Source organism: Phragmites australis, chromosome 21, assembly GCF_958298935.1.
Source record: "Phragmites australis chromosome 21, lpPhrAust1.1, whole genome shotgun sequence".
In the NCBI taxonomy this organism is placed as follows: Eukaryota; Viridiplantae; Streptophyta; class Magnoliopsida; order Poales; family Poaceae; genus Phragmites; species Phragmites australis.
This window is the reverse complement of record NC_084941.1, coordinates 7417832-7489478: the sequence shown is the minus strand read 5'-3', so window position 1 is coordinate 7489478 and position 71647 is coordinate 7417832. Positions and strand designations below refer to the sequence as shown.

Below are 71647 nucleotides of genomic sequence, written 5' to 3'. Positions count from 1 at the left end.
TGATTCTCTCATCCGATTGACATGAAACGAATTGCGCTAGAGTTATAAAACAAAATTACACAAAATTAAACATAATGCTTAAGAAGCATAATTATGCTTAATTATGTGATTATGGAATTTGGGACATGACATGATGTGAGCTTAATAATGTGCGCTATCCATCAAGTTCTCGGCAGGGGCTCGACGAGGAGGGCCCTGCCGAGTGGGGGTTCTCTCGGGTGCACGCCCTGGGACAACTTCTGGAGTTGCTCTTGGTGGTTTGATGGCCCGAGTAGTGCTGCTTTTTTCATGAGCAGAGCTCTCGGCTACCTAATGGGCTCCATAGATACACCCAACCATCTCTTGCATCTAGTTGGCACTAGCTGGGTCATTCAACCCTCCCGGAGGGGTGGAGTTGAGTAAGATCTTGGCGCGTTCCAGAAACTGTGTTGTTCGGGACGTGCATTAAGTAGTGGTGAATATGTCAAAAAGGTTTTTGGGGGCCAAAGGGGTCATGACACCTTGACCTGTGGTGTTACCCATAACTGCGAGGGGTCAGCTGGGAGAGCCGGAGTGATCAGGCGGCCAGTCCCTCCATCTACGATCGTGTTGTTCCCTCCAGTGGGAGCAGGCGGGACTTCCTCTATGGTCATGTTAGTGGGGGCATCAGGATTGTTCCCATTTCCGTGATCTATGACTTCAAGGGCAATGACCACATGATACTCCTCGTCCTTGGATAAGTCTGAGGAAGACGCATCAAACTAGGTAAATTGAGGCTTGTCCTGCGGGATGTTCTCATCGGAGCCCTCGATTCCTTGGTAACCCATGTTACCGGTAGTAGGGACGTACGGTGAGATCGGATGGCCCGACCTCCTGATGCGATCTATTGAGAGACCTCCTTGACCAACTGACTTAAAAATCAACTGGTCGTAGATTGCCTTCGGAGATCATCTGATCTCCGGTAAGTCTTCCGGCCTGGTGTATATATTGGTGCCGAAATTGCTGAGGTATTCGGAATCCGAATCTGCCATGCTGGGTAGCATGATATCTTCTAATGTTGACTGTGTTGCTCGTTCCCCACAAATGACTCTAGCTATCGAGGATTTGATACTCAGTCATATATTATTTTGTGATATGGAAAATAGGGATATCTGCATAGTCATAGAAGTATATCACGTAGAGAGACACATATTTTATACAGGTTCAGGCCCTGAGTTGGGTAATAATCCTATATCCTATCTTAACTTGATTATTCTTGTATCACAGAGTACAATGATAAAATATAGGGTGTCTAACCCTAAAAAGTAGACGAATTTGGTTGTGTCTAAGGCTCAAGACCTAATCCACTAGGGGGATTACTTTTGTCGTGAATCTTTGATGGATGTTGGTTTTGTACTCGACTAGTCTTGAGGTGTTTCACAATTTCAGAGATCTGAAGGTGTGACTTGCTTGTGTTTCGATTGGTTCGATGTGAGATTTGATGTCTTGGACGTGCCTCTCTCTGCCTTATATAGTCAGGGGTGCTCAGCGTAACCTACCTGGATTCATCCAGGCGTAATCTACTCGGAGTGTGGAACTCCCAAATATCGAGTATTTCTTACCGAATAAGAGATAGTTTTCTAGTTCGGAACCATCAGCTTACTTGTATTTTATCTCCATACCTTACTCTGTGACGGCTATGATCAGCCCCGTACCAAGTAAGATATAGACGATTCTCATATACCCCTTTAGAGATATACGGAATATGTGAAATAATTATATATCCTCATTACTAAGATAGCATGTTCAACATTTATCGTACTTCATGGAAACAACGTATATCTGAACGTCTTAGTTGCTGAATATTCTAAAAATTTTAAAATATATTGTTTTGTTGTATTAATTGTGAAACACTTCAGCGCAAACAATTCTCAAAACGGATTACCAGATTGAGAGAAAATACGTTTGAAGGTTTTAAAAAGCTCAAATGTCATCCCGCCACCTCACCCACCCACCCCGCTGGCCAATCCTAGCTGCCAGCTGGTCGCTGACTAGTTTGGTTCTGTTGGAAAACTGGCCACACAGGAAGGGAGGCTGGCTCGGCTAGGAAGGTCTTTGGTTGTACGACTCTCAGGGGTGGAGCCTATCTGGGCACCCCTCTTCTTCGTGTGGGTTTTTTACTAAACTTATCTCTTAAGTAGGGGTTCTTTCGTGTGGGTTTTTTTACCAAACTTATCTTTTAAGTAGGGGTTCCTTCATCTTTTATATTCGTAAGAGTCCTTCCATTATAAAAAAGAAAAGAAAAAGATAAAAAAATAAAGAAGAGAGCTCCACTCTATATCATGTGTCATTGTGTTCTTGATTGTACATGTGCTTCTGTTTCGTTAATTATAAATTGACGGAGATAGAGAGGTACTAACCATCGGCAACGTAAATTATGACAGGTGCTACTAGTCGGTCAACCGACAAACAGGAAAACACCTTTGTTCCTTAGTCCATTTAATCCATAATCATGTGTCGATGCATAAATGTATTCCTGAAAGAGAAACGGGTTGACAAAGCATTTTAGCGGAAGATAGGGTATAAAATGACATATGTACGTGACAGCCAAGCAGGTAACACGACGGATGGGGCGACGGTCATTCGGCCGTGCTTACGATGTTCGGTTCCAACGATGTTACCTTTGTCTCGTGGTGATCGATCGGGTTGTTAACAAGTAGACGAGAAATGGAATGGTGAATCAGTGCCAGATGGATCACCGATGACTTGACTCAGAGCTAGCTAGTATAGCGTGTGCGAGTGTAACCTATTGTTTGGCCAACGACAATAACTCGCAACTTGACCGACTTGGCGACGACGGCAGACAACTTGGCGACTTGACTTGACCGACTTGGCTAACAACACACCACCGGTGGTAACGAGCGTCACGAACTCATATGTCGACATTTTTCAATGTGGAAACTTCCGGTAGGAGGATCATGTGTTTTGAAATTGATTCTGATTTCATAACGTGTTTGTTGGGGGTCGTTATCAAGGATCTTCGATGGTCTTTTGGCTTAATCAGTCCAATCTCCCAAAGGCTTAGCCTCTCGAAGCTTTCGTCCTTCGAAGCCCTGGCTTTCCGGAGCCCTACCTCCCGAGGGCTCGGCCTCTCGAAGTCAAGTCGCCAAGTTGTCTGCCGCCTTTCGGAGTCCTGCCTCCCGAAGGTTTAGCCCCCCAAAGGCTCAACCGAAGTCTTCGCCTTACGGAGCCCCGGCCTTCCGGAGCCCTACCTTTCGAAGGCTTAGCCTCCCGAAGGCTCGGTCTCCCGAGGCCTCAGCCTCCCGCTGCCCGAGCTGGCTTTCCGGAGGCTACTGGGTGAGTTATCAAGCCTCAGAAAAGATCTGCCAAAAGGGAAGCACCGATCATACTTTGCCTGCAAGGAGGTGACCGGCATTAAATACCTAGGCAAGTGGATGCCGCTCTGACATTCCAGCATGATGGAGACTGCCCTGACACCCCTGACAGTGCGGCACCAAGCCACAGTTGGCAACCAGCTCGCCCCCTTCAGGGGGCAGGCACCACAATAATTACCACGGTGGATATTTATCTCTCCGATAGGGTAAAAGGTAGCTATCCGGGATAAGGCCTAGTAATTCGGTCTGATCCCGGATATTTGTACATTATGATAACTTGTACGCCAAGCTACGCACGGCCCTATAAATAGGAGGCCATGGTCCTCTGAGGAGAGAACGGGCAAGACAGCAAAAAAATGATACAAAGGTGAAAACACACCAAGTCACGCTGTGATACTCCTCCCAGAGTGATATATTTTTCTACCATCAATATATTCATGGTGTTCTTTCTCTTAAACTTTGTCTCCAAGCTTGAGTCTCCTCTTTAGAAGAAACTCTCATCGTACGTGCTGGGGCAAGGCAAACTCTTGCTCCAACAGCGGGCCATCCTTGGGGACTTGAACGCATAAGTGCTAAGAGAGGTAGGATGTCACCCAAGAACAAGAACATCAAGGCTGCATCGACGGCGGTTGACCCCCCAGTCATGCCTACGCTGCAGTCTAGCCGGCTATCCACAGCCGACACCGATAACGGCCCCTCAGTCAAGGGGAACGGGAACCTTACAGCGAACACCGACCCAACCATAACTACAGCTGCGGGTGACACCGAAGGATTCTCTACCCCGGAGACCCAGCAACAGCAAGGCGAGGCCCCCACTACACCCCTAGGGGCTGCGGCCAACGCTGCCGTCGAAAACACCGTTCCGCCCGAGCAGCAATCACGCTTGGCGGTGCTCCTAGCGCAGATGGAGGAGCTACGGACGGCCCCACAGGTCGAATAGGAAGCTACCCACACCTTCGTCGCCGCTCCTGGGACGGCCGGCACGTTTCCAACCCAAGCTCCACGAACAGACGAGCCCCTCGGCACAAGGACCCGGCCCGTTTGGTCCCAGGAGCCCCGGGGCCGACGTCTTGAGGACCCCCTGTAGGACCACGACTCTCCCCTACGGGCCAACCTGCAGGCCATGCCCTTCCCAGAGGATTTTTGGACCCTGAAGTTCCCAAGTTTAAAGGTGATTCAGACCCCCGATGAATTCGCCCGATCCTACGCCCTAGCCATAAAGGCAAGCGGGGGCGGAAGGGCCACCATGGCTAAATGCTTCCCCTTTGCCCTAGAAGGGGTGGCCATACGCTGTTTCTAGATGCTGGACCCCGGCACCATGCACGCCTGGTCCCAACTCTGAGACCTCTTCCGTAGCAACTTCCAAGGCACCTTCATCGAACCAGTAACCTCCAGCAGCCTGTTCACTATCAGGCAGGGGCCAGACAAAAACCTATGAGACTACTTTCGAAGGTTCTCCCAGACCAAAGCCCAGATTAGGGGCATATCGAACTCTTCGGTCATCGACGCCGCAACCTAGGGCCTGGCCAAAGGCCCCCTATATAATCGGCTGAACCAACACCCAATATGCACGGTAGAAGTCCTCATGAATAATTTCGAGGAATATGCGCGGGCAAAGGAGGAAAAACTCCATCGGAGGCACTCACAAGCTAGCGAGACTTCCCGTGCCAATTCCAAGAGACCACACTCGCAGGCCGGATCGTCACACGCACCTGCTATCCCAGCAAAAAAGAGCTTCGAGGAGGCCCTTACCGCTGGGTCCCAAAGGGGGGGCAACGACAATGCCGAAACGTCATCAATATCAGCCCAAGCCGCAGGGCTCCGAACCAAAACCACCCCTGGGGACGTGGCCGTGGACGCTCCAAAGGCCTCCCGGAGCAAAGCCACGTCCCAAACTAGCGTTCCGAGGAAGAATCCTGGTGCACTCTACATGGCGCAGGACGAGGACAAAATACCGACAACTATCGAACCCTCACCACCTTCCGAGAGGAGTACCTCGGAAGGCAAGCGGCCTTCGCCTCAGCTGATGGGGCCACCAAGGGGCGGTCCGAAGATCGCAGGCCATCGGCCAACCGACGGGTCAACCATCTGGCCCTACAGAATCCTTCAGAGCTGGCACTACCTTCACCACTCCAGTCATCCCTAGAGCGGTACAGTGACGAAGGGGCGCGGGGCAAACAGATCATCCTCGCTATTACCGGCGGAGGGAGCTCTGGTGGCACTTCAAAACAATAGCGGCGAGACTACGCACGCAGGGTACACCACATCAGAGCGACTAGCATCCAACGGCAGGCCACCTACTAGGCCGACGCCCCCGTAATGTTCACCGTCGACGACTCCGAAGGGGTAAAATTTCCCCACTCTGATGCCCTAGTCATCTCAGTCAACATCGCCAAAGTCGAGGTCCGAAGAATACTGGTCAACAGAGGCAGCTCGACGGACCTCCTATTCGTGCATGCCTTCGACCAACTCCGAATCCCGTGAAGCCGACTCTCACCAAGCAGCAGAACCCTCCAGGGATTCAATGGCGCCCCCCTCAATGCCCTAGGACAGATAGAACTCCCGGGTCATCTTCGGCGAAGGCTCTGCATCACGATCCGAGGTCATCACCTTCGACATCATGGACTTACCGCACGCCTACAATGCCATCCTGGGATGGGGAACTTTGAACAGATTCGAAGCTATACCCCATCACAATTACCTCTGCCTGAAGATGCCCGAACCCCAAGGGCTAATAACCGTCCACAGTGACCAAGACCTGGCTAGACACATCGAGTATGGGCACCCTGCTCTGCTCCCCAATCGCCATATCCACACTATGATACAGGAGGACTCGAAGGACCCTCCATCGGTGCATCCTGGGCACCGCTGCCCTCCGAGGCCACAACCGGAGGGGGACATAAAGCTGATCCTCATACACTAAGACCAACCTGACCGGACCTTCCGAATAGGGGCGGACCTCACCTTCAGGCAAGAAGCCCAACTTCTGGCCGTCTTACGGAGTAATCTCGACATCTTCACATGGTCCCCGCAGGACCTCTCAGGAGTCGACAGCAGCATCATCGAGCACTCGCTCCAGGTCGACCCGAAGGCAAGGCTCGTACGCCAGGGGCTTCGCAAGCTCTCTCCGGAGCGGGCAGAAGCCGCAAAGGAAGAAGTCCAAAAGCTGCTAAAAGCCGATGTTATCCGAGAGGTCATCCACTCCGATTGCCTCTTCAACACCGTCCCGGTCAAGAAACATAGCGAAAAATGGCGTATGTGCATCGATTTCACATCATTAAACAAAGTATTCCCTCGGGATCCGTACCCCCTTCCCTGCATCGACCAGCTGGTGGATTCCACAGCCAGCTGCGAAATACTAAACTTCCTCGATGCCTACTCCGGGTACAACCAGGTGTGGATGGCAACGGAGGACGAGAACAAGACCAGCTTCATTACCCTCTTCGGATTATACTGCTACGTCCTGATGCCCTTCGGTCTTCGAAACACCGGGGCCACCTTCTCGCGCCTAGTATACAAGGTGCTGCAGCAGCAGTTGGGCCGCAACGTCGAGGCCAACGTGGACGATATCGTGGTAAAAAGCCTACTAGAAGCCAACCATGTTGCCGACCTACAAGAAACATTCAACAGCCTCCGGGCCACTGGCATACGGCTGAACCCAGAAAAATGCGTATTTCGCGCTAGGGGTGGAAAGATGCTAGGATATCTTGTCTCCCGAAGAGGCATCGAGGCCAATCCGGGCAAGATTTGTGCCATCACAGAAATGTCACCTCCCGTCAATCCAAGAGAAGTACAACGCCTGGCCGGCCACTTCGCGTCCCTTAGCCGCTTCCTCGCAAAATCTCCTGAGCACAGCCTCCCTTTCTTTAAAACGCTAAGGGGCTCCGAGCCATTTAGCTGGACGTCGGACTACCAGGTGGCATTCAGGGCCCTAAAGGCACACCTTTCCCACCTCGAAACACTTGCGATGCCCCTCCCCGGTGAAGGACTACTCATGTACCTATCCGTCTCCGCGTCCGCCGTCAGCGCCACCTTGGTACAGGAGGAAAAAAGTAATGGTCGCCCCACTCAAAGGGATGTATACTATGTCTCGGAGGCCTTAGCCGGGGCCAAGACACACTACACTGAGCTCGAAAAAATAGCCTACGCCCTGCTGATGGCCTCATGCAAGCTCCGGCACTACTTCCTTGCCTACGACATCACTGTCCCAACCTCGTACCCGCTTGGCGACATGTTTCACAACCGGGAGGCGACGGGCCGTATTGGCAAGTGGGCGGTAGAGTTAGCCCCCTTCATGGTAAGGTTTGTGGCCCGCACCACCGTCAAATCCCAAATCTTGGCAGACTTCATCGCCGAATGGACCCCGGCACCCACCGAACCCACAACTACACCCACCCAAGACATCTGGACCATCTACACTGACGGAGCATCTGCTCCATGGGTGCCGGAGCTGGCGCGATCCTCATCTCTCCCACAGGCCAGCAGGTTCAATACGCTGCTCACCTGGATTTCAAGACGACCAACAACATAGCCGAATACGAGGCCGTCCTCTTAGGCCTCCGAAAGAGCCAAGCCTTGGGAGAAACTAGAGTCATCATCCGTACCGACTCTCAGATCATCGCCGGTCACGTCAACAAGGACTTCCAAGTCCGGCATCCAGACATGACAACATACCTCGAGGCCATTCGCAAGGTCGAGGCACACTTCCGCGACATATCAATACGAAGCATACCGCGGGCGGACAACAGTCAGGCAAACGCCTTAGCAAAGGCCGCAGCCACGGGTAAAGACCCACAGATAGGCACCTTCCTCGAGACCCTACACCAGCTGACCGCCAAAGTTCTTGACAAGACGGCCGTCGCCATCCTCCCCATCGAAGCTGCAGACTGGAGGGCCCCCCTCCTATCCTTCCTGAGAGGAACAGAAGAACCGGATGACCCAATTGCACTCCGCCGCATCCAGCATCATGCCAGGGGCTACCACCTCATAAATGGCGCCCTTTACAAGACAGGTGTCTGCGCTCCCCTCATTCGATGCATTACTAAACAAGAAGGAGCCGACCTCCTCCAGGAAATACACGAAGGCCTTGGCGGCAATCATCTAGCGCCTCATGCCCTAGCCGGTAAGGCACTTCGCCAAGGATGCCAATGGATGGGACGTTGAAGCCACCAACCTCCAACTCCCTTGCAACTAATCACCCCTGTCTAGCCCCTGGCTCGTTGGGGTATGGACCTCATTGGTCCATTTCCCCGTGGCAAAGGAAACCTTCAGTACATAGTGGTAGCATTGGAGTACTTCTCCAAATGGGTCGAGGCTGAACCCCTCACTGCAATAATGTCAAAAAATGTCCAGAAATTCTTCTGGAAGAAGATAATCTGCCACTTTGGCATCCCACGACAGCTCACGGTGGACAACGACACACAATTCGACTCCAGGCCTTTTAGACAATTCTGCGACAACCTTAGCATCGAATTATGCTTCGCAGCAGTTTGACACCCTCAGTCCAATGGAGCCATCGAAAGGGCCAACAGCAACATCCTCTCCAGTCTAAATTGCCGCCTTGTCGGCTTAGCTCGAGGCCTGTGGGTCGATGAACTTCCCAAGGTTTTATGGTCCCTCCGCACCACTGTCACGTGGGCCACCGGGTTCACACCCTTCCGCCTCCTGTACGGAGACGAAGCCATGACCCCCACCGAGGTCAAGGGCTGCTCACTCAGGGTACAACTTCCGCAAACTGATGGAGAAAGGGAGCTCTCCCTCGACCTTACCGAAGGCATGCGGCTCCATTCCATTCAGAACCTAGATCACTACATTAAGAAAACTAAGGCCTGGTATGATCTAAGGGTTGCGCCATAAAACATCAAACCTGGCGAACTAGTGCTTCGATGCGCCCTAGCCCTAGGAAAGCTATGCAACAAATGGGAAGGCCCATACCTGGTCCTCAAGTCTAACAGGCCAGGCTCCTACCACCTGGCCGATACAGAGGGGATCCCCCTCTAACAAAGTTGGAATGCGGAAACCCTCCACAAGTACTGTGTATAGAGAACCCTCAGCTTAGTCCTCTCCGAAGATACCAAAAAAAAAGACCCCCCAGCATCTTGAAGGCACAAGCCTCCGTGCTAGATGGGCATTCCGTCCGCCATCTTTAAGGTCTCACCAACCTACGTGGAAGATAGGCAAAGACCGCTCCAGCATCTTGAAGGCATAAGCCTCTGTGCTAGACAAGCATTCCGTCCGTCATCTTTAAGGTCTCGCTAACCTACGTGACGGATAGGCAAAGACCGCTCCAGCATCTTGAAGGCATAAGCCTCCATGCTGGACAGGCATTCCGTCCCCCATCTTTAAGGTCTAGCTAACCTACATGGCGGATAGGCAAAGACTGCTCCAGCATCTTGAAGACGTAAGTCTCCATGCTGGACAGGCATTCCGTCCGTCATCCTTTGGGCCTAGCAAACCTAAAATGGCAGATAGGCAAAGACCACTCCGGTATCTTGAAGGTAGTGCCTTCATACCGGACAGGCACAACACTCTCCGTCATTCCTAAGGCCAGGCCGGCCTAACATGGCGAAGGGATAAACACCTCGGCATCGGCATGACTAAAAGTCTCCATCACCCGACCTTTACGATGCCCCTCGAAGTCTCACACCCCATGGCCGCTGAGCAGCCACAGGATGCGAAGGGGCTGGGACAGGGGGCACAGGCGAAGCGTTGGTGCGATCAATCATAAAAAAGGGAGAGAAAAAGAAACAAAAACAACAAGCTAACACAACGCAAGTTGTACACACATAACATACAAATAGCCTTTTTATACAGTTAACCGTTGTACACCAAATCTATGCCCAGCAAACTGGCTAGCCTACTACGCCACCTTGTACCACTACGGGAAGACGAGGGTGCCCGACCGCCATGCCTCCTGGAAACACTGCGGGACCTGGAGAGTCATCCCTGACAACTGCGCACAGGAGGCCGACGCGAGCCCCCTCCGCAAGAAAGGCTACTGCCCAAAATAGAGACTCAACCTCGGGAAGACAGAGGATCCGCTGGGAAAGGATATGAGTCGAAGGCCGAGAAGTCCAGCTCTTCTTCCTCCTGCCCCGCCAGTGAGGCCTCCACGGCCTGTACCTCCTCCACCTTCACTTCGCCCAAGATAGACTCAAGAATTTCCGAGGGCACCCTTCCGTCAAAACCCCGGGGAAGGACGTCGTAAGAAGCGTGAGCCAGCAACCACCCGAGTTGTTCGGGCCACACACCAGTCATCTCTTGCAGAAAAACATACATCCGGAGTGGACACCGGGGGATCCTCTGGCTCGACCTTAACCAAGACATCGACAGCCACCTACGGATCAATACGCCCCTCGGAATCGCAGGGCATAACGAAACGACACCGCCAACGCACTCGATCCCTCCCCAGAGGCACTATCCAAGGTACGGACGAGGCCTCCTCCGGCCTCGGGCCGCCATACCTATACACGCAGATCGGACTCCATTTAAAATTCAAAGGCACAAACATTCCAGAAACAACACTGCTAAACCATAGGAAGACAGGCGCGGTTCCATCAAGTAAAGGAAAGATTATATACATGAAGTAGAAGGAGGCAATCAACATGCTAGAACTCGACCCCCCTCCCCGGAAAAGAAAAGAAAACAAAGACAGCCCGAGGCAGAGCTACACCTCCGGGGCATCCACGCTCGGCTCCGGTGGGGCAACAACGCCAAACAAAGCTCCCCCAGAGGGCCGCGAAGCACCCGTAGACTCCGGGTGAAGGACCGGGCCTCCCAAGTAAGAACTCGGGCGAAGGCCCCCCGAGGCACCCGGGGTCCCCTGACCAGCCATGAAGCGCAACGTCACGTTCCGGCCATGCTTCCCCATACGCCACAACGGAAGCTCTCCAGGGCTGTGCAAATCTCCGCCGGAGGTACCTCTGGCTGGAATGCATCGACCACGGAGTCCGGCACCTACTGCTCTAGTGCTTCGAAGGGACCAACCCCCATCTGGTGCAACAAGGTCAGCTGAAGCACAGCGACCACACAAGCGTTGGACCTCGCATAGACCTTTGCAACCCTAACCATGACCTTTGCAGCGGACCGAAGCCAGAAGAGAGGCATGATCGACGCCTCCGAGTCGGAGGGCAGTGGCGTGCACCGAGCCCCTAGGCCCCTCAAGGCATCAGAGGTAATTTGGGCCACCTCCGACGCAAGTACCGTTAACTACTGGCACTCCGAACGCAGTGCCCCTCCGATGCCCGAGCCTCCTCCAACTCTCGCCGCATATTTACTACCGCCGCCAGAAAGGTGTCAACGTTACTCTCGACGGACACACAGGCTGTGTTGGCCGCATCGGCAACCTCCCTCGCCTCCCGGAGGTCTTCAGCAGCCTTCCGTGCCTTGGCCTCTGCACGCTCGTGAAGTGCCATCTCCTCCCGAAGACAACCCTCCGTGGACTCCGCCCGCTTTCGGGCTTCTTCCAAGGCCTGGCGATGGCCCTCAACCTCGTCATGGGCCACAGCAAAAGCTTGGCGTCCTCCACCTCCCAGTGCCCTCGTCAAAATTACTTGCTACAAGGCACCACAAAAGATGGAAAAAGACAGAATGAGCTACTCAAGACCCAACACCAGACCCAGCAAATCATAACCAATGCTACCGACCTGAAGGGCCACTGCTACCAACCGCGCCTCCAGATCCTCTAGAGGACGTTGGGCCAATGATCGCTTGACCTCTCCACTCCGGAGAAGAGAGGAGGTTGCAGCGAAGGCCCTTGACGCCTCTGGGCGCAGCACGAAGTCGTCCAGGGTCAAGACCCCGAGGCCAGGGCTCCCCTCAACCGCTCCAAAGGGACCCTCGACAGAGGGCACGGTGCCTCTGGCACCAGCCACCACGGGTAGGTCACCAGCTGGCTCAAGGCCCCGCAAAAACGAAGCCACGTCCCCCGGGACGGCCCTCAGAGACCCCTCTGGAGGAGTCCCCGATCTCCGCTGGGCCTCTGGGGCCTCAGGGGGTGGACTCAAGGACGCATCCACCTCGAAGGTCGCTACAAAAAAGAAACACAAATCAAGATCCCAGTGCACGACCAAAAACAGGATATGACTAACGAAGCAAATCACACATAGTTCCTCCGAACCTCTTACAGGAGGGCTCGTAGCGTCCTCAACATCCGAGCCAACGATACCGAAGTCGTAGTTCACGGAGGCCACGCCTCTCCGTTGGCTCTGGCTGTGACCCGCAATATCCGGGGAGGCCCGGCCCTTCCCCTGGTCATCACCACCACCCAGGCCCTCGCCTCCGGACTGGTCGCTCACGCTCCCAACCCGCCTCAGGCGCTTCTTGCGAACCAGGGGCACCTTCGACTACTCGGCAATTGAACCGGTATGCGTGCCTCCGGAGGCTGAAGACCACTGGGCCTGGAGCATTCTCGCACAAATGGGGGGACCTGCATGCGCTCATTTTCCAGCAACCCTAGGCTCTGGAGGATCCCGCCATGCCAGAGCCCCCACGTCGAGGTAAAAGCAGACACGGTTGTACCGCTCCCAGCTCCGTGCCAATGCCACCCACCGCTCCCGCTCCCTGAGAGTGGGGGAGCCCAGGATCACCTCCGTGATCTCCGTTGTGCGCTCCAGCAGGAGGCAGCTCTCTGAAAAAAAAAGATGGCTCACATCGGCTAATCAAGAACCAAACTACCAAGGGAACTCACCAGCACTGACGGGCGGGCCGGAATACACCTTCGGCCACTCTTCCTCACCTTGCTCAAAGACACAGTTCCAGCCCATTTGAAGGAGTCAAACGCGCAACATGGTGAACTCCTCCACGAGGTCATGCATGCTCATCTTTTCGGCCACCCTCCGGAGAAGGGCCAGCCGTGAGGCGAACTGGTTGTCCGTAATCCCCGTCTCTGGCTCTGAAACATACGTGATATCCTGGTTCATGGAACGAAGGGGCGATGTAGGGCCGACGTTGTAGTAAAACCACCGCTCCAACCAGCCGGTATACCATCGGCCGTTAATGGCCTTCGTTGGGAAGGCATCACAATACTGCGGCCGTATCTGGAAGTTGACACTTTCAAAGCTAAGGGGCCTCTTCGTCCCCTCGACCTTGATCAACTTCGGCTGGCAGCTGGCAAAGTGGAGGGCCGCGAAGAAATCCGCCCTCCCTTCGCACCCCTCTGCCTGCATGGCCCACTCAAAGGTGGCCAGGCGGGCAATGGCGTTGGCGTGGAGCTGCAGAAGCTCCACGTAGAAGTAGCGGAGCACCTCCTCAAGCAACGGCACCGAGGGAAAACCCAGGCCCACCTCGAAGAAGGCCTCAAACACCACGACCTCATGGGCCAGGGGCTTCAGGACCTCCTCGCCCAGCGGAGGCCAAGCGACAGCTCGGGAGGGAATCTTCCCCTCCCTAATCATCCGGTCGAGCTCCTCGTCACCAATGACGGACGCCCCCAACGCGGTGGTTTGCTGGGAGTGGCTTTTACTGGCACACTGGAGCTCCACTCCTGGCGGCGGCCCCATCAGCGACGGAAAAGCCGGTGCCACCAAAGGGTCCCCCGTCGCGGCTACTCCGGCCACCTCCCCCGTCGCCCGAGTTCCAGCTTCACTTGAGGTACTCAAGCGAGCCATATGAACCGCAAGAGGATGGCGAAAGGCGCTGGATTACGAGAGAGAGAAGAGTAGGGATCAAAGGACAACTTGCACAAAGCAAAAGACGCCGAAGACAAAGGCAGATGAGAACGAGGAGTTGGCAAAAATGTCGCTCTGGGCAATCCCCCTCCTGCTACAAATAGGGAGCAACTTGCCCCCCCCCCAGGCAGTGGGTGCACGCGCCGTCCTTTCGCCTGCCAGGCCGAAATCATGGGGGAGCGAAACCAACTCCCTTGACCCCCCCCCCCAACAACAAGACGACACGCGTCCCATGCTCCGCCTGACAGGGCAGGACTGCACCTCTCCCCAGGGCGCATTTAATGCCCCTTGTCGCCAACGTCATCTAGCATGTCGTTCTGTCACCCAAGTCAAACTGTCCCGAACAAGCCAAGTGATTTTTGAACCATGAGCCATCAACCACAAGCCAGGGACCGCCGGGGGCCCTGCTCCGAAGGAACCGCGGGCTTGACCACTCCGCTGGTAGCCCTCGCGAGGGGCTACTGTTGGGGGTAGTTATCAAGGACCCCCGATGGCCCCTTGACTTAATCAGCCTGGCCTCCCAAAGGCTTGGCCTCTCGAAGCTTCTGCCCTCCAAAGCCCCGACCTTCCGGAGCCCTGCCTCCCAAGGGCTCGGCCTCTCGAAGCCTCTGCCTTCCAAAGCCCCGGCCTTCCGGAGCCCTGCCTCCTGAAGGCTCAGCCCCCCAAAGGCTCGATCTCCCGAAGCCTCCGCCTTCCGGAGCCCCGGCCTTCTAGAGCCCTACCTTTTGAAGGCTCAGCCTCCCGAAGGATCGGTCTCCGAGGCCTCGGCCTCCCGAAGCCCTGGCCTTTCGGAGTCCCACCTCCTGGAGGCCCAGCCTCCCAAAGGCTCGATCTCCCGAGGCCTTGGCCTCCAGCTGCCCGGGTCGGCTTCCCGGAGGCTACTGGGTGAGTCATCAGGCCTCATAAAAGATCTATCAAAAGGGAAGCACCGGTCGTACTTTGCCTGCAAGGAGGTGACCGGCATTAAATACTTAGGCAAGTGGACGCCGCTCTGACACCCCGGCATGATGGAGGCTACCCTGACACCCCTGACAGTGCGGCGTCAGGCCGCAATTGGCGACCAGCTCGCCCCCTTCAGGGGGCAGGCACCACGATAATTACCACGGTGGATATTTATCTCCCCGATAGGGTAAAAGGTAGTTATCCGGGATAAGGCCCAGTAATTCAGTCAAATCCTGAATATTTATACATTATGATAACTTGTACACCAAGCTACGCACGGCCCTATATATAGGAGGCCATTGTCCTCTGGAGAGAGAACGGACAAGACAGCAAAAAAGGATACAAAGGTGAAAACACACCAAGTCACGCTGTGATACTCCTCCCAGAGTGATACATTTTTCTACCATCAATACATTCATGGTGTTCCTTTCTCTTAAACTTTGTCTCCAAGCTTGAGTCTCCTCCTTAGAAGAAACTCTCGCCGTACTTGCTGCGGCAAGGCGAACTCTTGCTCCAACAGTGTTTCTCTTTCTCACTCTTTTGCACATGCCAGTTCTATATTGTGAACTACACTTCTAATGCCATATTTATCAACCATAACCTTGTCGCTTCAACCAATAGATCAATGTGGTGAGGCCACTGTTCAATAGGGGATGGATCATAGAGGTCGAAACTAAACAAGAGTACAAGATCAGAATGGAGGAAGCATGTCAAAGGCAAAAAGCACGTCGTGAGCAGCAATAGGAACGTCAATGGCAAGAAAAGGAACGCAAGTGGCAAGCTAAGGAACTTCAAAAATGGGAGGAGGAACACCGCCTCTGGGAGGACATTTTAAGGTGGCAGGAGGCCGAACTTCAGAGGCGTGAGAAACCACTTTAGAGGTGTCAAGCTCTCCAACGTCGCAAAGAAGAGGAGCTCAGAGCGGTATATGAGAGAAGGGGAAAATATTTCAGCTCCATGCAGTAGAATCCTTGTTGTATTCTCAGCATTGTAAAAACCATATACCGCGAAATTTGTAGTAATACTAGACGTTTACCTGTGCGAATAAAAATGCTGGCTTATGCTCTCCTCTTCATATAAGTTAAATTTCTCAAAGTAGTTCGGTTCTTCAGAATATATGCAACCTTCAAAGAACCGCGGTTCAATAAATGTGGTCCCAATACATGTCCCCCATTTAGTGGGTGACTTTTCGCTCGTTGAATGGGTGACAAGTATTTATTGCCCATTGAACATGTGGCGTGTACCAAGTCATGTCCATGTTGGCAAGCCACGTAGACATGTCATCCATTTAATAGGCGACAGAGTATAGATGTGTAAATTTTTAAAATGGATGCATATATTTGTAAATTCTAGAACTAAAAAAATATCTCCAGCTATTTTTTTCCTCCTTTCCTCATGCATATATTACCAAATCAAAAGTTTACCTGTTCACATGCAGATTACTGTAAGAAAAAAAACATATTGGCTTTCATTGCGGACTGCACCAATCTCTTTAGCCATTTGAATACATCTTCATCCGGTTTGTTTTCTCTTCCCTTTTGGAAGTGAAAAAGGGAAGCACATAAATCGAATGACCTAATCGTATGCTGGCGCCAATGTTGAGCGTGTCGTTGTCTTTTTCCTCCATGCGCGTAATCGACTCTGTATCCTCATGGCAAGAAGAATGAAGAAAGGCTTGAGATAGATGCAGCCGTTGCATTGTGTAGTATGGTGGATATTGCAGAGGACTGCACACCGTGGCTTTTCCCGATAGGGTCAGAAGTCTTCACCCGTTCAAACCACACTGAACAGCAAGCATCCACGACCGTTCTAAGTCTTATATCACATGTTCAACATTTTGTAATATATAACTATTTCAACGGTTCACAATACCTATTTCAACATTCTAAGATAGCATGATCAAGACTGCACACCGTGGCTTTGCTCGATAGGGTCAGAAGTCTTCACAAGTAGGCTCAGTATTTTCAACTTGGGTGTATATACCTATCACGGTCTTTCCCGTGTGTGCAACCACCCGCGTCGCGCCTCGCTCATGCCTGCACCGCCGCCGCACCTCACTTAGCTCGAGCCCGCATTGTCGTTGCCGCTGCCCTCCAGGCTTGAGCTCATGTCCACACCACACCCCACCACCACGACCCTCGCCTCGCTCATTCCCTCACCACCGCCGCTCTCCATCTTAGGAATGCGGTTGTCACGTAGTCACACATATGGTCTCAGCCTCTCAGGAATTGACGTTGACGTAGCGATGCCGTAGTTTGATTTCAGATGAATCCGAAAAAGGAGTAGGAGATTATCTGATAACTTCCCTTTTAATTTCTTCAGTTATTTTCATTAGTAAAATGAGCCCTATATCCTTACTCGGTAACGAGGCGAGAGTACGAGAGTGGATAGCAAACACTACTACAAAAACTATTTTTCGAGACACCTAGGGTGCCTTTCCCCAGGCAACTCGTACGACAAACCACCTGAGAGATTTTCAGAGGCTGGCAACATAAGAAGCCGCATGTGTAAAGATCATTTTCACAGGCGGTTCACATAAGGAACCGCCTATGAAAATAACAATTTTCGTATGCGGTTTCTTATGTGAATCGACTCTGAAAATAGGATGATTAGCACAGACGGTTCATATAAGGAACTGCTTGTGAAAATAACTGTTTCCACAGGCGGTTACTTATGTGGACCACCTATAGAAATGGAGAGTTATTTCCACAGGCGGTTCACATAAAGAATCGCCTATGGTAATAGATGAAAACTTATCTTAAAAAATTTATAACTTTTTCATACGAAATTGGATAGGGACAAACTTTATATAAAAATTATAGCCCTCGACGAGATCTACAACTTTGTAGTTGAAACTTTTTCATTTGAAATCATTTAGATGCATAAATAATCATTTTAATTTTCATATAGAAGATATCAAAAGGAATGCATATGCTATTAGGATCAGTAGTAGTTATGTGATGGGATGGTAAGTAGGGTTCGCGCGAGCTGAGAGGTTTCAAATTCGAGTACCAAGAAAATTGCATGACTTGTGATTTGCGACGTCGTGGTTGCCTGGTTAGGAAAAAAATTGCTTTTTTTCAGGCCAAAAAATGTCGATTCGGAGATCGATTATCACAGGTGATTCACTTAAGGAACCGCCTATAGGTTTCCACATGTGGTCTCTTTTGCGCCTGTGAAAATCGTCCATTTTCACAAGCCTTCGATCACAGGCGGATGCACTAGACGCATGTAAAAATAGTTTACCACCCGCCACTAAAAATAGTTTTTGTAGTAGTGAAAAGTGGGTAAACTTTTTTATTAAATGGGAGGAGAGTAGAGGGAATAGGTGACACGGGAAACAACTCGTGTTTTATATAGTTGACATATAGAAAAAAAAATTACATAAAATTTTGAGTGTACATATGTACACCTTTATCCCTTCTTAGGCCCGCCAATGGTATTCACCCGTTTCAATCCACACTGAACAACAAGCATCCACGACTATTGTAAGGGCCTGTTTGTTTACAGTTGCTTCTGGTTTCTGCTTCTGTCAGAAGTCTATAAGCCAGAAGCCAGAATAAACGAGTTTGCTGAGAAGTGGGAAAATGAACTAGAAGCTGTGAAGCTCACTGAGAGTAGCTTTTCTGAGAAGTTATATGCTGAGAAGCTAAAAATTTATTATAGAATCCAACAACCTACTTTCAAAAGTAGCTTTTTAGAAAAGACAAAAACAGAAGCTACAAACAGGCCCTAAATCTTATATCATATGTTCAATATTTTGTAATAACTATTTCAAGGATTCACAATACCTATTTCAACATTGTAAGATAGCATGTTCAACAGTTATTTTACTTCATGGAAACAACGTATCCGAACGGTTGAAATAGGGGAGGCCGTCGGTTGTACGACGCACAAGGTGACGCCCACCTGGGCGCCCCTCTCATCCGTGTTCTATTCAGTTTGGGATTTTTACCAAATTTGTCCCCCGAGTAGTGGGGCTTACTCCACCCCTTTATATACGTAAGAAGGTCTCCTGTTGTAAAAGATAAAAAATAAAAGAAATAAAGAAGAGAGCTTCACCCTAGATCATGTCTTAATTAGACCTGTTATTATGCATTGTTCATTGGGAGAGACAGAGAGATATCCTAACCGTTTTCAACTAAATTACAACATATGCTACTGGTCAGTCAACCGACAAAGTAAGAAAACACCTTTGTACCTGAGTCCATTTAATCCATAATCATGGGCAAATGCATAATTGTATGTATTCCTGAAAGAGAAGTGGGTACTAAAATGGCAGACAGTGGGAGAACACCTTTTTCGTGGAAGACAGGGTATAAGAAGGTATATGTACGTGACAGGTAACACGACCGACGGGGCGACGGCCATTCGGCCGTGCTGAACGATATTCGGTACCGACGGTCCCACACGTCAACTTTGTATCGTGGTGATCGATCGAGTTGTTATCAAGTAGTGGAGCAGTGGAATGGTGAATCAGTGCCAGATGGATCACCGACGACTTGACTCAGAGCTAGCCAGTATAGCGTGTGCGAGTGTAACCTACAGTTTGGCCAGCGACAATAACTCGCGACTAGACCTACTTGGCGCGTGACGACGGCAGACAACTTGGCGACGACTTAGCGACGACGGCAGACGACAACTTGGCGACGACTTAGCGACGACGGCAGACGACAACTTGGCGACGACTTAGCGACGACGGTAGACGACAACTTGGCTAATAACAGCACCGATGATAACGTATGTTCAAACATACTAGGCACTAGCGCGGAGCTAGCGGACCGCAAATCCTCGCGAGTTAGCATCGGTGCTGTTATTACCCAAGTCGGTCAAGTCAAGTCGCCAAGTCGTCGCCAAGTTGTCATCTGCCGTCGTCGCCAAGTTGCCGTCGGCCACTCTGCCGTCGTCGCCAAGTTGGTCAAGTCGCGAGTTATCGCCGCTGGCCAAACAAATGACTCATATAACAAAATTTTACTCGTATATATATTTATATTCATGCTACGTTGACTGACCAAACCAAACCATCAATCACGGCCTTAATACTAGCCACGGATCGAACTAGACAAAAACATCAATCACGGCGCGCCAGATCGGTACTCGGCATGGGTTTACTATAAACCAGCTGCCACTGTGTATAAAAACCAAGGTACGGTACGTTGATCTCCCCACATCAAAAGAAGAAGAAGCTCACCTGCAACAAGTTTTAGCCAAAGCTAGCTGTCGATATGGTCACCATCATGGCTCATCACAGGCCACGACCAGTCGTGTTGCATCTGCTCATATAAATCCACCTTGTAGTCGTCATGTGCTCTCTTCGCCCTTCTTCTGCTGGTGGCAACCACATCTTTGCCACGCCGCCATTGTTCCCGGGCAGGTGCCTGCCCGATCAGGCATCGGCGTTGCTCCGGCTAAAACGGTTGTTCGCCACCACCAGCAAAAACACCACAGCGTTCCGGTCATGGAGGGCCAGCACGGACTGCTGTGGCTGGGCAGGTGTCCGCTGCGGTGATGCCAAAGGCCACGTGGCTTCTCTTGACTTGGGCAACCGTAGGTTAGAAGTGGAGGCCTCGACCCTGTACTTTTCTATCTGACCTCTCTTGATAACCTAAACCTCACCTACAATGACATCAACGGGTCGCAGCTCCCATCAAGTGGGTTTGAGCGCCTCACCCATCTCAACTTCTCTAGTTCTAACTTTTCTGGCCCGGTGCCAACCAGCATCGGTAGCTTGACAAATCTAGTATCCCTCGACCTCTCTACTGGTTTTGAAACTACTGAGCTACTCTCTGAAGTTTATTGGATGCGTCGAGATTCAAATTATGGGCTCACAGTGCAAAACATTGAGACCTTAATCACAAACCTTACCAATTTAAGGGAGCTACACCTTGGCTTGGAGGACCTATCCAGCATCGAGACGCACTGGTGCAATGCCATAGCCAAGTCCTGTCCGAAACTTTAGGTTCTTAGCTTACCATTTTGTCATCTCTCAGGTCCAATTTGTAGTTCACTTCATAGCTTGCACTCCCTTGCTGTTATTGACCTACAATATAGTCATTTGTCAAGTCCAATCCCAGATTTCTTGACCAACTTCTCCAATTTGAGTGATCTCCAACTTAACCGCAATTACTTTTAGAGATGGATCTCATCGGCAATCTTTGAACACAAGAAACTAGTGACAATTGATCTTTACTACAATCATGAAATTTCTGGTTACTTGCCAAATTTCTCAACTAGTACTAATTTGGTCAATCTAAATGTTGGTAGAACCAATTTATCGGGCATAATACCAGTTTCAATTGGCAATCTTGTATCTTTGAGGAAGCTAGGCCTTTGTGCAAGTGGGTTTTTCGGATAGGTACCCTCATCAATTGCTAATCTCAAATCCTTGAGTGCATTACAGATTTCTGGACAGGGAATAGTAGGGTCCATACCATCATGGGTTTCAAACCTAAAATCTTTGACGACTCCCCGATTCTATGATTGTGGCTTGTCAGGATCACTACCTTCTTTCATAGGTGACTTGAGGTATTTGAGAAATTTAGCGGTGTGCAACTACAACCTTTCAGGACAAATTTCGTCATCTATTTCAAACTTAACACAATTGCAAGTAATATTGTTAAATTCAAACAATTTCTCTGGCACGATGGAGCTTACCTCTTTTAGGAAAGTGCCAAACCTTATTACCTTGGACCTCTCTGATAATAATCTAGTTGTGGTAGATGGAGAAGATAACTCTTCACTTGCATCGTTGCCCAAAATCGGATTCTTATCTTTACAAGGTTGCAACATGTATGAATTCCCTAATTTTTTGAGGCACCAAGATGAAATCCGCTGGATTGACCTTTCAGATAACCAAATCCACGGGGCTATACCGTAGTGGGTATGGGAGACTTGGAAACGTCTTTTCGTTCTAGAACTAGGGAACAATAATATTACAAGTATTGGTTACTCCCCTTTTCTTCCTCTACCGATAGAGAATTTAGATCCTAGCGACAACATGTTTGAGGAGGCCATACCAATACCTCAAGGCTCTGCAGGAGTGCTCGATTACTCAAACAACTAGTTCTCATCAATACCTTCTAATTTCAGTTCTCATCTTAGTGATGTTGCCCTCTTTACAGCTTCTAGGAACAACTTATCTGGAGAAATTCCATCATCCTTTTGTGCTGGAACGAGTATACAGCTCCTTGATCTCTCTTACAACAACTTCAGCGGTCCAATCCCTTCTTGTTTGATGGAGAATGTTAATGGGATGCAGTCATTATACTTAAAAGAAAATCAACTGCACGGAGAGTTCCCAGACAATATTAGGGAAGACTGCTCCTTTGAGGCATTAGATTTCAGTGGCAATTGGATTGAAGGGCAGTTGCCTAGATCTCTGGTTGCTTGCAAAAACTTGGAGGTCTTTGATGTTGGAAATAATAAAATCAGTGACTCTTTTCCATGTTGGATGAGTACACTTCATAAACTTGAAGTCCTTGTCCTCAGATCCAACAGGTTATTTGGACAGGTCGCACAATCTCTTGCAGAAGAAAAAAGTACTTGTGCATTTCCAAGGGCAAAAATTATTGATCTATCCTCAAACAGCTTCTATGGCACATTGCCCCAAGACCAATGGTTTAAGAATTTGATGTCAATGATATTTAGGGATCCAAATACGTCATTGATCATGGATCATGAATTGCCAGGAGTGACAATGACCTATGAATATACCGCTGCAATCATATATAAGGGACATGATATCACCTTTGCGAAGATACTAACAACACTTGTATTCATTGATTTCTCCAACAATGCTTTCTATGGTAGCATCCCTGCAGCTATTGGGGAGCTTGGTTTGCTACATGGGCTCAACATTTCACATAACTTTCTCACTGGGCCGATTCCATCTCAACTCGGTTATTTGAACCAATTGGAAGCTCTGGACCTGTCCTCCAATGAGCTTTCTGGGGAGATCTCACAGGAGCTAGCATCGTTAGACTTTCTCACAACATTAAACTTGTCCGACAACAGGTTGATGGGAAGCATGCCGATGTCGCCTCACTTCTTGACATTCTCCAATAGCTCATTTATGGGAAACAGCGGTTTGTTTGGGCCTCCATTATCAAAAGAGTGCATCAACACAACAACAACAACTATGGTGTCACATCGTTATGACAAAAAAATATGTGGACATTATGTTGTTCCTCTTTTCTGGATTGGGATTTGGTGTAGGGTTTGTGATTGCAATTGTAGTGATGCAGGGAATCCCCATTAGAAAATGATCTAGAGAAAGGCAGGAAGCCTTCTTCTTAATTATGTATTGAAATGTAATAAAAATTCCTTTATGATGATCTACAATCATTGCAGCCTTGAAAATTGTTATTGTTAATGTTCTAGCAGGTCCGAAATACTTGCAAAAGGATTTTTTTTCTGCCACAAGCAGTCGAGCAATAACACCTTTCATGCACCAAACTAATTTTCATGGAGTAGTCGTAATGTCGTGGCAGCCGTCATCCCTCTTGCGCCTCAACGAACAGCAAGATCCCCACAGTTGTGGCAAACTCCTCCACTGTGCTCACATCCATGCCTTTGAACGATATGAACGGTCCTCCCACCCATTTACCTACGCCTTCATCTGCGCGGTGATCGTGCCACCCTTCATCGCCACCTTCGGGTGCATCAGGCCGGCGATGAGCCTTGACAAGCCCGCTGTTGCGCCACGCTGGAGGCGAGGTCGGCCCTAGTGCGCGCGAAAAACACGTTCATAGGCTCACAGCTTTCATCATCTGCTACAGATCGAGACGACACTGACCAACCGGGTCGTTGTGGATGAGGGGTGGTTCCATCTCATGACATGGCCTGAGCCACGTCGGATGTGGTGCCTACAACGCAGACCGTATGGCAAAGTGGGAGATCACGGTAGTGCCACCAAAGCTCAAGTACATGGCGGGCCACAGGTGAGCTCCGAAAGCCCTCCAACTACAAGCAGAGGTTGCCAACGCGGGTGGCAAGGTTGAGTGAGTCGGCTTTCCTCGAGGCTCGGTTGCGGAGCCTGTGGGCTGTGATGGAGGCCAGCGATGAAGTCTCAATTGCGGAGCCTATGGGTTGTGATGGAAGCCAGCGATGAAGTCCCCATGGTTGTTGCTGTACTTCCATGTCGCTCTCACCGCCACCTTTATCTTTCGTTTGGGCCTCCTGACCATGGGCTAACTGACCGTTTTCGGCTCAGTCAGCTAGCCAAGGAATAGCAAGTCTCTGACCTCGGTGAACATAATTAGCACCATGTAGACACTGAATCAGTGCGTCTACGCTGGAGGAAACATGAAACTTGTTCTGTATCATTGGTCTGAGCAACATCTCTGCGCGCGAGAACTTTAGCATCATATTCATCTTCAAAACAAACTTCATAAATTACTAAGGCCTACAATACAATAATGCCACAGCTACATGCCAATTTGTATCTCACTCATATGAAGCTAAAAAATCTCATCCATGTAGACACTGAATCAGTGCATCTATTCTGGAGGAAACATGAAACTTGTTCTGGATCATTGGTCTGAGCAACATCTCTACGCGCGAGGACTTTAGCATCGTATTCATCTTCAAAACAAACTTCATAAATTACTAAGGCCTACAATACAATAATGCCACAACTTGTTTACACCGACCGAAGCTCAGACCCGTGCCCCCTGCATGGATCTTCCTTCCCTCTTGTGGTGATGTATCCATGCACATGCAGTCTATTCGCTTTCAAAAGACAGCCCGAGGAGCACCGCAAAAGTAAAAAAAACAGGTGCAATGGATTTCCTCACTCAGCTGATGATTTTGAATCGTCCATTTGGTCATCTCCGGGGAGCCCAAATATCCGTAGGTTCCGGTCCATAGAACCCACGGCAATGTACTTGGAATCGGCTCCAAACTTCACAGAAGTTACTTTCCCTGTGGAAGGACAAATGTCAGAACAATAAGTTGTTCTGCCCCAAGTAGAAATGGCAATCAAACTCTGCCAGAAAGAGGGACAAACCTGTTCCTGATAGATCCGGTAATGTCTTGATAACATTCCATTCGACCTTAACATTGGCTACTTGGTAAACCCTACAAACACAAACAAAAGATCATAATCTTTCAATTTTTACGAAATAATATGACGATCAAGAAGAGATTTTATATTGTGTAACATAGGAGGTTAAGGTAAGATTTATAGTAAGAGTGTTACTGACTATATCATGGTAGGATTTGACTAACACATGGAGTTATGGAGTGCATACTCTTTATGCAACAAAAATATAATGATGCAGATACACGACAGAGTGGTTTGCCATAGTCAATCAATTTAACACCATCTGTGCCAGCCAGAAACCAACGAATGATGTGCATTACTTTGCAGTGAATCAAAGTCAAGCATTGCATTTCGAGCAGTCGCTCTTGGAATAAGCAAGATCATAGTACACACAAAAACAATAAATTTTAAAGTCAATAATGTTTAAACAAATAATGCCCAAATGAGCTGCTTCGGACAAATGCAGTGTAGCACAACCATTTTATGCTCAATGACTAACAAAAGACCACTAGAGAGCATCAAGTAACCTGCCTCTAAACTGGAGGTCCATTTAGTTTGTCTGGATTAAACATAGGAATTCCTCCTCAATTCAAGTGACAGGAAATCAAGCACTCTCATATACTAGTCATTACAGGTTACTAGAACATACCTTATATCTGAACCACCAATGGCAAGATAGCTTCCACTAAAATCAAATTCCACTGCAGGACAAAAAAGAAAGTTATACATACATATGATTAAACCCATTTTAAAGAACCAATAAATTCTACAGGAAGCAGGCACATTCCAAATTCCACATCGAAGGACAAAAGAGTATCAGAAGTTGTCCATGAGTTAACATGTACATGGTGAATTTCATAAATCAAGTGACCATGTCCCATTAGCTCTAACTACAAATATGCAAGCATGTGCACCATTCGCTGTTCACGATCTTGTAAGCTCCTTACCAGCATTGGTTGGCGTGTCCGAATCATAGGGAGAGAACGTCCTAAAATTTCTTAATTTCCGAAGATCCCAAAGCTTGACACCATCAAGAGCAGCCGTCTGCAAAGTGATGGCAAAATGTCAGAAAAACAAAGAAATTCAACATTGTGCACATTGCTTTATGGAAATATACATACCGCTAGGAAGTAACCATTTTCAGAGAAAGACATAGCGGTGACTGGTCCAACATGCCCCTCAAACTTTGCAACATTTGACTACAGAAGTACAGATAATAAATGGTTCATTTAGCAAAGGTGTTTCAAGGTACGATCACCTAAAACACATTCTTGAATAAAGTGATACCATAATACCATATCATACCTGAGTCTTCACATCCCAAATTTTGACAATAGCATCAGTAGTTCCTGTTCCAAGGATAAGACCATCTGGATGGAAAGATGCAGATGTATATCCCTCTTGTCCTGAAGCCTCACCAACCTGGTAAAAATAATCATGCACATTGGTATGTACATTCATGGGGAGTAATAATATATGCATGTGCATGTGTGAGAGAAAGAAGGGAACCTGTGTGAGGCAGGATCCTGTTGAAATATCATAGAAGCACCACGAGTTATCCTTGGAAGCAGTCACGAAGTACTTCTGAGTCGCATGGACTGTAACAGCTTCAACCTGATAGATTCCAAAAAGGAAACCTGGGCTTTTACTAAAAAAGGTATAGACACAAAGTGCCAAGGACTGCTATAATATAAAAGAAGTATGGCAAAAGAACAAAGAAAGGGGGCAGTTTCACACATTTCTGTGATTACACAAATTAGCCAAAACAGCTAAAGTGAAACAATAAAAAAAACTGGATGGTCGAAAATATGTTGCATATCAGAGTTAGCCATCAGAAAATATGTAGCAAATTATAACTTACAAACTTTCATCTCGGACCATTGATTGTTACCTCAAACCCAGAAGGCATTCAATCAATACAAATAGAAAATTTGTAAACATTGCCACATTTACAGCAATGTCAATCTGAATGCAATTAGAAAGGAATGATGAATCCATGCATAGAGCAGGTTACCCGCTATCAGAGCAAACCATACTTCTAAAGACAGGAAAATTGTAGGATCAAACATGTGAGCACCATTGCAGAAGCAAGATCCACCAAAATACTAACCTCAGCAGTATGATCTTTCAATGTATGGATGCAGTTATAGTTTCCATCCTCGCTCCCTTGCCAAATGCGAACAGTCTGCAAGGTTTGCAAATAAATCAGCAAAGCATAAACTGCTAAAACTGATATAATCAGATAACTGAACTGCAACAAAGTTATAGTTTTCTAATCTCTTGCTATAAGCCAAAAAGGTCTGGGCTGTTTTCCATCACTAATTTCACCACACTGTGACAACTAAAGCAAAACGATGATAATAGCATCAAGAGCTCAAGAAAAACTGTAACAAGTTCCACTTTGATTTTGATCTGAAATCTTCTCGGTTAATTCATTGCAAGCCATATGGACCTCGATTCAACTGAACACATTCAAAACTCAGGGGACCTCCTCAAGACAATACATTATCCAAAATAAGTGGCTACAAGTATAGTCAACATAAACACATGAGATACAGAAAGAACTTAAATTCTTTGAAGCCGAATCACCTTGCGACTATCATCTCACTACTTCACTACACACTAGTATAAGTAGTGCACATGTGAATCCCCCTGGAATTGACTAACAGGCGTAAGGTCGATCTGCCGATGTGCGCTCGGATGATGGGCAAGTTAACAATAGTGGCCTTATGGACCATGCCCCGTGCGCAATTGATCCAAATGGTGGAAGAGTATTAGAGTTCTTAGATATTTGAACCACTGGTTGGTTTCTATGGGTTAGTTGGCAGCCTACTGGCCTCAGACATTGTTTAGTTGGTTTGAAATCGAAAACAACCCAGTACACTGTGAAATCAGAAGTTCAGTTGGTCTAAATTCAAGCCAGAAGAGATGTAGTTATGTGATTAATATGACGTAATATTTCAGTGATTACTTATACCGATTAAAGCCGGACTTACCTTATCTGCTGATCCAGTTACAAAGAGTTCATCCCGAGGAACAAATTTCAAACTGGTTATCTGCGTAATGGAAAGTTCTAACGTTATGACAATACTTTAGAAAGATGTGAGGAAAAAAAACCATATAGAGGATGCAACAAAATTCAAAAGCACATGGGAGGAAGACCTTCTTTGAGTGACCAGTAAGCGTGCACAAAATTTGACCGGATTGCCGATCAAAGAGTACTGCATTTGTATCGATACCCCCAGTTGCAACAATGTCCTGTTAATCCATGATAAGAATCAAATAAATGAACAAATGTATCAAAATTCTCCATCAATTCATCAACAATAAAGTTAAAATATGCAAAGCTGCCAATAAAACTAAACTACATCAATACTCAAGTCATGATGATAACTGAAACCAGTGAATATAATAGAATATAACTCAACATTTTCTGAGAAGGGTGTAGCATCAAGAACAAAGCACTGGCTTGCTTTAACATGGATATACCACATCCAGGACCAAAGTTCATACAGAGCATACTCCAAACACTTTGGCCTAAGGAAAATGGGAAACAAATGACAAGATGAGGTGCCATGGGCACCCCCCATATAGAGCATACTCTAATCAAAAGGCACTTCTTTAGGGAGGTGCCACAAGAAAATCGAGCTTGAAGCTAACTATGTTACCTGAACAATGATTTCACAGCATGTAAATAACCTTGTATGGACCAATTTAGGCCACTAATTTGTCCAGGATTACTAATCCAGGTCCAACATAATGCATCGCATTGACAGATAAAAGTGATCGATTGCTGTGCTATTACAACAATGTGAATTCTTAAGTCCAGTAAGAACAATATATGATATTCAAACTTTCAAAGCAAGGCATAGGAACAAACTAACCTTCGAAGGATGGATGTCCATGGATAAAATGCCTGGTTTGTTTGTCTTATGAAGTGGATGGCTGGAGATCTGAGTATATCTCTCAAGTGCATCGATCGGCGCCAGGGACGGTGGAACCTGAGAGGAAACAGAAAGAACCATTGCTTAAAGTAAAACTAATGCACACATACTTTAGACCTTGTTCTACTTTTTAGTGTTGATATGGAGCACCATGCATACCTGTCTTTTCTTACGTTGTGCTGAAAGCATGGTATTACACTCTGTAAGTTCATCAATCATGATAGCGTTGATACCAGGATGAATCTTCTTCCCGTCAGGACCAATTTCATCTTCCATTGCTGCTCTTTTTCCATTGGAAACAACAGGTGCAGGAGCAGCTCCTACAACGGATGCTGGAATCTGTCTCTCAGCTTGAGCCAAAAGCGTTCTAGCCTCATCTCTTTCCTTCTTCAATCTGGCTATAACACGGCAGGCAGCATCATGCTGCGAGGGGCAAAAAAAAAAAGTAAACAGATCAGTTGCCAGGTAATGTTCTATAATATAACCAAAAAATATATAAATTAGTCTAGAAAGAACTCAATGTCTAATCTTCAAAATGCAGAAAATTATAGAGGAAATGAAAATGAACATATGGAGATTTAATCAAATGTTGAAGAAATTAAGGCAGATATAAAGAAACAGCATGCCTTACTAAGTTGTTTTCTAGCTTCAACTCAGCATTAACACAGACCAACCCAATAACATCATTACATACATTCTCGTTATGAAAAAAGAAATAAGAATAGCATCACGTATCACTAATTCAGCTTACAGGAACATAATCCGCAGACCAATTTCACTACCAGAAATAACTATGAAGTCATTTGCTGTATGCACTCTAGTTAGAAAGGTTAACACATAACGGCTAACAGAATTAACCACTTCGTAACATGTCCAGTCTTGTTAACTCAACAACCATCACATCCAACATATGCACAACTACAAGCATACAAGATAAATTTCGGTTGTCAATGTCAAGCACTAGTTCCTCTGAAGGCCAACCAGCAAGAGAACCTAGATGAATAACAAAAACAAAAAATGGTATTCCCTCCCATCACAAAAAGGTGATGTTTGGGTCACGTGCAGTCAAACTATCTAAACCTTAATCATCTACTTTTTGTGTATTGAGATTGAACATTTGGAAAAGATATGAGAAGATTTTCCGCTAAAAGTAGTTTCATACTATTATAATTTTGATATATTTCAAAAATATAATCTATTAGAAATTATTAGTCAAAATTGAGCTTTGGGGACAGTGCCAATTAGGGATGAAAATAACTCGAGCCTCCACTGTATTTGAAACCATATTTTTTGCCGGAAATGGATTCGAATACGGATAGTTTGGATACGAATATGATCACAGATAATGTCGGAAACGAATACAAAACGAATATGGATCAAAAACGAATACGGCCGGCGAATATTTACCGGAACATGAAAGAGCACTTAAATTGTATGTAAGACCATAACAAAAGCAAAGAACATATTCATACTAGTAAGTTACTACGCAATAGCTAAGATAACATAATTCATACACTTGATCACTTGGATAATAAACATAACTTAGTTCATCACAACTTCACAAGCTCACACGTTATGCTTGGTACAAGTTCACACGGTACTTAGTACATATTTAAACTTAAGTTCATCACGAACTCACAAAGCTAGTAAAATACTAAAGATAACATATACACAAATGGAAAGGAGAGCCTTCCTTGGGGCAGCTAACGATAGAGAGAGAACAGGCAACACGTTTAAAAATAAAAAAAAAATACTTTGTTCTCTTGCTCTCAAAATTCAAAACACTATCGAATTTATCATGAAAAATTTTGATAACGTAGAGGATACTATAATCTAGCTCTCAAAAAAAAATCATATAAAAATATGATTTGAGGACAAAAATATGCCAGACTGTGTACAACGGATTTTGTCTTTTTTGTTTCTCATTGTACAGATCATATTTGCAATTGAAATTTTTTTTAGGGCTAGATTATAGGATCCTCTACACCATATAGTGTAGATTTTTTTTCATTATTATTTCAATAATGTTTTGAATTTTGAGAGCATTGGAACTGGGCTTTCCGATGCCAATTCTGAACCAAAAATATCAGATGCCGATTCCGAAAAATCTATCTGTTCCCAATTCCGACTCGGATCGGCCGGAAACTATCCAAACCGTTTTCACCCCTTGTGCCAATGTCCAAAACCACACTTTTTTTCGTTTTTGTTATCGGACTAATATGTTTACCATAGGTCCAAAATATAAATTGAAATTGGGGATAACTAATCCTGATTCAAAAAGTCCTCTAAAAACAAAGTCTACATTTCCAAATAAGAATTATAAGTCAAATTTACTGTGTATAAATATAAAAGCAAGGAAACACAGTTCAGTTGACGAATGATTCAGCATCACAGTGCACCTAGTGTTGCCACAAGCAAAGAAACACAGATTCCTCAAGTGAAGTGGTATGCTCCAGCTACGAAGCTAAGGAGAAGCTCAAATTCTGCCAAACAGGCCCTTGATAAACCGAATTGACGGACTTAAGCTATGCTAATATTAAACACTCATATTGTTCCAAGAAAATTATAACATTTTACTTAAACACGTTACGATAAAAAAAAATACATAGGTGAAAGAAAGACCTGGTACAGCGCATGACTAAGTTCTTGTCTTGCTGTGTGAAGCTGCTGCTCCAAAGCAAAATTAGAAAGCATGAGAGCATCCCACTCCTGCAAAACCCAAGAAAAACAAGTTCTACTGAGAGCTAGAGTGGAACATGATTATAAGTTTTGGACACACCATAGTAGCATAATATGGATCAGTAAAATAAAGATATTATGTTCGATGATGATTCAGCAGTAAGCACACTGTGCAGTTACCCACAATCACGGAACAAAAGAACCATCAAAGGAATTTCCAGTTTCTTCTCTAATAAGGTCTGCATTTATATTCAACTTTTCAATTATAACAGCATACTATGAAATATGAATGTTAATTAAACAATAGAAGAAATATTATCAACAGTTCAGAAACAACTTTAAAGAACCCCTTACGTTTTGAAAAATCCCAAGGAGACCTGGAATGCTTGCAGCCTGCAAAGGCCTGGGCTTCACAACCTGCGAAGAATAGTGTTCTTGAAGAGTTTTTGCAGATTGGGACAACAGTAATTCAAATATTTCAGGGTCACATGAGACTATCAGAGTTATTAAACTAATAAGTATGACAAATGGTGTGCTCCACTGCTCCTAATCAAATACAGCTATCAGTGCTAATGCAGGTGTGCAAATGGAGTACACAAAATCAAATTCCATCGTTAATACAACAAGTGTGTCCATTTATACCTTCGAACTTCAGTACAACGATCTGATGTTTTAAGGGCACAGCCTTATGTAAGAACTTTTTGGTGAAGTTATTTCATGAATTTTCTAGAGAATGATTTTATTTAGAAAGTACTTTTGCATAGAAAATAGCAAAAGAACTACAACTTCAGCATATGTGTATTCCTTTTCAGCTACTGGATAGGGTGTTCTAACAGTATCATGGGAAAAGAAAACATAAAAGAATAAAAAATGGTTCTTGGATTAAACATGTATATAATCTCCTACGAAGGAGAACTGGAACCCTAATATCATTGTTTCCACATGTATCTGAGCCGCAAAGGTGAATCCACCACCCAACAAAGGAAAATATTGATATGTACAAGATTATGTAGCGGTGAAATTGATTCTTAATCTCACAACTCATACATGAAATATCTACCGAAGTAGTAAGGATTAGGCTGGCAATATGCCTTGGCAGCTCTCTGTTGTTACTTTACAAGAATCTTGTAGTGCACTTTAGTTTCCTTCCTTATATGATGCCAAGGGATCTCCTCTCAGCCTTGCTCAAGAAATATCATAAGCAACCTTACAAGACAGTAAGACGCGAACTGGCTACTCTGGTACTCCACACCACATGCCACTGGAAACTACCGTTTCAACAATTTCTAAATAAAATTTGTTAGCATACCACAGAAGCCTTACCTTGTTCGTCTTGACCGGCACGATATCATCCATGGTGAGCTCCTCCTTGGTGACCGGACACTTGCCATGGTCCTGCCATCACCGCCACCACATAAATTTGGAGATAACAATTTTTCCAATAAAAAAATGCAACGCGAGATCTGAGACAGAGCTAACCGACCTCAATGTAGCGCTCGATGAGCCGCCGCTCGAAGAGGAGACCCGACTTCTTGGACACCACCGGCTCGTCCGGCACCTCGCCGGAGACTACGGAGAAGCCACATGAGACGAGTCAGCGCACGAAGCGACGGATCGGAGAAGCTAGGGTTTCGAGACAGAGATGCGAGGCAGGGAAGCGTACTTGCACAGATCATGGCGGCGGAGAGGGCGAAGGATGCGCCGGAGATAGAGGGAGAGCGCCTCGAGCCTCCCGGGCTGCGACCTCGTGGCGACGCCGGTGACGGGAGGCGGCGGCCGGGAGCAAGTTTTAGCCGCTAGGGTTTAATTCGAGTGGAGTGGGAAATTTTGCCATCCTGGGTTCTTTTCGTTTTAGTCCTCTTGGGTTGGCGCCGAGATGGGAAAGATTGCAGAAAACGCACTTGGCTTCTGAATAATTGCAAACATGCCCTTGAATTTCGCTTTGTCTTTTCTTTTTTGAGAGAGAGAGAACGCGGTGTCTTTTTCTAGTAGCAAAAGTGGACATTTTTGTTCAGCGAATTTTTTAGTTTATATTTTTAAATCTGAAAAATTGTAAATGTATACGTCTATTTTAAAAAATTTCAACTCTATACTCAGCTGATATAGTCATGGGCTTCTTAGACCTGATCCATCCATCCATCACAGCACAGCCCAAAACTCAACTCCCCTTCGACTGATGGCCCGCCCGTGCAAGAACAGACCCAAGTCTCTGAAAAGCACGATGTCTTTCGGCCCATGCCGTTTGTCCTGGACTGGGTAGGCGGGGCCTCCTGGCATTGGGCTCTGGAGGCGTGTTTGGATGCAGGCCCCAAAAAGCCCGACCAAATTTTGGCACGCCCATGTGATTCGGCCTCCATTTAGTTTGTTGTCAAAATTTAATCAGTCTAGACAAATTTGGTCTCAGCTGCGAAAGTAAATAGCCGAAGGTTTGCATCACCGTATTCTTTGTAATTTTTTTAACAAAATAAGATCCATTTTTACTATATTTTGATGTAAAAAAATTAATGACATATAAACTCATATGTCATACTCTCAAATTTAGTAAAACTTGGCATGACCGTCATGCAAAGGTCACTTCTCGTCTCCAGATTTTGGTTGTAGCCATGAATTGGTTTGGCTATAATCCGAACACTTTTTTCTGTGATTTGGCCATGTCTAGATTTTAGCGGTGCCAAATTTTGGCTTAGTGGACTAAAACCAAACACGCCGCCCGTGCCCGTGTTAGTCTACCAACAAACGCCAAGCGAACTAGGGACGTACATCCATTCTTGCCAACGCGCCCCGAATCCATGGGCTCGAAGATCCAGCAGGAAGGGCCGAGGGATTAAAGATGTCTAAATGGGTCATATTTACTGGACCGATCTAAAGCACGATATTGTAGGCACAATCTAAGCACGGTCCATCCTGAGGCTAGATGGATCAGGCCAACACGGCGCAAGGCCTCAGGCCGTGTCTAGGTCGAGCGCGGGGCACGACGGGTCCGTATTCTTCGGGCCGGTACGGGCACGACCCAACCCGGGCAAGCACAAGCATGGCCCGAACCGGCTCGAACCCACGTGGTAGCCCAAGAGGCACGACCCACCTGGCACAGCACGCGGCGGCTCAGGCGGCACGCGGTGGCATGGTCGGTCCGGCGCAGCACGGCCCAGCGGGCACGCCTAGGCCAGCTATAGCTGTTGTGCGTGGGCCCAGCACGTGGAGGCACGCGGGTTTAACTGGTTAAATAGGCATGGAACAGCCTGTTTAACCCGTTAACTCGGTATTTTTGAATTTTATAGCTGTTTGGTGACCGTTTGAGCTTCAAAAAATTCAAAAAAAAATTGCAAAAATTACTATTTTTCACCTATAAATAGAGGATAACCCTACCCTTCCATTGCACATCAACAACACCATTTGTTCTCTTGTTTTCTCCTCTTATTCTTGTCTCAAAGTTCGAATTAGCGATAATTTGGCAAAATTAGTTCGAATTGTTGCCAAAAATCCGAGTAATTCCAAAACCGTCATCCTGCTATCTTGACGTTGAAGAAATCTTGGTGATTTTTTGTATCATTGTTCATTCGTGTTTTATTATTAGTTTTATTAATTGATTATTTCTAACTCTGAATATTTGTATTTCTTTTAGTGTCATTCGACATTGATCATAGATACTAGTGATCATGATCATAATATATCCATAGATCGTGATTTTTTCTCTAAGCACTCATAGGGAATTATAGTCCCTTTAATATCAGTGTTGCAGGTGATGATGGACCCGACAGTGAACATGTAGCACCTCTATCATCAGACTCTACAAGTGCACACGTATCAGCAAGCACCGGCTCTAAAAAATCAAGATATGGTACTTGCGAAGTTTGGCAAGATTTTGAAAGATTCTACAGAGAGGAAGATGGGGTAAGTATCAGGTATACTAGGTGTTATATTTGCAAACATGAATTATCTGTAAAGCCCTCAAGTGAAATGGGACATTTGAGGAGGTACGCCACAACTTGCAAGCGAAAGAGTGGAGCAACCATGAAGTAGACGGTGCTGCAATACAACCCCGATGACTCTATTCGTCATTGTGAGTACGACTCTGCCAATGCTCGAAAAGCGTTGCGCCGCTTCATTGCAAGAGCGGATCTACCGCTAAACATCGGTGAGTCTCTTGCATTTGAAGATTACATTAAGCAAGCTCATAATCCTAGGTTCATGCATATTTTTAGACAAACAACTAGTAGAGATATGGTAAAATACTAGTAGGGATATGGTAAAATACTACAATATGTGTCGTAGCAAGTTTAAAGAAATGTTGCAAATATGTACATTTTCAGTTGCTTTGACCTCGGACATATGGGTAGGTAGGGCTAGAGAGGATTATCTTAGTGTTGTTGCTCATTTTGTTAATAGTAATTGGGAATTAGAAAATAAAATAATAAGTTTCAGGTTGATTGATAATGCGCATACCGGTGAAAATATTGCTGAAAAAATATCTCAAGTAGTTGAAGACTTTGGTCTGATAAATAAAATATTTTCTATCACTTTAGATAATACCAATGCAAACTCTAGAGCCATGTATATTCTTACTCCATTGTGTAGTACATATGTTGAATCTTTCTTATTACATCAACGATGTGCTTGCCATATTATCAATCTTATAGTAAAATTCGGTTTGAAGAGGTTGTCGCAATATCTAGATGATTTTCGTACTGATATATCTTTTTTAAACTCCTCTAACCAACAAATTACAGCATATAAGCAATATTATGTTGCAATAGGTGTGCGTTTATGTAAGTTTGCTATGGACATGCCGGTAAGATAGAACTCTACTTACATGATGTTAAAAAATATTGTACTATATAAGAGCACATTTGATGTGTTTATTCATACACACTATCATCAGTATGTGATCAAACTTTACTCACAGAAGCGCATTAGTATGTTGCCGAAAGAATACTAAAGGATTTATTCGAAAAAAATTGTTTTTCAAAAAGTTAATAAGTAAAAATTCCACTTAGGTCTCTTTTAGATTGTAGGATTTTTTCTTGAATCTAGCGTTTTTCGTGTGAAATTCATGTACCATTCCTGTGACATTCCAGTTCAAAGGAGCTGTTATCACGAGTGCATGACAACCTCACGGCAAGAGAGGCGCCCGTGTGGCCGTACGTGTACCACCCATCTCGGCCGACCCGCCGATCGACGCACCTGGGCGTACGGCACGGGATCACTCGCGCGCACATCTTGAACCAACCTGCAGCTAGCCGCATGGATCTTGCGTCCCGTCGCGCGATCCATCAGAATATGTGCGCTGCTGCAGCGCGGCCACACCTGCGCGCCCCGGCGACGCAAGCAGCAGGCGCCTTCGGCTCCGCGCGCGCCCCCACACCCCCGCTCCATGGCCAACCCGACACGACCGCGGACGCGCGCACGGCCTGCGCCCCGGTGCCGGCCCGCGAATCCAATCCCCAGCTTTGCGCACAGCGGAATGAGCACCCAGCGTGTCCGAGGTGACGCGCCAGCGTGCGCTACCGCGGGATCGCGAGCCCCCGAGGGCCGAGGGGCGGCGAGCCGGCGACGCGGCGTAGGCGTGTAAAGCGGGGGGCACCCGGAGCACGGCCAGAACGATCACGGCGGCGCCGCTTTGCACGGGCACGAATCTGCTGGCGACCTACACATCTGCATCTTTCCATGGTCCGGACGCTAAGCTACCACCAACTGCTGTAACCTTGAGCTGTCACCAGGGGCGGAGCCAGAAAGGTCTGCCACCGGGTGCTGGGCTAATTGGATTTATTTCAAATTCTAGTGTTTTGATCCAAATACTACATGAAATTACCTGAGCCAAATTGGATTGGACCCGTGCTGCAGCACCCCTAGCACAGGCCCTAGCTCCGCCCCTGGCTGTCACCCCCTTCTTTTCCGTTTTGACAGAGTTGGATTGGATTCCCATGCTGCTAGCAGTATTATGAAGAAGTTGCCGCGCTTTGAATTTGTCCCAGGGCCACAGGGATTTGGCCTTGCGATGCAGAGACAGATTCCCGGCCGGAGCTAGCCAAGACGTACGAGCGGAGCCTGCTGCTGCACGGCGTCGTGAGTAGTGATCCGTGCGTGGCTAGGGTCGGCAGATAAGTCTCGAAACACTGGTCGATGGGCATTGGTTCCGTTTAGTGGGTGTACGTGTGTAGGTTCAGCTAGTCAGCTTTGCCGCCCTTTGTCGTTGGAGTGATACTTGCCTACTTGATTGGTATCATTTTTACTTTTTTTTTCTCCTAGAAGAGTAGTATCATTTATATTTTGAAAGGACCGGTTAGTAGCTGATATAAGACGGCCGGGCATTGGGTTCCATCCTATCGTCCTCTTGCGTGTTCCAGAAAGAAAAATCTTTGACTCAATTATGGAGTACCCTCGTTGCCCGCAATTCATACAGCATCGCTGCAAATAGAGTTTAACTTTGCATTAACCCTAACCGTAAGCTCAGAGAAAAGACTAGGATTCCAATTTAAGCTTCGTTTGATAGGGTTCTTGATTCTTTTAGAATAGTTTCTTTTTAGAAAAATGTGTTTTTTGGAAGAAGTAGATTTACTTTGTACAATCGTTTAGCTAATTAAATGAGTTTTGATTCTTGAGAGATGATGACAGTTGTAAGGATCCGTTTAGGGTTCTGTATTCTTATAAAAACGTTTTGTTTCATGTTTCTCCGTATAAGCGTTTCTTAGGTGAATTAGAATCATTCTGTGTAATCATTTGGCTAGTTAAATGGATTCTTATTCTCGAAAGAGGATGATAGTTCTAAATTCTACGGTGAATTGGAATCACTTTGTGCAATGTTGAGCTAGTTAGATGTATTTTGATTCTCGAGATGATGACAATTATAAATGTGAAAGGAGTGATTCAGAAACGGGAGAAACTATATTTTACATGTTTCTCTATCATAGTGTAAAAAAAAAACAAACATTTCTCCCATTTCAGATTCGAGTCACTTTTCAAAAGTACCCAAAAGTACCGTTTGGTAGGGATTTTATTGATTTTGATCAGAATTTAAAACGTTTATTACTGCCAACACATACTAAATGAGAAGAAAGTGACTTGAAAATAAAGAGACCACCTTTGCATATTTTTCCCTTCAGTGCAATAAGAGAAATTTTCTATCATTGATAAAAAAACACTGTTTGGTAGGGATTCTACTAGCTAAAATCCGAAATGTTTCTAGCTGACAAACGCAACCCGTCTCCAACATTAATAGCTCCCGAAAATCAATCTCCAACCCCATGGTGAGGATCGCATCGGATGTGCGATGCTGCCGCGCGCCTTTTGCATTGCATCCCTGGCGTCTGCGAGTTGAAGATCGCTGTCGCTGCTGTCTGATCTCATATATCTCCAGTCTCCGGCCAGCCGGTGCAAAGGAAACGCGTAAAGCGAGCGTACGTACCCCGGCGCCGTACGAAGCTTTGGTTAAACTGGCGCTGCCCGGCAGCCCGGCTCACCCGTTAACTGCATCTACATCGCATGTCGTGCGCGCACGACGTGACGAGACACGGCGGTGGAGACCGACCGGATTCCGTTCGCGCGGGGCATGTCGCGCACTGGTTGGCCCGTCTGCGTGCAGTAGCCTCTCCGCGATCGGTGAACAGCGACGGCGGATTTCGATGGCCACGCTGAGTCATTCCCGGTGTCCATCGGCGCCGAGCATTTCCTGGCCTGCTTACGTACGAATCATTGATTAAAAAATACTGTTTGGTAGGGATTCTGCTAGCTAAAATCCGAAATGTTTCTAGCTGACAAACGCAACCCGTCTCCAACATTAATAGCTCCCGAAAATCAATCTCCAACCCCATGGTGAGGATCGCATCGGATGTGCGATGCTGCCGCGCGCCTTTTGCATTGCATCCCTGGCGTCTGCGAGTTGAAGATCGCTGTCGCTGCTGTCTGATCTCATATATCTCCAGTCTCCGGCCAGCCGGTGTAAAGGAAACGCGTAAAGCGAGCGTACGTACCCCGGCGCCGTACGAAGCTTTGGTTAAACTGGCGCTGCCCGGCAGCCCGGCTCACCCGTTAACTGCATCTACATCGCATGTCGTGCGCGCACGACGTGACGAGACACGGCGGCGGAGACCGACCGGATTCCGTTCGCGCGGGGCATGTCGCGCACTGGTTGGCCCGTCTGCGTGCAGTAGCCTCTCCGCGATCGGTGAACAGCGACGGCGGATTTCGATGGCCACGCTGAGTCATTCCCGGTGTCCATCGGCGCCGAGCATTTCCTGGCCTGCTTACGTACGAATCGCGCCACCTTTTTCTGATGCGTGTGTGTGCACGTACGCGCTTAGGTGTCGAACAGTGCGAGTACGTACGGGAACAATCTATTTGCAGCGGCACATTTAACTATTTGTCACTATTGGCTAAGTGGTAACATATTTTTCAATCTGACCCGCTGTCAGTGAATCAAAAGTAGTTTTATATGTCAGCGAGAGACCGAATTAGTATACGAAGAGTGATAAATAGTTAAATAATTTATTTGTAACATGTCAAAAAAACTTAACCGTGCCTTGGTATTCGTATTCAGCTACTATTTATACACCAGCAAATAGTTAGTGATATTTTTTTTTTTAAATACCAGTACAACTCGTAGATGCACTCACATATTTACACCACCATATGTACATACCTACACAATATTAAATGAAGACCGGATATGCGAAACTTAAAAATTATTAACGAACTCATCATAGGATGTCTCACTATCGACAGGTGCGTCGTCTGGCACTGAAAGAAATGTATTCTTATTTAACTGACCAGGAAAGAGACCTCTGTCATTTTTTAAGAATAAGTCTAGAATTATATTGAACTTGGAAGAAATATATTCCCTTATTACATAGAGGTCCTAGAGAAAATAAATAAATTATAAAGATAATATAACCGTACCATATTTTCCACCTCAAGCAACCTTCACCTCTTTCTATAGTTACTGAGTGAGACAAAATATTGAAACCGAAGTCAAAATCTTATACCAACTCTAACGAGAAACTCCAACTCATAGATAGCCATAATAGCCAACGACTCAAATCCACTATCAAGATACATCTGAGGTTTTGAGCGAACATCGACAGTGCCCTCGTCGAAAGAGGTAAATGAACAAATTTTGCGCCACCTTCTACGAATTCACCAGATCTAGTATCCCAGAAACAAAATCCACAGCTGATGACGATGAAGCCATCGACCCGGAACAACAAACTGCACAAAAGCGGATGATGAAACTCCTTAACCCTATTAAAAAAATGGAGAAAAGCTAATCTTAAACATGCTTCGCCAGAGGAGGGGTGGAGGAATCCAATCCTATATGATTGTCGCGCCATCGTAACCATCACGAGGAACTCTTGCATACCACAACTTTATTAGAGGGAAAACAAATGCTACCAGTAAATGTACAAAGAAGATGAGATCTTGCTCCTCCTCACCGCTGGTGAGGTTTCCAGAGGTAGAGGAGGAGAGGGGGGCTATGTCGCGAACTCATCAGTTGACCCTAATTTTCTTGTGCAGCCGTGTTCGGGACCCTTCTCTCTGGTACTATATTAAGCTATTATGCACCGGTCAGTTAACCCCAAAAGTCTAAGCCTATGGAGAAAGTTGAGCAACAATTCACTAACATCTCAACAATTAACACCATCCACACCTTAAGATGTCTACCCCCCCCCCTTCTCGTCCCGCCTCCGCCTTCCTCATGGCGATTTGGCATGGCGTCTAAGCCCGATCAACCTTCACACAGATCATACTTATACGAATATCTCGCTCGCCGGTGACTGCCCCGTCATCAAATTAATCAAAGATCATAAATTCAAGAAAAGAAAAGATCATGTGTGAAAATTTATTTTCCCTTCATATTGACCATATATTTTTTCTATCCAATTAAATGCATGGCTGACACTGGCCACACGCACACTACAAGCCGCTAGCAATTATACACACGTAAAATCAATCCAGGATATAATAATCTGAAGAAGTAAAAGAATATAACATAACAAAAGAGAGATTTGCATACACGAATGTACATTTCAGGAGGGAGTAGAGTGACGAGTAACTGTACAGGATGGTAGATGGGACCGTATCATCTAGAGTTGGCCGTCCGTACCTACGCAGTGAGAAAGATCAAGATAGTGACCGATTTGTGAGAGATGAAAATAATAGGAGATTAAATATTTTTTTTAATGTATGGAAGCCAAATAATAGGAGGTTAAATGTATTTTTAGAAGAAGAATGATGTCCAACTTTACATGATGGTCGGACATCGATTGAATCTATCACAACTCTGTATTTTATAGAAATATAGAAGTATAGATATATATATATATATATGTATTGGCATACATAGCATCATAGCCTAGCAAATACACGACCAAGCTAGAGATGCGACCCTAAAGCCGCCGCCAAATATCGCAAATTATACTGTTCTCGTATCGACTGAAGCTCGACTATAATGCTTAACGAGGTAAAGCATCTGTTCTACCAGCTCCGCTGAAAAATTCTTCACGCCCAAATACCAGTCGTCTAAGCTACAGATGATAGGCATGTACCCCCACTCCTCACTTATTCTCCTACTATATATACTCGGCTTGGTTCTCCTACAATCTACATGCCTCGGATACTTCCCTTGGACTCATCCGTTTCCATCGCTTTCCATTGCCTTCAGTACCTTTTCTCCAATTCATTCACTTGTATACAGTCTTCATCTCTGCCGATATATGGAACCTTTGTCAGAGATGATGTTCCTGGAGGATTTGATCGCCGTGGCTTCCGGTGAACTATGCATTGTAACTCTCCTCAACTTCAGCCTCCTTTTCATTTGGCTATCTTTTCCTGTTTGGTTGCATTTAACACTGTGATCGCTGAAGCTGCTACATGCGCATGCAAAAGTATTATAGAAGTATATTTCTGAAAACTTACATGTAGAGCTAAGCCTGTTTGTTTCTATTTTTTTTATTAAAAAACTGGACATATGTTCTGTCTGCCTAGTAGTGTTTGTAGTAAATCACACTTTGCTCATCATGGTGCAAATCCATGGATCAGATCAACGATGCTCACCGTGAAGTACACACCGTGTGTTCTTGCTTGTAAGAGAGTACATGCAGTACTGTGCAGTTAGATATAGGTGCATCTTAGTCCCACGGCAGGCGAATAAGAACAGGTTCTTGCTTTAGGCATCTACCATCTTTGGCGTCGTTGTCGTCGTCGATGTGTTGCTTCTCAGTTCCAAATACCGTGATGAGTTACGTGACCCTTCTTGGCAGTTCTATTCGATCTCTATATCCATCAATGATCTCGGCAGCTCATGCCGTGCGCATTCTAGATTAAAGGATGAGGTTATTCTTCGACTGTTTTAGAGACGTGCACTTGGATTACAGCACTGCTGCTGCATGAAGAATTGAGAAGTGTCCCTCCACGATTTGCTGCATAATCGTGTGCACATCTTGCACGCGCTTTGCTAGCTGCTTTTCTTGACGTCCGGCATCCAGTTCTTCAGAGGCATCTGCAAAGACTGAGGCTTGGCTTGATATTTCACCAACCGTGGGGTTGCTGATGCTAAAATGCTAATGCTAAAGCAAGAATGTCTTTTCGCTTTCCAACTTCCAGTTAGGTCTTTCTACGCAAGATTTCCGCCGATATTTCTACATATACAAGAAATAGCAAGAAATAGATACTTTGCAAAAGTAGACTCTGAATATCACTGCTCATGAAAAAATTTCATTGGTGGCAATCATTCTCCTAAGCTTCTACGCATGGGGATGTATAACTTAAGCACCTTTTGCGTCAATGATCACGAGTAATAAAAAAAAACTCCTCCGCTTTTCGTCGTAACAAAAAAGGAAGAAGGGGAAAAAACCACGTCTCGGTCAAAACCGATCGAGCTAGGAGTAAGGGAGAGCTAATCTTGGAGACAGAGGGGCGGTTAAGTAGTTGCTCATGAGCTAAATTACAACACAAATCCTGCGTAAAAATAGCGATGTTGTCTATCTATGTTTTAACTGGGAGCACATTAAGGTTTTGACAATGCGACATGTCTGTAAACCCTTATCCATATTAAGCAACTACTAGTATTGTTTGTTTGCTTGTTGAATCCAAAGTTCGTCCCGTCTCTCATGGGCTATAAATAGCTTGTAAAATTTCTGTGTCATGTCTTCTTGGCCTTATAAATAGAAGCTGTTGCCATTTGCATGGTCTTCGTCTCCTTTCTCTTCTTCCCCCCCAATCTGATCACCCTCCTTCGCCAATAGCAAAAGTGAGAAGCAAAGTTTTTCGCAAAGTACCGGTATCAGAGTTCCGAACCAACGTGATCCACCATGCTCGACGACGACCATCATCCCTTCGCCGTAAATCTCCTGAACGAAGTAAATTAGGCTCGATACAATAAATTCTCTGAAATTGCTTGGGAGTTTCAGAGCCTTTGAGGTGTTTTCAGGCCTTTCTTTAATGGTTCAGTTGCTCCATGGTTTGATGCATGCACGTCCCTTATTTTTTTTGCCTTTGTTGCACGCCCATGCATGCATGTTTTTTTATCAGGACTCCATTGGATTGGCAGCGGCAATGCATGCTTTGATCTTACTAGACCAATGGGTATGTGAAGCATGCTGCAATAATTGTTTGGCGCCTATCATAGAAAAGCGAAAAGGCGCGAGATCAAGGAAGAAATATTTCAGCTTTTGGAACCCTTGCCGTACCAAGAGAATAGATGCCTCGACTTGATTGTTTTCGCTTGTTGATCTCGATGAACTTTATATCCAAACCGCCGGGAATTTTGATTATTACGGCATTCTTTTCGCTTAAATTCCCTAATCCTAATAGTAACATTGCCCAAGCATACGTATCCTCTACTGTTCTTGCTATCTTCAGAGATGGCAAATAGAACATTACTGTTGCAAATACACTGTACGGCATTTGATTCCCTGAAAAGAAAGATTATAAAAGAATCACACAAATGTTTTCATAATACGCAGTGGTTAGCACTTCTCGATTTAGAATTGCGCAAATCTTGCACGCGTTCTTGAAGAAAAATCTCAATTTAGAACTATGGCGACTAATATTTGTACTCTACAGGCTTGCAATACCCAGTTGTTCTTATTGATCAAAGGGAGGGTTAGACTGAAACGGATTTTACTGACAAGTTTTTGGTTTTTACCTCTGAATTTTCGCAGGATGGCATCTCGAGCCCCATAGCGGCGCACATCCTGGACTTCTGCGACGACGGCAGCGGGGGCGACCTCTTCGCGGCGGTGAACGCCTCCTCGGACATGTTCACGGCCTCCTCCGAGGACGCCTCGTCGTCGTCCGCCGCGAAGCCTCCCGCATGCGCGGCCGCTGCCTCGGCCTTCTCCCCCATGCCGTCCTTGGACTCCACCCTCTCGGCGCTCCTCGAGGAAGACGAGACGCCGGGCCCCGACGCCGAGCTGTTCCTCCCCATCGATTACGCGTTCCCGGCGGCGGTCGGCGGTGGAGAGCCCCAGAAGGAGCAGCAGCAGTTCGGCCAGGTGCCGGTGTCGCTCCCGGTGTCCGCCGCGACAGAGCACCCGGCGCTGCAGACGCAGATGAGCAGCACGGCGTCCGAGCTCATGCACCTCGCTTCCTCGGGGTACAGCGACGAGTGCTACGCGGCGGCGATGGTCGGAGGAGGCTACGTGGGTCTGGAGGAGGCTCTGTGCCAGGAGCAGCAACCACTGCCGCACGGCGCGTTGTTCCCTGCCGGAGTTGCCGAGGCCGCGGCTCAGGGGGCCTGCTTCTTCGGCAAGGAGGCGGCGCAAGGTGGCTTCTTCGGCACCGGCTGCACCGGCATGGTGATGCCCATGATGGGGATGGAGGAGATCGGCGAGTACCAGCGTATGATGGAAAGCGCCAGCGCCGCGCTGGTCGCCACGCACAGTCCTGACGCAGACTCCGCCGCCGGGCAGATGGCGTTCGGCGGCAACGCCGGGGAAATGCAGGTAGAATTTAGCGCTAGAGACACGGCACGAACTGCACACGTACAGCATGCATGACCTGTTTCTTGGTGGTGCGCGCCAGATGGGCGGGAGCATGAGCCCGGGGCGGCTGCCGGCGGCGACGGAGACGTCCAGCCTGGATGACGGGAGCTTCAAGTCCGTCCGCATCACCGTCGAAGAGAGGCGGGAGAAGATCCACAGGTACATCAAGAAGCGGAACGAGCGGAACTTCAGCAAGAAGATCAAGGTGACGCCGCAGCACAAAACACGAGCTATCAAAGCACAGTCGCCTTTTCACGATTCAACTCCGGCCATGGATGTTACTAACGGCGTCGTGGTATTCTTCAGTACGCTTGCAGAAAGACCCTGGCGGACAGCAGGCCCCGTGTCCGCGGCAGGTTCGCGAAGAACGACGACTACGGCGAGCCGTCGAGGGCGATGCAGAACCACGAGGAATATGAGCAGATTGTAAGTGTTCCAACTTGTAAATTCACAAAACTACACTACACTCGTGCGACGAAATTTGTCGCGAAACAACACGTTTGGTGTGTTATTTCACAAAATTACATGAACCGTTTTGGTTTACTATCATAGAACTACATTGGAAGACATTTCACAACTCCGTTACATTGTTTCTTTTCAGGCCGGCATGAAGGGAGAAGAAATGCTGCACTCTGATGCCCTGCAGGCTCATCTCAGCGGGATGAACTCCTACATGTACAACCACACGGTGGAATCATGGATATAACAAACTCACACGCAATAAGACACAAAGCTAAAAGCACCGGTTTTGATTTTTCCTATTTTGTGCAGATTTTAACAAACCCTTCTGGTTTGGTCCCATGAAATAATCTTGTAGCTTCTGAAGTGCTCAGTTTGGAGTTACTGCAGTCTTGTTATCGTGTCCAAATCTGCTTTACCTGTTGTTATCCTTGTAACAGAACCTTGTAGCTAGAGTTTGCAGAGAAATAATTTGTGTATGCAGATAGTCATGTACTTGTTTTCTTAGGTTTACCTTTTAGTTTTTACAATTTAAAACTGAAACAAACAGATAATTTTTTGCTATAGCTTTTTACAATCCACTTGTTAAATTATGAGAATCTAAAAAACTGATTGCCTTCAGCTTTTCATAAATTGTAAAAGTTCATTTTACTTAAAAACCTATCAAAGTTTTTTAAAATCCACATTCTAAAAACTTTTTACCATCTAGCTTTTTATAGTCTACCATCTACCACTGCTTTTCAAAAAACACGAGATGAAACAAAGAAGACCTTAATAGAAAAACATATTCTGGGATCATACATGTTCTCCAACTCTTGACAATCTAGCAGAAGTTAATACCTCAAATGAATTTATCTCCAGTACGTTACAGAAAATTTAGGAAAAATACGCATACTGATATATGATAAAGTATGTAAAATAGGGTAAATCGTAACTTGTGACAACCGGACAGGCAGATTACACCGATACCAAATTGCCCCACTACGTGCTCATCACGTAATTAACTAGCAAATTTTCAAACTTGAGATGAAAGTTTGAATACTTGAGCTAGAAGCTCATTGGATAGAGAGGTCCCATAGAAAACCTGTAGGCTGTAGTGGAGAAATGTGACTGACAATTTTCTACTTAGGCGCACAAAAAATTCTGAAGAAACAGTTCAGTTCCCCAGGAATCGGTGAAAGATCACCGTTTTTCCCTGAAATTGTACGAGACTTACCGTGATTGGCAAGGGGAAAGCGAAACTCACCTTTTTGCTCTTGTTGAGCTTAATTATCATAAAATATTTGGAGGAAAACAGATCTCAAAGTACATTACCACAGGTATTCAGGTACAAAACTGCGACCAATAGACCTAAATAAGGAGCAAAAGAAACTTCCTCAACCGATCATGATATCAGACAATGGCATTTGCTGCACTAGCAATCCTAGGCCAAAGGTCAGCACACTCCTTGCCAATGGGTCCAGTGATAGCAGATCCTGCAAAAGGAGAAACCATGCGTTCAGCAACACTGCTCTGAGCCTTCAGGATCAAGAGCTTGAATCGAGTGCCTAGGATCGATCTTACCTTTCATCTCACCCTTGGGGTTCACGATCACTCCAGCATTATCTGCAAATGCAGTTTACCACCACTGTTAAGTTCTGGAGTCATATACTGCAATACAGAACTAACAACTAACTAAACAGCAAGGTGTATGGCACAACTGTATGACCTATGCACAGAATAGCAGGATAAGAATCAACATCAATGAAGAGCACATCGTTTGTCATAACACTAATAGGCCACATGCGATTCATTCCTCCTAATACACTACACGGTGATTATCATATTATGTTATATCAATCCTGAAACATCTTTAGCTAAGCTGAAGCCTTGTATACATCGAAATAGACCAAATAATTCACATTCACATGGAAAAATGCAGTCTGGTAGAATGCAGGTTCATCATAAAGCTAATAAAAATCCTACATGCAGAACAATTAGTGAAATCTCAAGAATGACATTGTGTAACAAACAAATAGACATACACTGAAGGAGACATCATATAGTGAAAGATAAGAAATATGTTTCAAGGCCAGTCCCAATGTTTCATGTCAGCAACACTGCTACCTAGGGCAATGGAATATGAGACCGCTTGATGGAGGAATTCTAATGAAGATGAATTCTTCTAAGAAAGACTCAACACCTAAGAAGCTTCTTTTATGACGTTTACTTATGAATATGCAAACATTGTAAGTTTGCTTATAAAGCTGAAGGGCCTCGTGGTCCTTCCATAACTGACTATCTGTTGGTACATACTAGTAAAAACCAACAGAAAAAAACTGAAGAGAACAAGCAATGAAGTGCTTAGACACCAGAAGACAATGAACACAGTACTTAAGTTACACAGAGAATTGAAATTAGAAACACATCTGATGGAGGAAACAATTTTGTAGATACCATGCTTACAAAAATGAGATGACCTAAATTCATAATGTTAATTGCTAAATTATTTATTATTTGTGAACAACTAGTTAATGAAAAAGAAATATATGTTTCCTGGGATTATGCCCAGGCCCTAAGCCTAAAATGCCCTTTTAAGTTTGGCAACATCCATGTTTAGATTAAGTTTATAGCACAATTCTTATCAAGCTAGCTTAGGGCTTGTTTGTTTAGACTTCTGCTTTTAATTTTTCTGAAAAACTATGCTTTTGACTTTTTTGAAAAGCTACTTTTGAATTTTAGTAGTTAGCTTTTACAACAAATTTTTAGCTTATCAGCACACCAAAAGCCAGAAAAGCTACTACCAGCTAGCTTCTCAGCTTCGACTTCATTTCCTGGCTAAGAATCCAAAACAAACAAGCCCTTAAAAGACTAGACTTGACCAATCAAGCATAGCAAATCTCGCATAGCTACAATCATGGGCAGCCACTAGCATCCATATCTTATAGTAAGGGTGAATCTATGAACCCACCAAACAACTTCAATTCAGACTGATCTAAAAAATGGCATAAAAGATGGGCTTAGCGCAAATACACAATCTAACAAGGTTAGGGCTGAGAGTCATCCACATGGTCAATGCAATACGCTACGTGCAGCGCGACAGCACGGGATCACGCTACGCACCAGCAACACAGCATCAAACCAGACATCACTACGGATCCGGTTGGGCACATCGAGACCGAGCGTGAGCTAGGAAGCGGCGTTACCTTCGAAGTACATGTAGACTCCATCCTTGCGGCGCCACGGCTTGCGCTGGCGGACGATGACGGCGGGCATGACCTTCTTCCTGAGGTCGGGCTTCCCCTTCTTCACGGTGGCCATGACCATGTCGCCGACGCAGGCCGATGGGAGCCGGTTCAGCCTCCCCTTGATGCCCTTGACGGAGATGATGTAGAGGTTCTTGGCGCCAGTGTTGTCGGCGCAGTTCACCGTGGCGGCCACAGGCAGACCCAGCGACATGCGGAACTTGTTCCCCGCCGACCCGCCCCTCCCTGCGCCCGTTCAATTTCGATGAAAAAGCAAACCAAGTTAGCGAGAGGAGCAACGGAGGAAGAAGAAGGATCCGAGGGAGAGGCACAGAGAGATTGGAAGTCAGTACCGCGCTTGGACATGGCGACGGCGGCGGCGCGAGGAGGAGGGATGGGCTAGGGTTGGCGCCGACTCGGTGGGTTATAAAAGAGAGGGAGAGGAACATGGGCTTTGGGCTCTGGATTCACGGGGTCAGCGAGACGGCGGGTGGTGAGCCCGTTCGACGGTGTGTTTAGTTGCAAGTACGTGTTTTCTTAGAGCTACGGCTTATATTTTAAACGGGTAGTAATATGTTAAATGGATATAGTAATTTTGGGGAAAAAAAGTGTTTGATTGTCTTGCATATATGGATGCAATGATTATATGAAGGTGTTTTTATTGACTATATGAGCGGATGCAGCGACTCTTGCACTTAAGATTAACAAGTGAATTTATTGCATCACTGCAGAAAAACTTAATTCAGTATATCTACTGGGCTAGACTCCAACCGTATAATTGCATCTATGGATGCAGAGAGAAACAATACATGTTTGCAACCAAATAACCTTCTTTGTGGGAATATATCCACGAGCAGAGTCAGGATGCCCCTGATGCAGGCAACTAAACATGCCCATAGTGAGTATGTCTAGGATGGCAATAGGCATAGATTACCCGTGTGTCCACAGGTAAAAATCCTAATAGGTGCAGGTTTAGGTTGCATTATTTGCTTATGGATCTGGGTGTGACTTTCTATCTAAACCCAACAAGTACACATACGCGGGCATAAAAAAACTTACACATGCCCATTTTACTCATGTAACTACTCAAAGCACCTGACATGTGTGCCCGAATACTTCTACATTGATATATTTTCATCTTATTCTTTGGTTTCTATCGAATATCTAGCTATAGGGTATATGCGTATAAAGATCATACTATATATGGATAGGGTACACCCTATACCTCATGAACACATTCTGATATTACAGATCTGAATATGTGAAGTCTGGTATATCCGGAAATCAAGAAAGCATATACTAGAAATATCTTGATTGGGTTAACCGACTTGAGCACGACTAGTATCTAAGCTGGATTCAACTACCTTGCCTTGACCGATAAGATAAAAGATCCTCTGTCAACTACAACTGGGACTAAGGCGACGCCAGGACCCCGTTATATGGTTGGGACTCTGACCATCAGGAGAAGGGATAATAGATCCACGCCTACACAACTCGATGCAAGCACCAAGACATTAGTTTTGGAGATACTCGACGACTTTAACCCTAGATTAGTTAGATCCGATCTACTCCACTGTAATAAGTTTAGCCACCTTACTTGTACTCGAGATAATCTATATAAATCATCATCTACACAGGACATAGGGTATTACTCCTCTTTAGAGGGGGGGAGGGGGCGAACCTGTATACAACGTGTGTCTTGTTTCCTGCTTGATCCCTAGTCTTGAAAGTACCCTAGTTCAATTATGGATATATTATTAGGAACTAATCTTCAATAGTTGGTGCGCTAGGTATGGGGTTTCATCTGTTTTTCAGGATCGATCATGTCTCAAGTGCGCATTTATGTTGGATTCTCCGACACTAGCTTCTATGACCACTTCGAGTCAGCGGCGGTCATCTTCTCATCACTCATGCCAGTTCAGAGATCACAATCAGAACAATAACATACCACTAGGACGATCAAGGTGAACTGATCCACATCAGTATCATCGAATCCAGCCTATTGGACACATACCACGAGGTGGGACACCTCAAGTGGGATCCCAAGGAGCCTAATGTTCCTCAGTTTATAGACACCGACAGGGAAGGTGGGAGTCAAGAAAGTGGTGATGATAGATCCATTGATGGCCAGAGCAGCTAAATAGATCGATTTGTGTTTTGGCTGGAGCCAACGACACACCCATCGAGCAAAACATGGAGGATTCGGACATCGTGATGAACAATGGTGAACAAATCCCGGAGGACTTAGTAGCAGCAATTGGGGCTCTACAGTCCCCTGATACCACCCATCATCGACGGGTGGAGGAAAAATTAGGGAAACCATGATATTCGACATCAACTTGGCCTGGGAACGTCTACTATTCAGGTGGTGCCTCCACCTGTAATGATTTCAAGATCAAGGAATGAACTCCCTCAACATAGCGAACGCGGAGCAACATCATCTTGACCACAACCAAGTCTGTGCAACAGTGTTTTCAGTACCCCAGAAGCTAACATCTAGGGTGCTCATATGATTTTAAGGTCCTTCCATGAGTTGGATCCGACAAATCCTCTAACCTCGATAGTCAATCAGCTCAAGACTCTACTTGATGCGTCTCAAATCCAAGTGGCTCTAGTAAATAGCCACATCGCCTCTAGGCACCCCAGTCAGCAAGGCGCTGGTTCGAGGAGCCACGGACGTGGACACCCTAGGTCAAGGGATCCCAAATAGGAAGCTCGGGTAGTCGAGCTCGAGCATAGTCCTATGAGCCAGACTGTAACTGCTCCATTCATAGACGCAGAGATCAGAAAGACCTAAGGAACCACACCCCCACGATAGGCATGACCTACGGAGAGTGACAGACAACCGCTGTAAGGAACGCTGTGATGATGACAATCGTTATAATGATTGCAGACCTCCGAGACGAGACGGTCGACATGACTCCCCCGTTCGAAGGAACAGGAGTAACAATCCTCCTCCCTCTCCTCCTGAAGAATTCAATGGAGGCTGTGAAGCCTTTGTACCCGAGGTCTAGTCGATATGATGGCCCGAGAAGTTCAAGGCGGGTCCGATCCAGAAGTATGATGGGAAGTTCAACCCCAATGAGTGGTTACAGATCTACACCACTGTTATTCGAGTGGCCGGTGGCGACAACATGGTAATGGCTAATTACCTACTAACCACCCTTGATGGACCTACAAGGTCCTAGATGCTGAACCTGTCGTCCTACTCGATCCGATCATGGGCCAAGCTGAAGGTTCAGTTCATCGCCAACTTTCAGGGAATGTTCGAGCGCCCAGGAATGGAAGATGGTCTCCATCAGCTAAACCAAGGTAAGGACGAGTCTCTTCGGGACTTCATTCGTAGATTCATTCATAGGCGCAATACGATCCCCGACATCTCCATTAGCTCGGTCATTATCGCCTTCAAGTGAGGCATCAAGGATAAAGATCTAGTCGGAAAGCTTGCTACCCGGAAGATCAATACGGCGAAAGAAATCTTCGAACTGGCCGATAAGTATGCAAAGCATGCTGTAGCCCAGGCACACGCCAAAAATCCTCAGTCTGGCAAGGAGAAGCCCGAGTCCTCAAAGAATGAGGGGAAGAAGAATAAACCTAGTGGCAAGTGCAAGGGTCTAGATATGACCGTGGTTGCGGTCGATAGGAGCAAGTCGCGCAACACCGGGGATAATAAGGGATGAGCCGTGGAGGTGGAAAATGGTGTCCCGTCGATCAGACTAACCGACACAACTTTGATGAATGCCACATTATCAAAAAGAAGCTCAAGGACAAGCTTAAGGTTGCTATTGCTGAGTACCATAGCAAATGGACCAAGCAATACGCCAAAGACGATGGGCCCAAATTCCGTGGGGCTGACCAGAGCTTGGCGCACATCTTCGGAGGATCCACCTCATACGAGTCCAAGAGGCAGTACAAGACAATCAAAAGGGAGTTCAACCTGGCTCTAACCAGGCATCCTCAATACCTCAAGTGGTCAAAAGTCCCAATCACCTTCGATCAAGCTGACCATCCAGTTGTGGTTCCACACCCGAGCTGATATCCGGTTGTGGTCCGGCTTACTATCCTCAACAACAAAGTCCATAGGACCTTGGTCGACAGGGGTAGCACGCTCAACCTCATCTTCGCCGAAACATTAGAAAAGATGGGAATCCAAAGGTCGAAGCTCAAGACATGAGATGAGCCTTTGCATGGTATAACTTCAAACTCATCGACCATGCCTCTTGGCTAGATCGAGTTGCCAGTCGTGTTTGGTGAGCCTGACAATTTTCGTACAGAGAAGCTTACCTTCGATGTCGTTGATTTCGAGACAACCTACAACGTGATCCTAGGTCACCCAATGTTAGGCAGGTTCATAGCCATAGTGCACTACACGTAACAGGTGCTCAAGATCCCAAGCCCTAATGGGGTCACAACCATGAAGGGAGATCAACGTGCATCGGTCAAGTGTGACTAGCAGAGACTAGATATGATCGAACATTTTGGTTGAGCGGCAACTACCTCCAGAGGCACAGAGTCTAAGCACTAGAAGCACCATGCCGCCCCAAGGTCAAGGATCCCAAGCTCGTAAACCTCACTAATACTTCCAGATCCAACGCTACCGCCAAAGGTGAGAACAATGATAGTGCTAAGGACAGGATGGCAGGTGGTGGCGTTAAGGCAGTGCCCCTCGATTCGTCTAAACCAGCCAAGACGGTTAAGATAGGGGTCGACCTTGATCCCAAATAGGAACTTGAGCTCATCGCTTTCCTCCGGACAAACCAGGATGTGTTTGCGTGGCAACCGTCTGACATGCCCGGGGTCCCTAAGGGAGTGATCGAGCATCGACTAGCTGTGAAACCTGGTGCCAAACATGTGGCGTAGAAGTAGCAAAGATTTGTGGATAATAGAAAACAAGCCATCTAGGAGGAGATTGGCAAACTCCTAAAAGCGGGCTTCATCCGAGAGGTTTGTCATCCTACATGGTTTGCTAATCCCGTCCTTTTGAAGAAAGCCAATGGCAAATGGAGAATGTGTGTTGATTTCATCGACCTAAACAAAGCTTGTCCTAAATATCCTTTTCCTCTCCCTCATATCGACCAAATTGCCAACTCTACTGTGGGTTATGCAGCGCTATGTTTTCTATATGCCTACTCGGGGTATCACCAAATTAGCATGGGAGTCGAGGATGAGGAAAAAACTGCTTTTGTTACCTCCTTTGGTGTACTTTATTATGTAAAAATACCATTTAGTTTAAAAAAAATGCTGATGCTACCTATCAACGGTGTATTCAAAATTGTCTACAACCCCAAATCAAGCGTAATGTAGAAGCTTATGTCGAAGATATTGTAGTCAAGTCTAGAACCAAAGATGCATTGATTGACAATCTCAGGGAGATATTCGACAACCTCAGCAAGTATCATATGATGCTTAACCCCGAGAAGTGCACATTCGGTGTCCTGTCCGGCAAGCTTCTCGATTTTCTACTGTCAAGTCGAGGCATTGAGGCTAATCTGGGCAAAATAGAAGCTCTCGACCAAATGCGGTCACCTCAAAAATTGAAGAAAGTTAAAAAAAATAACAGGATGCATAGCAGTCCTTAGTCGATTCATCTCCAAGATGGGCGAATGAAGGATGCCTTTCTTCAAGATGCTGAAGAACCACGACCTGTTCGAATGGACGAAAGAAGCGGAGAAGGCATTTCAAGACTTAAAAAGGTATTTATTGTCTTCGTTAATTCTGACCCCACCTAACAAAAAAGAAGAGCTCTTTCTGTATATTGTAGTCACCCCACAAGTTGTGAGCACGATCCTGGTGGTCAAGCGGGAATGCACCGAGAAGAAGGCCAAGATCCAGAAATTAGTTTACTACATAAGCAAAGTCCTACATGATGCTAAGCTACGATATCCACAAGTTCAGAAGGTTTTTATGCAGTCCAAATGACTTCGCGGAAGCTACCACATTATTTCTAACCGCACAAGACCACTATCGTAACGACATATCTGCTAAAGGATGTTATACACAATAGGGAGGCTACTGGACGAATCACGTAATAGGCGGTCGAGCTCAACCAGTTCGACGTAGATTACGCACCAGGAACAAGTATTAAGTTGGGATTACTATCAGAATTCATTGCCGAATGGACAAATGTTGAGGAAACAAAGCCAAATATGGTCGAGTATCACTGGATGCTTTTCTTGATAGATCGCTCATGCTTCAAGGCTCGGGGGCTGGCATTGTGCTCAAATCTCCAACGGGTGACGAACTCAAGTACGTTGTTCAATTAGAATTTAAAGCTACCAACAACGCAGAATATGAAGGATTGGTAAACGGGCTCTGCATAGCTATATCACTCGAAATTAGTCGACTACTTATGAAACGGGACTCACAACTAGTTGTAAACCAAGTGCAAAAGGACTACCGGTGCTTAGACGATAACATGATACCTTATTTGAGCGAAGTACTGTTGGTGTATAGAATAGGGGGTCCCTTGTTCCGTGGGCCTAAACCAGCCAATTCGAGTTGCTAGAAGATTTTCCCAAACCGGGGTCCCACCATGTGACTAGTCTACGCTCACATGACCAGTCTGTGCCTTCGCGACCAGGATCCTTACCACATAAGGAAATCCCGCAACCAGCCTTCGCTGGTCGCGGGGCAGGTACTCACTGAACCAGTTTATTCTCATTAAATACTTTCCATTCAAGTGTCTTTCCTTCCATAGACACTCCACCTCGGCGGACAGGTTGCAGTCAGTACAGAGGTGCCATGTTACGGGACGGGCTCGTAGGCATGGTAGGCTGCTTTGCAGGCGCGCGTGCATGACCGGCGAGGGGACAAGGCAGGCCAGCTGACCAGGATGAGGTGAGCAAGGAGATGTCTGATGGATGAAATGGGCTCATCAGTATCATCAGAGCAAAAGGGGTCCACTTATAAGTTCCCTCTCTCTCCCTCTGGTATATAAAGAGAGAGAGGAGTCGAGAAAACTCATCTGTAACCAGTTTCAAAACATTGATAACCAAATACACATGACGTATGGTTATTATCCTTTTGAAGGCCTGAACCTGGATAACCCCTGTGTTCTTGAGTTCATAGCATACACACCCCTCAAGTGTTGTTCATGTGCCCCTTGACCGATACAACCCGGAATCATTGTCAGGGATTAACCCTCGACAGTTGGCATGCTAGGTAGGGGTGCATTTCTGCATTTTGATGAGTCTTGGAGATTAGATTGTGATACTCATGGCCAAATCCACGGTAACCGCTAAGTCCCGTTCCGAGGACCCCGGTCACTGCGGGGAATTCGTCATGGGATACAACCCAGATGAGCCTGATGAGCTTCCAGAGTTTAGACATCAGACCAGAATCCAAATATTTTAAAATTCAACAAGGACCACGCAACAAAGAGCGGCATAGGCCCCAATGTCCTAGGTACTTGCAGTGAGCTCCAGACCGTATGCCCCGGGGGAGCTAGCCCCGGTAACTATGGCACTGCCTGGAGATGCTCCCACAAACCACCCACCAACCTGTGCAATCCTCTTCACCAAAGTGCCCTCCGCAGTGTGAACTAGAGCCATCGGTCACATGAGATTCCCGACCAGGTTAAAGGATGTTCAGAAATTGACTGAATGTGTTTTTTCCTTGTTCAGGGTCATCTTGTGGACAGGAAATAGGGCCTTCCGCTCTTTAAGTTCTGATAGAAAGAACGATCACTTTAGGCGGATACCAAGAACGGGGGCAGCCTCCCAAGATCTCAACAGGTGACCCTTTTTCCCTCCTGTACTGACTACTCCTTGACCAGACGAGGAGTCATTGCCCTATTTTGCAACTACCCCTATAGGTCGCGGAAGCGTTACTGGTCGTCGAACGGCGGGTGCTATTTGTGACTAGAGATGAACATACATAGGACCACACTTGTTGGTAGGTCGTTCACGTTGATTAGACTGGGGGCTGAAGCGATCTCAACCCCACCGACCAGCGACACTTTAGGTAAATATTTTAATTAAAATTTTAGGCCACCAAAACATGTTGCGTAGTATGAGGGCCTCTTATCTGGAATATGAGCAACCTCCGCATGAGTGGTAAAATGCCCACTAGCGATGAGGGACTCACTACTGGCTGTGAGCCTAGTGCGAAAGGTTTCCTGTGGTCAGACCAGGTGATGGCGACATATCTCTCCGAAGTGAGAAAGCTAGAGTGACGCTTCGTCAATTTTAAAGTCAAGCATGTCCCTCGCAAGGACTACTTCTGAGCCGATAGGCTGGCCCATCTAACCTCTTCTCGTGCACTTGTCCCGATTGGAGTCTTTGAAAAAGATTCACATGACCATCCACCATGGTCTTGGGCCAACGTGGAAGGGATGCTCCACTTAGAAACAGAGCACTAGAGGCAACACCTTTGGAGGCAATGCCTCCTTCAGTGTCATCGACCTCGGGTGGCCATCATGTGGTCACCCTGTTCGATTCGGGTATGACCTAGATGGATTAGATATTGGACTACCTTCAGAATCAAGCGGCCCCTGACGATGATGGGTTAGCAGAAATGGTCACATCGCAGGACCATAAATACTCCTAGGTAGGGGGTACCTCTACCGCCAAAGGAGCAACAACCTTTTACTTAAATACATCACTCAAGAAGGGGGATCACAACATTCCTCAACATCCTCAGAGGCATATGTGGTGGCCACGCTTCATACCGCACTCGGGTTGAGAAAGAGTTCCGATAAGGATTTTATTGGCCCACGACCCTCTAGGATACTTACGAGCTGATGAAACAGTGCGGGTCATGTCAGAACCATGACCGATATGACAAACTACCAACTCGAGCACAACAAATCGTACCACTCTCTTATTCTTTCGTTGTCTGGGGGCTTGCTATCATGGGACTGTTCCCTAAAAGCTCCAAGCGATTTTGAATTCCTGTTTGTGGCAATAGGCAAATTCACTAAGGAGGTTGAGGCCAAGCCTGTTAGGAATTCTTCACCACAACAATGATTAAGTTCATATGAGCAGTGGTAGTGCAATTTGGCCATCCAAACCACAGAATTACGAACAAACGGGACTCAATTCGTCGGTCAGAGAGCGCACGTCGGTCGCCTCGAATGACCAATTGCTCATGCGATGACCAGGAGGTGCAACGAAAGGACAATATGAACCCGGGCGAAGAATCCTGTGAACACGTTTAGAATTCAGGCAGTCTGGTACCAACAGAGTCTCAAGCGCTACCGCAACCATCGGGTGCGGGAATGAACATTGGTCGTAGGCGACCTCGACCTCAAACGAGTCCAGGAATAGGGCGGCTCATAACAAGTTCTTCCCTGTAGTGGTGGGGTCCTAGAAAGTGGTTTGTGTTTCTTGACCTGACGTGGTCGACTTAGCTACAGAGGCCAACCACCAATTACACAAGCTCACAGAGCACGACTTTCATGTGTAAGGCTGCTCGAAGACGAGCCTATTTTTCTATTTTGCAGGATCTTCTGAATGAGCGTGGAACATGGCTTGTAAGTTTTTTTCAAATTAAAAACTAGACTCTATTTTGCAGGTACGAACGATCTCACCAAATTGTAAGTTTTTCCAATTTATATGCTTGACCGCATGGTTGGCAGTTTCTCGGCCGACCAGACAGTCGGGGGATAGGGCTTTTAGGAATTGTAGTTTGTTTTTGTGCAGCGTACAAGTTTTTGTTCTACCAGATCGATCATATTGTTGGAGTGAGAGTCAAAATTGATGCTCATTCAGTGTCAAAGGTACGAGCGTCCAAGGAATGACGACCATGAGGCCATAATCCTTGGATTGGGTTGAGCACCGGTCGCCTCCGAAGGGCTTGTCGTGCTAAGGGCCATTCTAAGTGGTAGGAACCTTGCCAACGAGCACTCAGAACCCACTCGCCAATTGAACACAAGGAAGGTTTACATAAAAGCAAGTCCTCGCGTTACAAGTAACCGCTCGGGTATTGTCTGGGGGTTGTTTCTAACAAATTTATCCAATATCCCTAGGCGTTAAAGATGCTCCTCAGCGGGTCAAACCGAATGGTCCAAAGGAGGGAGCGAGGCACGTACAAAAATGAGTCTGCGAGAGCGTCGAGCTCATCCATGGTCCTTTGAACCCCGCCAAAGCTGGCAGCGACTGCCGAGGCAAGGTCTAGGTCGGGGATAAGGTCACAGAAGCAGACAACGGCAAGGCAGGCATCGTTGACTCCGACCACGAAAAGGTTGTCACCGACAGTCTCATAAAGCCTCCTCGGAGGCTGCATAATACCAATTGATGTGACTGATCACGGTGTCTCCGGGAGTTCGATGAACCTAAACGCTGGTAGATCGCAGTAGCGAGTCAAAGGGTGTAAAGGCCCAGCTGAGGTGGTCATAGAAGTATTCACGTCACTGGTCGCTCTATCTGGTCATCCGCTCCAGGTCTCTCCATGCTGCGAGCAACTCCTCCCAACAAGCTAACTAAGAAAATAGGTCATGAACTTTGCAGGGGTGAGTTAGTTGTGTCTCGTTTGGCTAGCCTAGGACTACATGTCACCGAGTGATGGTACGACCGACGCACCTCGGAGGTCACCTTGCAGGTTCTCTCGCTCGCCCACAAATCCCAGCTCACGCTCAGCCACCGCTTCCCAAATACGCCGGTCAATGGAATATTCGATGAGCGTTGTCAAGGGTTCGGTGAGAACAGGGGGGCTGGCTAGTTTTGATTGCGCCACTTTCAGCCTGCACTGGACGTGGGCATTGTCGATAGGTTCGGTTGAGGGCTTGGAGCGAGGGGAAGGTTCAGTCACTTTAGGACTTCTACGACCATGACGACAACAACAAAACTCATCTGTGAATCAAAAAGTTTCATCCAAACATAATGCAAAACCTAAATTACAATTTGATATTTATTCATCGGCGGCCTCCACTCAGAGAATGGATCCCATATAGTTCACCGCCCTTTGGCACTCCTTCTGCAGTTTCTCCTCGGCTACGGGTCCAGCTACCGCAACCCCCTCCCGAATGAGGTTGAGGTTGAAGTTGGGATCGTGGATGCGATAGCACCGGAGGACGTACCCCACCGCATCCCTCACCGCCTGCGCGACATCCTCGGCGCCCCTCGTCACCAGGGTTCCCGGGAGATCAGAAAACTTTTTTGAGAGAACCTTGGTGGCATAGGCCCACACCTGGGCTGTGCACGGGTCCTTTGGCTCAATGATATCCAGCTCAAGGCTCCTCAGGAGCTCCTTCAACACCTTAAAAGCTTCTCGGAGAATGTTACATGTGGTGCTATCGTCCTCCTTAAGCTGGGCGAGGTCGGCGGCGAGCGTGGTTTTTTCTTATTGGAGCTCACCACACTCCTGCTATAGCGCGAGTCATGCCTCCCTTTCTTCGATCTCCTGCCTCTCTGGTGTAGAGCATGTGCTGGTAGCCGCTTCCTTTTCATCAATAAAGTTGTGGATAGAGACCAGGAGACGCATGGCCAGGGAGAGCAGATCGGAGGCTAAGACGGGCTTCGTGACCGGCTTAATAGGCGTGGGAGCCACGATCATTGCCCCTGTGACCAAAGCCGCTATAGGCTAGGGGACCAAAACTTGTGGTTGAGGTACTGGTGGAGGAGTTACAACCAAGGCCATGGGCGGTGTTGTGTACCTGCGGGACAATAGGTTTACAAAATCAGGAAAAGAAGGACTTTTCGAAGTATCTGCGCCTGACCGGGGAACTCACTGCGGTGGCGGAGTGCTGAGGACAAACCTAGACCTCGTAAAGACGCTAGGTCAGCTGGTCGGGGAGGACCGTTCGGCGGTCGAGCCACTGATACTTGGCATCCCGCGAGCATGTTTGGACATCTCCATGGTAGACGGATCCTCCGCCAGTCTCCCCCCCCCCCTAGCGTGGGCGCTTGGCTAGTGGTAGCCTAACCACTCTTAGACTGGTTGGAGTGAGACTGGTCAGGGCATGCCTGGTCAAAGCCAGGCTGGTCGGAGCACGCCCGGTCAGAGCGGGTCTGGGTGGGGTGAGTTTGGTCTGGGTAAAGCTGGACGACCCTCTGCTGATCGACGCCGCTCGTAGGGCCGCAGCCCGTGGTCACTACCTGACTCTAGGCAGTTTGGTCACCTTCTTGACCAGCTGGGCCAACATTGCGGTTGGGTGGCTGATCAATCATGCAACACTGGGCGGCGGATGAGAGGGCATACTGGTAGCAAGTTCAATTTCCCAGGCGGTCTCTGTGATCTCATAGATTATCGGACGCAAAACATCAACCTCAGGGAGACCTTGCGGCGATGCAAACCATGAAACCCAGACCTAGGAGAAGGCTTGAAGATGGAACTTCTGAGAAAAGGCCAAACATACCAATCTGATTCGAGCTCTCTCCGATGGGGGGAGGTCGCACAATGCAGGAGTGTCTTTTGGTGGGCCGTCTGTCCTCAGGGCTACCACCATGAGGAATTTGACCCATGACTCGATGGACTCGTCAGAGAGATCTACATAAGAGGGATACTTAAGACACTGCATGAATAAGCAAAGAGCACCATGGAAGATGTTGCGATGTTACCTAGAGAGCCCTCCCTGGTAACATCATCATTCCTGTTATACATATATGTCAGATGTGCTCTTTTCCGCAAGGGGCACATCCGACGCTTGATGAAGTCATGAACGACATCTGATCCTGTTAGCCCAACATTTGCAAGGGTCTTGACCCAGGCCACGAGGCTCAATAGCACCGGAGTGGTCACAGGCGAGCTCCCCCAGCTATCGAGGACCTGTGCCAGTCTGTTTGGCACACATATATTGTCCAGCAAATCCTCTGTCTTGAGGTAGAACCATTCTCCCTCCAGCCTGACCATGACGACTTGAGACCCATCTCAAGGTAGGAGCCTATGGTACCGTCATGGAGGCGAAACCCGTAGCTCCCGATGGCCGGCCTGGCCTGCAACTAGGACATATAAAAATACATAAAGAGATCGATGCCGTGCTCGACCCTAATGAAGTTCTCGCACATGTGTGCTAAAATGCTTAGCACGATAATGGAATTGGGATTGAGGTGGAGGTGGCAAATATCGTAGAAGCTGATGATGGTGGTGAAGAATTCGGAAAAGGACAACACGAGGTCGACCAAAAGGAAAGAGGCGAACATCATGATCTCCCTCTTGCGAGGAGCAGACACTTCCTCCCCCGAGCGGTACAGTGAAGAAAGGCGGCGAGGGAGCAGATAGTTGTTGTACATCTGCTTCAGCTTCACCGCAGTGCACCTGGACTTGGGAAAATCTGGCTCTTTGTGTGCGTGGCGCCATCTAGGGCGCAGTTAGGACATGGGTGGAGATGGAGATGAAGGGCTCTGAGCGCAAGGGCTTGGGGGCTGTGTGAGATGGCAAAAGGATTCATGGGCAAGCTTTGGCTTTCCAATTTATACGACCGGCACGATATCACCAACCGATGCACGGAGCCCAACCATCTCGAAATTCAAAAGGCCACGCGTGGGGGCTGAAAATTTCCTTGGGTCCCGTGGAAATTAATGTCTCTCTCTCCCATGACATCTCTCTCTCCCATGATTCTCTCTCTCGCCCACAATTCTCTCTCTCGCCCACAATTCTCTCTCTCTCTCTCTCTCTCTGGAAGCTTAAAACCTCCCCTCGGGATTCGGTTTTGTGGGCTCACCACGAAGGTGGACAACATTGATGGCCACTCCCAGGGTAAAGGACCCCTTTTAAGGTGGGGATCTTGACCCTCAAGAGAAGGGATAACAGCACCTACACAACTCGACGCAAGCACTAAGACCTTAGTTTTGGAGATACTTGGCGACTTCAAACCCTATATTACTTTAAATCTAATCTACTCAACTGTAATAGGTCTAGCCACATTTCTTGTACTCAAGACAATCTATATACAACATTATCCACACAGGACGTAGGGTCTTCAGGGCTCAAACTTGTATACATCACGTGTCTTATTTCCTGCTTGATCCCTGATCTCGAAAGTACCCAATGCAATTGTAGACATATTATCAGGAACTAATATTCGACAGTCTCATTTTTTTGCTACTCTAGTTTCTCCAAGCACAATCCAAAGAGGACAACTATTGGAGACGCACAGCTTGCAACGACTCTTCTTTTACTGGAATATGAGGGGCCTCTTATATCGCTGACATGCATCAGGGTGTGCCTGTGAGTACATGTTGCCCATGGGCAACATGCGTGGGTGTTATTTCTTACCCGTGGTAGGGTTTCAGAGTGCGTCCGTGCCTGCTCGTGTTCGAGTGTCGCTCAGCTCAAGTGCTCACAGGGTTTTCCCCTCGTAGGTGTAGCGACTGGGATTAGCCCGAGTTAGATTAGAATACACATGTGCGCGTTCAGTGGTAGTACATGTTCCTGTTTCAATTGGAGATCTGGCACCTAATTCATTGCTGCATATATTACACTTAGCAAATCTTACATGTTCCCCGTTAATTTCTCTAAAGACCTTTTCAAAATGTTGCCACACCCATGACCATGCACGCGAGTTCTCGGCGTCTTGATCCATGAATTGAAATATGGAATTGATTTCTTGATGTGAAGTGGCTACTGGCTACTTGGCTAGCAACAGGAAAAGAGGGATAGGTGGTCGATGAGATCACATAGAGTTTGAGATAGTATTTATAGGCCAAGACGAGAGGTGGGTGGGGGTGGGGCTGTGGAGGTCGTTTTCAAAAAAAAAAAGAAAAAACATTAATAAAATAAAAAACTTAGAAATAATAGGGACACATAATTAATTCTAAAAATGAGCTTTATTGATAGGTTGCCTCATTAAAAACCTTTCTAGCAAAGGAAAAAAGAGTACAACCTAGCTCAGAAAATTTGAAATTACACGTTCTCATCATCATCTAGATACAAATTTTGAAATGATTCTTCAAGCTCAGTGTTATCTACAGTGTGTTACATTCGTGCTTCAGCTTGTTCTCAATCTTTTACTATGGTGAGTATTTCAACCATCTCAGTTGACAGATTTGTTCTTCTCTCTTCGATTATCCTTCCAGTAAGACTGAAGGCAGCCTCAGAAAGAAATGTTGCAACTACTTGAGATATTTTTTTCAGCAATATTTTCACTGGTATGCGCGTTGTCAATCAACCGAAAATATATTATTCTTTTTTCTAATTCCCAATCATTATTAACAAAATGAGCAACCACACTAAGATAATCCTCTTTAGCCCTACCTGCCCATATGTTCGAGGTCAAAGCAACTGAAAATGTACATATTTGCAATATTTCTTTAAGCTTGCTACGATACGTATTGTAGTATTTTACCATATCCCTACTAGTTTTCTGTCTAAAAACATGCGAGAACTTAGGATTATGAGCTTGCTTAATGTAATCTTCAAATGCAGCAGACTCATAGATATTGAGTGGTAGATTCACTCTTGCAATGAAGCAACATAGCTTTTTTCAAGCATTGGCAGAGTCGTACTCACAATAACGAACAGAGTCGTTGGGGTTGTACTGCAACACCGTCTGCTTCATGGCTGCTCCACTCTTTTGCTTGCAACTTGTGGCGTGCCTCTTCAAGTGCCCCGTTCCACCCGAGGGCTTTGCAGATAATTAATGTTTGCAAATATAACACCTAGCATACCTGACACTTACCCCATCTTCCTCTTTGTAGAACCTTTCAAAGTCTTGCCAAACTTCGGAAGTACCGGCTCTTGATCTTTTAGACCCGGTGCTTGCTAATGTGTGTGCACTGTAGAGCCTGACGATGGAGGTGCTGCTGCATCACCTGCATGCGAACCAATCGAAGGCTCACCGTCGGGTCCATCATCACCTGCAGCATTGTATCAAAGGGGCCATAGTCCCCTGTGAGTCCTTGGAGAAAAAAAATCATGATCTATGGATATATCATGATCACCGATATCCATGATCAATGTCAAATTACACTACAAAAATTATAAATATTCAGAGTTAGAAATAATCAAGTAATAAACTAATAATAAAATAAGACTGAACAACGATGCAAAAAAATCACCAAGATTTCTTCAACTTCAAGACAGCAAGTCAGCAGGATGATGGTTTTGGAATTGCTCGGATTTTTTTTGCAACAATTCAAACTAATTTTCCAAATTAGCGCTAATTCTCAATAACTATGAGACAAGAATGAGAGGATGAAACAAGAGAGAAAATGGTGTTGCTGGTGTGGAATGGAAGGACAGGGTGCCACCGCGCGCCCGCAGGGCCATGCCGCTGGGCCGCCACATGCCGAGCCTGCTCGGTGGGGCGTGCCGTGACGGGCCGGCCGTACCGTGCTGGGCCGTTGCGTGCCCGGGTCATGCTGTGCCATGCCGGCCCAGCCGTGCCTCCTGGGCCGCCGCGTGCTGGTCCAAAATATTCGGGCCTGGCTGTGCCTCCTGGGCCGTACCCGTGTCGACCCGAAATATCTGGGCCGAGCCGTACCGGCCTGTCGTGCCGCACGCTCGGCCCAGGCATGATCCGAGGTTTCGTGCTGTGCCGACCTGACCCATCTACGCTCGGATCGGGCTGTGTTTGAACCGTACCAACAGTATCATGCCTCAGACCTATTCATATTATATGACCTATTTAAATATCTTTAGTGTACTAGATGTCTCGTACATCTTAATATAATCTTAACTGTGTTCGAATATATACAAGTATGCATACATCGTGTGAATATAGATAAGTGTGTAGCATGGGTCCTCCATGTACTAAAAAGTTAGCTTGCGGGCGTAAATTTATGTAGCCTCCTGCAGCGGGTTTTGTGCCCAACTCGAGAGTCGCTTTACGCGTGTGCTTAACGTGACATGTCAGATCAGGATTGGACGTGTGTGGCAGATCGCGACCGCAGTGACAACGGATTGACGCAGCAAACAACACTTGTTGATGATCTTATCCTTGTACTAAATACACTTGATTAAGGATACAGCAACATGGAGAAATTAAATCCAAAACATACGCATGACAGGTATTAAATCTCGGAACGTGGTCTTGGATATCCTCGAAGAAGGAGGAACAAAGTTGTCGAGGCATCATGCTTCATGCGTCGGAAGGATCAAGAATCCAAGACGGGAGCAGAGCAGAGAACGCGCACACTGCACTCTCGTTCCATTTCTACCGACCTGCTGGGCTGCTGACATCACCGACCACAACAGATTTCCACATCCTGCTAAGTGCCATCAGAAAGAAAGGGAAAGGGAAAGGAAAAGCACTCGAGAGAAAAAGCTACTAGCTGCTTGCCTGTGATCGAGTCATCAGCGCGATCCGATCATAGGAGGTAGGAGCGCATCCGATCTGATCGATCGATCTAGCCTATAAAAGCAGCAGCACGAGAGGGTTCGTTCGGACAAGGTTGTCAGAGTAGCTGCAGTTGCAGAGATATATACACAGGAGGAAAGAGCGTAATTGCTGCTTGCTGGCGAGTTGTGAGCTGTGACAACGGTGCGAGCGATCGAGGAGGATGGCGTCCCTGTTGAGCCTGTACGGCGACGGCAGCCGGAGGAGGATCCACGCCAGGAGCGGCCGGTCGGCGGCTGCGGCGGCGAGGCAGCTGTTGTTGAGGCTGAGGTCCACATGGAGGAGAAGCGCGGCGCGGCCGAGGCGACCCGCGGCGAGGTTCGGGTACGACCCGCAGAGCTACTCCCAGAACTTCGACGACGGTCGCCTTGGCTCCTCCGGCCACCACCGCTTGTAGACACTGGCTAGATAGGGATCGATCCTTTTGCTTCTTCTTGTAACGAACTGTCTTGGTTAGTGCCTCAATCCTCACCGGGAGACCCCTTTGGCTTGTTCTGTGTAAATTTGAGCTAAACCTGCCATCAGCCAGCAGAATGCTTTGGAATGCCTTTTTATTTGCACGCGTGATTTCGAGCTGTTTTGTCTTCTGTGTTCTGATTTATGGCTTTTGCATGTGGTCCGGGCCTGAATGTAAATTGCTGAGCAAATCGATCAAACCAAAAACGATCAGGTCCGGGCCTGGCATAGATGTGCGTGCCAAATGTGTTGGGTTCTTATTTTTCTCGATCCGGCTTCTTGCAGATTTCTGAGAGATCAGTGAAAGAGTGTTTGAGATTTCAAACAAATTTGCCCGAGGCATCGATGGAAGCGTGTTTCCCCGTGAAGAGAGTCGACCACATGCCTTTGGGAGGCATCCAATGGACCCACATTTAATTAACATGATTGATATCATTGAACCCGTTTAAGATGATCTTTAGAAATGTCTATAAATAAAAAGACATTCCATTCCAATAGCTCATGTCAAACACTTTCTAAAGAATCTTAAACAATTTCTTTTGACTCACTAGGGATTTCAGATCACACACCTTTATAGGATGTCAACGGGGCCCCGTTCCCCGTTCCCCGACGGGGAATTCCCCTATTAGGGGACGGGGATGGGATCATTTTTTCCCCCACGGGGAGTTTAATGGGGAAAAAATCCCCCCCGTCGGGTATGGCGGGGCGGGGATGATTCCCCATCCCCCGTCCCCGTTTCCCCGCGGGGCCCCGAATATTAAGTTTTATTTTTATTGAGCTGAATTTATTTAACTTCAATCGACCCAGCCCAAAAATTTCTACCTAACTACAATCGGTCCAGCCCAAAATTCATTCTCGATAGCGGGGACGGGGACCCCGTCGGGTACCCATTCCCCGCGCGGGGGCGGGGATGGGGGAATTTTTTTCCCCGCGAGCGGGGACGGGGACGGGGACGGGGAAATTTCCCCCGGTCGGGGACGGGGATGGTTACCCATTCCCCGCAGGAATATTCCCCGTTGACATGCCTACACCTTTACTACTTAACTCAAAAGATGCTTCTCATCGCAGTAACATACAATTATTTAAATTTGAGTTGCGTTGGTTGACGAAAGAAGGTTATTTTTGAATAAGTAGGGCAAGTGTGGGCCAAGGAGTATAAGGGGACTAATGCACTTGAACGATGATAGTATAAGATTCGAAGACTTAAACGATATTTGAGAGGGTGGGCAAAGAACATGTGTGGTAGAGATAAAAAGATGAAGGAAGAGCTCTCTAAAAAGATAGATGAATTAGGCAGGAAGACGAAAAACATTATTTTATCTCCAGAAGAAGCTGATATGTTGTGATGCTTTAAAGCAAGTTTAGTCTAATTGTTGAGAGAGGAAGAGATAGCATGGTTCCAACACTCTAAGACAGAAAAACTCTTTGAGAGTGATAGAAATACGAGGTATTTTTAGTTGATTGCTAACAGCAAACATCGTAAAACTCGTATTTTTCAAATAGAACATGATAGTCGAACGTTAACCAGACATGATGAAATTAAAAAAAAAACATATCACTACTTATTACAGAGATATTTTTGGACCACATGTGAGTAATCAATTTTTTATGCTTGAGACTTGCAGAGGGGACATACATCGGGTCTCTGATATAGAGAATGATATGCTTGTAGAGAGCTTTTCCAGAAAAGAAGTCAAAGAGGCGATATTTCAAATAGAACACAACAAAGTGCCAGGTCCATATGGGTTTCCTAAGGAATTCTATCAAGTTTTCTGGTAAGTAATCAAGGCTGATTTGATGGCCTTATTTGATGATTTTCATAAGGGCGCTCTTCCTCTTTTCAGACTTAATTTCAGAATATATACATTACTTCCAAAAATTAAGAAAGCAGCAAAAATACAATAATACAGACAAATATGCTTCCTGAATGTTTCCTTCAAAATCTTCACTAAAGTTGCTATAAATAGAATTGTTGAGGTATCACAGAAGATAGTTAGACCTTCTCAGATAGTGTTTATGCCAGGAAGGAATATTACGGAAGGGGTAGCTATACTTCACGAAACCATTCATGAGATGCATAGAAAAAAAAACTTAATGGGGGTGGTTCTTAAACTAGATTTTGAGAAAGTATATGATAAAGTTAAATGGCTTTTTCTACAACAAACTTTATGAATGAAGGGATTCTCTCCTGTGTGGTGCTCATGGATTGATCAGTTTGTAAGAGAGGGAGCATTGCAGTCAAGGTCAATAATGATATAGGGAGATATTTTCAGACAAAGAAAGGTCTGAGGCAGGGTGACTCTCTATTGCCTATATCTTTAATATAGTGGTAGATATGCTGGCTGGTAGAGCCAAAGAGGTAGGTCAAATACATGGAGTGGTGCTTCACTTAATTGACAATGGACTATCCATACTATAATATGTAAATGACACAATACTTTTTATGGAACAAAATATTGATCAAGCTAAGAATATGAAGTTGTTGCTTTGTGCATTTGAGCAACTTTCTGGCTTGAAAATCAATTTCCATAAAAGCGAATTATTCTGTTATGGAGAGGCTAAAGAGTTTGAGAAACAATATTCGCAAGTTTTCGGGTGCGAGAGGGGGAACTACCCCTTTAGATATCTTGACATCCCTATGCATCACAGGTAGATAAGCAATAAAGATTAGTGAATAATAGATGATAGACTCCATAAGAAATTGAGTAGCGGGATTCTTAAGAAATTGGATTATTATAGATCAAGATTCTTTTAGCAAAGCAATGAGCACAAGAAAAAATACCGCCTGGTGAAATGGGGAATCTTATCTAGACCTAAAGACCAGAATGGCTTAGGCATAAAAAATCTTGATGTCCAGAATAAATGCTTGCTTAGTAAATGGCTTTTTAAACTTATAAATGAAGAGAGGACGTGGCAACAATTGTTGAGGAAAAAAATACTGAAAGAATAAAATAATAGGCGAGGTGAGATGGAAACCTGGGGATTCCCACTTTTTGACCGGGCCTAATGAAGGTCAAAGATCAAAATTTTGAGATTGGGAGCTTTTCATCTAAATAACAATACCCAAATTAGATTCTAGGAGGATATTTGACTTGGAAGATCAACTTTTCGAGAACTTTACCCGCATCTATACAAGATAGCTAGAAAGAAAAATGTAACTATTTCAAACATGTTAAAGTTAGAACCCTTTAACGTATCTGTCAGAGGGTTAGCTCCTGTCGCAGGGATCCTGAGTGACCCCTTTTTAGAGATTCGACCGAGGGGATGATTCTGAATATGTTTCCTAGAGAAATAAATGGATATAAATGCGATGGCAGGTGGGATGGAATGATCTAATACAGAAAAGAGTAAATGCACTGGAGGAATTTTTAGACAGATTCGGACTGTACTGTGCGTAACACTCTACTCCTGTGTGGATGCTATAAATGCCCTGAGAATATCTCTCAGGAATGTGCTGGTTACACGAATGTTTGTCTATCCTAGAACCTCGGGCTCCTTGTTCTTCGGTGGTCTCAGCTTCTATGCTTGTACGAAGGTGTTCTTCGATCTCTGAGCAAGCGCCAGAGAGTTCGAGCGCTCTTCTGTACCAACTCAGACTCAATCTCGATTTCAGCTTCCCCCCCTTCTATCCGCGCCTGTCGGCTCCTTAAATATCCACCGGTGGTGGCGTGCCCTGAATGGGAGGGCACGAATTCCAAGGCGCCATAAATGGAAAAGGCAGTCATCATGGCCTCTGCGCAAAGTGACGAGGGTTGAAAACGCGCCCCGCGCCCGGTCTTCAGTCGTCATGATGGCGCTGGCAACGGGCGCCGTGGAGAGGGTCCACTGGGCAGCCGCAGAGCGGCCCAGCGTGCCCGCCCGGTCTTGTTCGCCTGCCACAGCAGCGCGGCAGACGGAACGCCTCGGGCCTCGCAATGCTATCCCGAGACGCGCCGGATGGCGTGGGATGGGACCCTTGCATTAAATGTCCCCACGCCCTTCTGCCAAAGTATGACAGGGACTGACACCGAGCGTGGTGGGAGCAGTTGGAGGTGACATGCCACGTGCGCCTTTAAATGCAGCATCGGGCCTTTCACTGGCTGACACCTCATCGCTGGACCCCTGTGGGGGCCACTGACGGGGGGCTTCCTGGGCCGTCGGGGAACCGAGTGCTCGGGGGTCACTGTTCACCTCCTCGGGCACTCTCTCCCAAAACACCCTCTCTTGGTCTTCAGGGAACCGAGTGCTCGAGGGTCACTATTCATGTCCCCGAGCACTCTCTCCCGAATTTGACTGTTCGGGTCCTCGGGGAACCGAGTACTTGGGAACCACTGTTCGCAGCCCTAAGCACTCTCTCCCAGAACTACCATCCTTGGGTCCTTGGGGCACTCGGGTACTCGGAGGGCCACTGTTTACCTCCCCGAGCACTCTCTTCCCGGTACTCGGCTTTCCTGGTCGTTGGGGGACTCAGGTGCTTGGGGGTCACTGTTCACTTCCCCGAGCACTCCCTTCCTGGTTACTTGGTCTTCGTAGATCATCGGGGAACCTGGGTACTCGGGGACCACTGATTGTGGCCCCGAGCGCCCTCTCCCGGGACTTAGTCTTTTTTACCTCGCGGAGATGACCCCCGCGGGAGGGCGTCACGTGGCGGATTGCTGGCTTGGCCTCGGGATTCGGGGACCCCTGGTTCCTGATTCACCGACAGTATCCT

General features: G+C 46.7%; 4 protein-coding genes across 5 annotated transcripts; 2 read left to right on the top strand and 2 right to left on the bottom strand.

The window, feature by feature from the left end:
- Positions 1-20146: 20146 nt before the first annotated feature.
- LOC133903675 (receptor-like protein 19) lies at positions 20147-23226 on the top strand. Its single transcript, XM_062345112.1, is given in 2 exon segments — positions 20147-23120; positions 23122-23226. Coding segments are annotated over 2 exon segments (1029 nt in total). The 5' UTR covers positions 20147-22196.
- A 1103-nt stretch (positions 23227-24329) lies between these two features.
- On the bottom strand, positions 24330-33479 carry LOC133903451 (pre-mRNA-processing factor 19-like). Its single transcript, XM_062344837.1, has 17 exons — positions 33291-33479; positions 33111-33196; positions 32951-33022; positions 31982-32044; positions 31571-31657; positions 29108-29371; positions 28889-29005; positions 28167-28262; positions 28001-28060; positions 27115-27189; positions 26514-26618; positions 26310-26426; positions 26126-26203; positions 25952-26048; positions 25654-25705; positions 24969-25039; positions 24330-24883 (listed from the first exon to the last, which is right to left on the bottom strand). The coding sequence occupies exons 1-17, from the start codon at positions 33301-33303 to the stop codon at positions 24753-24755; spliced, it is 1584 nt and encodes a 527-aa protein (XP_062200821.1). The 5' UTR covers positions 33304-33479; the 3' UTR covers positions 24330-24752.
- An 8749-nt stretch (positions 33480-42228) lies between these two features.
- LOC133903587 (uncharacterized) lies at positions 42229-46603 on the top strand. Of its 2 annotated transcripts, none has more exons than XM_062345002.1 (5): positions 42229-42402; positions 44782-45564; positions 45644-45808; positions 45910-46029; positions 46205-46603. In XM_062345002.1, exons 1-5 carry the CDS (start codon positions 42334-42336, stop codon positions 46307-46309), a joined length of 1242 nt encoding a protein of 413 aa, XP_062200986.1. In that variant the 5' UTR covers positions 42229-42333; the 3' UTR covers positions 46310-46603. The 2 variants fall into 2 exon arrangements, with proteins under 2 accessions (XP_062200986.1, XP_062200987.1); XM_062345003.1 differs by lacking the exon at positions 42229-42402 and adding an exon at positions 43782-43959.
- Positions 46604-47293: 690 nt separating this feature from the next.
- LOC133903966 (large ribosomal subunit protein uL14) lies at positions 47294-49794 on the bottom strand. The gene is made up of 4 exons (XM_062345464.1): positions 49640-49794; positions 49248-49532; positions 47626-47667; positions 47294-47537 (listed from the first exon to the last, which is right to left on the bottom strand). Exons 1-4 carry the CDS (start codon positions 49650-49652, stop codon positions 47455-47457), a joined length of 423 nt encoding a protein of 140 aa, XP_062201448.1. The 5' UTR covers positions 49653-49794; the 3' UTR covers positions 47294-47454.
- Positions 49795-71647: the final 21853 nt, after the last annotated feature.

What these genes read in the sequence shown, in the direction of transcription:
- LOC133903966 (XM_062345464.1), bottom strand. An exon ending in AGTCTACATGTACTTCGAAG is followed by an intron (nt 47,668 to 49,247) that starts GTAACGCCGCTT and finishes CTGCATTTGCAG; the next exon opens with ATAATGCTGGAGTGATCGTG. An exon ending in CCCCAAGGGTGAGATGAAAG is followed by an intron (nt 47,538 to 47,625) that starts GTAAGATCGATC and finishes CTCCTTTTGCAG; the next exon opens with GATCTGCTATCACTGGACCC.
- LOC133903451 (XM_062344837.1), bottom strand. An exon ending in CACAACGTAAGAAAAGACAG is followed by an intron (nt 29,006 to 29,107) that starts GTATGCATGGTG and finishes GTTTCCTCTCAG; the next exon opens with GTTCCACCGTCCCTGGCGCC. An exon ending in CAGGATCCTGCCTCACACAG is followed by an intron (nt 26,427 to 26,513) that starts GTTCCCTTCTTT and finishes TATTTTTACCAG; the next exon opens with GTTGGTGAGGCTTCAGGACA.
- LOC133903587 (XM_062345002.1), top strand. Translation starts at nt 42,334, where the DNA reads ATGGAACCTTTGTCAGAGATGATGTTCCTGGAGGATTTGATCGCCGTG. An exon ending in ACTTCAGCAAGAAGATCAAG is followed by an intron (nt 45,809 to 45,909) that starts GTGACGCCGCAG and finishes GGTATTCTTCAG; the next exon opens with TACGCTTGCAGAAAGACCCT. An exon ending in ACGAGGAATATGAGCAGATT is followed by an intron (nt 46,030 to 46,204) that starts GTAAGTGTTCCA and finishes GTTTCTTTTCAG; the next exon opens with GCCGGCATGAAGGGAGAAGA.